The 72,089-nt window shown below is 39.8% G+C and overlaps 1 protein-coding gene across 1 annotated transcript; it reads right to left on the reverse strand.

Moving 5' to 3' along the window:
• Positions 1–4,582: 4,582 nt before the first annotated feature.
• Positions 4,583–59,044, reverse strand: ANKRD26 (ankyrin repeat domain containing 26; the record flags this gene model as incomplete). Its single annotated transcript, XM_079549043.1, has 39 exons — positions 4,583–4,731; positions 5,563–5,608; positions 7,860–8,106; positions 8,513–8,748; positions 9,405–9,686; positions 10,403–10,544; positions 10,968–11,080; positions 12,090–12,224; positions 13,624–13,695; positions 14,884–14,977; positions 15,175–15,350; positions 16,623–16,775; positions 17,442–18,398; positions 18,982–19,128; positions 20,609–20,792; positions 22,881–23,094; positions 24,520–24,658; positions 24,872–24,905; positions 25,610–25,741; positions 26,555–26,790; positions 27,564–28,538; positions 30,121–30,203; positions 33,030–33,074; positions 33,164–33,227; positions 33,326–33,354; positions 34,965–35,067; positions 36,139–36,200; positions 47,208–47,358; positions 48,063–49,039; positions 49,407–49,467; positions 50,637–50,706; positions 50,787–50,820; positions 50,904–50,954; positions 53,731–53,879; positions 54,651–54,788; positions 55,202–55,308; positions 55,431–55,604; positions 55,853–55,967; positions 58,836–59,044. The coding sequence occupies 39 exons, from the start codon at positions 59,042–59,044 to the stop codon at positions 4,583–4,585; spliced, it is 7,485 nt and encodes a 2,494-aa protein (XP_079405169.1).
• Between the last annotated feature and the right edge of the window lie 13,045 nt (positions 59,045–72,089).

Here is a 72,089-nt window from a genome sequence, read left to right on the forward strand (position 1 = left end):
TGCACTCTTGGCTTGTGGCCAAACTGTTATCCACCAGAAAGCTCAGGTCCTTCTCTGCAGAGCTACTCTTCAGCAGGTCATCCCTAATCTGTAGTGATGCATGTGGTTATTCCACTCCAGATGCAAGGCTCTACATTTGGAAGCAAATAAGGCATTCAGTATCTCCACCTTCTCAGAGTCCTGTTACCAGGGCACCTATCTCATTTAGTAGGGGACTCACATTTTCCCTAGTCTTCCTTTCACTGCTGACATGCTTAAAAAAAGCCTTTCCTGTTGTCATCTACCTCCTTTGCAAGTTTTAATTCCAAGAAGGGCCTTAGTATTCCTTGTTGCATTGTTACAGACCTTGACAGCATTCCCATATTTTTCCCAAGTGGACAAGCCATTTCCCCACAATTTGTGGACCTTCTCCTTTCCTTTTAGTTTATCTATGAGTTCCTTGCTCATCCATGCCACTTTTCCCTGATTTCTTACTCTTAAGGTTGCACTGATCTGCAGCTTGGGAGAAGTGGTGTTTTAAGTATTAACCAGCTCTCATGGGTCCCCTTACCTTCTAATGTTCTAGCCCATGGGACACCTCCAAGTAGGTCTTTGAAGGTCAAAATTGGCTCCTGTGAAGTCCAGGGTACCAATCTTGCTTGTTGATCTTATTGCTTTGCTTCTCCCATACACATTGCAGGAACCTACTAGGCCATGCGTACCTGGCTGTGTTGCTTACCCATCAGATATCAGGATGATTAAAATCCCCATAAGAACCAGTACTGGAGATTACAAGACTACTTCCAGCAGTTCGTAAAAGGCCTCATCAACTTCTTCCTCCTGATCAGGTGGCCTGTAGTTCATACCCACAGTAGCATCACCTGTGTTAGTTATCCTTTAATTCTTACCCACAAGCTCTCCACTTTTTCATCATTCACCCCCAGGTAGAGCTCAGTACATTCTAGTTGCCCTCTCACATAAAGAGCAACTACGCCACCTTGCCTTGCCACCCTGTCTTTCCCAAACAGCGCATGGCCATCCATGACAGCATTCCAGTCATGTGAGTTGTCCCCCCAAGTCTCTGTGAACACAATGAGATCATTGCTCTGTGACCACACATAGATCTCTAGTTCTTCCTCTTATTTCCCATGCCATGTGCATTGGTATACAGGCACTTAAGGGAAGCAGAGGGTGCCAGGCTATTAGCAATGTTATCTTCTCTGAGGAGTGTTCAGAAGATCCTATGGGAAAATTGAGAGGTTTTTCCCTGCAATTTCCTTAAATGATAGCATTCCCTCGTCCTTCTCTAGCACAAGGAACTCTATCCCCTTCCTGCACTGAATCTTGTTTAAAGCTCTGGTAATCAATCCAGCCAGCTTGCTCTCCTGCACACTTTTGCCCCATCTACTCTGTCACATTCTGTCTGACGTCCATATACCCCCCCGTCTGTCAAAGGCCTGCCCAGACCATAGTACCCAAAACCTTGATCCTGACACCATCACCTCAGCCAGTAATTTACCATTCCCCCCCCTTCTTTTCCCAGCCCCCAGTCAGGAGGACAGAGAACACTACTTGTGCTCCTGATCCTTTTGATGTCTTTCCAAGGGATGCAAGGTCCCTTTTAATGTTCTGCAATCTCCTTGTTGCAGCCTCCTGTGACCCTACTTGAATGACATTCAGGTAGTAGTCTTCTGTTTTATCAGATGCAGTAGTGCCTTCTTAACATCTCTCACACGTGCCCCCAGAAAACAACAAACTGCTCTGGAGAGGTTATTTAGGTGCCAAAAGGGGGCCTCAGTGCCTCCCAGCAAGGAGTTCCCAATTACCAACTCTTTGCCCTTTTTTGGTGGCACTAGTTTTAATAAGGCTCTTTGGTTAGCCCTGTTCCACATGCTTGCTGTATGCAGTGGAAACAGGGATGCTGGGAAGAGGACGGGGATGCTGTCTAGATATACTTGGGATCAGGAAGGCCAAGGCACAGATGGAACTGAACTTGGTGAGGGATGTGAAAAACAACCAGAAAGGAGTCTACAGGTGCACTTGTCAGAAGTGACAGAGCAGAGAGCGTGTACTCCTGATAAACGAGGAGGGAGAACCGGCTTTAACAAACATGGAGAAGCGTGAGATACGCTGAGTGCTTTGCTGTCAGGTTTCCCATGTTTCTGAACCTCCAGGTGGGGTTTGGGGGAGCAAAAGGCCGGCTGTATTCCAAGCTGCAGCAGGAGGGGAGGCCAGCAGGGTGAGGGATTGTTCTGCTCTACTCTGACCTCCTGTGGCCACATCTGGAGTAGCTTTCATGGTGCAGTAGCTGGAATTGCTGAAAGCTGACAGAGGAAGGATCCCAAGGGCTTTGGCCGCTGATGACTCTCATGGCTTCCCCTTTCAACGAGGCCTGAGTGTCCTCCAAGTACAGTGGACCCTGCTGCAGGTATTCTTCCACCTAGCTCCTGTCTTGTACCAGCTGAAGAGAGCACAAAGGGCCACCAGAGGTCGTCTCATAAAGGGATGGCCAACCTTTTGCAGAAAAGGCCCTAAAGATCCCCCAAGCATGGCCAGGTTTACAGACTCTTGGTTTCCTATTAATGCATCACCACTGAAAACCAGAAAGTGGTTCAGCACACCCATTAAAATCACACCTCTCCATACTTGTTTCAAGCACACACGCCTTAATTTCTGTGATGACAAAGCTTATGACATCAAAGCTATGAGATCGTACTAGTGGCTGGTTGCCCCACTGTAGCTGCTCCCAACACCTGTTATGCTAGGTGCCAACACTGAGTTTCTGTGCTGCTTCTCCTCTAGACAAGAACCTTCCCCTCTCAACTGACAACCAACAGCACAGAAGCTTATTAGGGAAAAACACCAAAAAACTTAAAACAGGTCATATCTGAGTTTGCTAAATTAACCACGCAAAGTGAAGGCCATGACCTTATGCACTTGCTTTCTCTGCGGAGAGATGCTAAAATGTACCAAAATGTGAGCTCCTCTTTAATCACCATGGTGCAGGCCAGAGAAAATTCTTAACACCTTTGCCATCGGCAGGCTACAAATTGTTCAGCTCCTCATAGATCCAAAGCTGTGGGATTTGCTAGCCTTTCATGACTCCCAGAAGCTTGCCCACCACCTTCTGCTCAGACCACAGGAAGAATTACTCTAAAATGTAGGAGTCTGGAAAGTGATTGCTAACAATACTTCTACTTCAGTCTCCAGACTTTACACAGTGATGTTTCAAGTACCCCAGGAGAAAAAGGACACAAATGCATACTGGCCATTTACCTGAACTCAGGGCAGGCTGAAGGCACCAAGAAGCAGGGATGAAGCGGGCAGAGGAGAGCAGTATCAAGTCGCAGAGGCAAGGAATGAGGTGGAAAGCAAAGTCAAGGTTAACAGAACAAAGAACAAAGACATACTGAATATGAAAGTTTATTAAATACCAAGTTGGAATGTAATACCTGGATACACTACATACAGTGTATTAGTGTCACAAAATTGTATTCATGTAAAAAGGAACAGAGAGTTGCAGCAACATTCACTACATCTCCACACTGCTCAACTCAAGTTGTTGAATTAGTGGGTAAAAATCTTTTTTCCAGTTTCTGTTTGCTTCAGTACAACATTCTCATGTCTCTGGAATGTTGACTTCGTTTGTTGTGTAACATTTTAGCAAATTTTGTAGACAAGGAATGACTACTGCAGATCTTCAGTAACATGTAATTGTTAACAAAACTGCTTGTCTTACAGATACAAAGTCCCACAACATTACTCTTCACCTGAGTTGCAGCGAGTTGCAGCAATTTTATCACCAGCTGTTAGCAGCAATATAAACCTGTCCCACCAAACAAATAGTGTTAAGTACCAACTGGACCGAAGGTTGAAATGTTAATTTTCCTCTTCTCAGTATGAACTGCTTCAGGTTCGTCCCATGTTGACCTAGCAACTGTGAATGTCTTAGGTTGAATCAAATTCTAATGCAAAACCCAACATGGATACCAAACCAAGAAGATCACATTAAAGCTTTCTTGGCACTACTACACACTCACAGTATTTTTAAGCCCAAGGTGCGTATAAGTGAAACAATGTAAAGTGCATCCTTCTCCAGCTTAAACACTGGTAAAACTTTCACTTAATCAGCAGAAATATTCACAGCACCAGGACTGAAGCAGCTGGCAGAACAAACAAATAACAAATAATAACAAATAAGCCAAACAAATAACCTCCTATGCATTAAAATAACACTGGAAACACACAGACAGTGAAAGGGTTCAACAGAACAAGGGGAATGCTTTTGTTAAAACACAGAGCACAAGTGGAGCAAAATAATACATCAAGAACATTCTGACAGTTCTGTCAAGTTCAAGAATCAACGTTACTCAATCTGATAGTAAGGAAAAATAGATATGGCTCTTACTCTGAGTGCAAAATAAACTAACTACACCTCAGTGACCAACAGGTAAGTGCAGAGTGCTTGACACCTATTTAATACTTATGAACTTATTGCAGTTTGAATATAAAGATGTTTCCACATCCAGGCTGCAGGATGGGAAATCAAAGACATCCTATGTAAACAAAATGATTTCCAGTACTTTTCCCTGTGCATTTTTGTTTAGATCAGATAATTTTTGGTTAAAACATCACGGTACTCCTGTATTGCTCTGCAAAGGGGATCCTGGTCAATATTGAGATTTTTTGAAGATCCATCAGTAGACATCATTGGAGAAGCTCTAGCAGATCCAATTTCAAGTTCAGCATTGGCTAGAAAGAAAAGAAACAAGATTCATGATGTTACTTTTACAGTAGATTGAGTCAAATAAGTCACTGTAAAAACATTACTGGTAACTGAACAAGTTACACTCTAGAGAAAGATTTAAAAAACTTCCAAGGAAAACAAAAATAAAAAAGGACAGGAGGCATAAAGAAAGAAGCATTTTTTCCAAATTCAATTATCAGTCAACACTAGAGAAAAATTCCAGAGGTCTTAGAATCACAGAATGGTTTGGGCTGGAAGGGACCTTTAAAATCATGTAGTTCTGACCCCCCTGCTATAGGCAGGGACTCCTTCCTCTAGGCCAGGTTGCTCAAAGCCCCATCCAGCCTGACCCTGAACGCCTGCAGGGTGGGGGTATGCACAACCTCTCCAGGCAACCTGTTCCAGTGTCTCTATGCACAGCAGCAGGGACTCTGGCAGAATGATAATTATGAAACAGGTGAATTCCTCTCTGAATGTATGCAATGAATGTATGCAGAAAGAGATATGGTGACTAAAGTCTATAAAAATCTTATTTCAGGGCTCTTTTTCATTTGGTGTTTGTGCCTGAGGATGAAAGGTGACTTCAGTTTAATCCAAGTGTATCTGTATGGGGGAGATGGTTTGTTCTCTATGCTTTTTCTCAAAAGTAACTGCAGAACATTCTGAACAGTATTTTGGTAAGCAGGAAGTTTTCCATTAAAACTCTGAACTGGAGAGTTAAAAACAACAACAAACACTGTGCTTCAAACAGGATCTTGACAACTTTTGAAAATAATTGCATAAAAGTTACAGTCATCATCTTCCTTAAAAACACTGATGTGAGAGTAGCACATTACCTTGTTCAAGTTCTTTAGTGATTTTTTCATCCAGTTCCTTCCGTACCTAGAATTACACATAACACAGAATTGAGATTTCAAGTTCCACTTTTGCAACATAAAACTTCTAAAAGAACTTTAAAACCCACACATTATGTGTGGTGAAACCTAAAATGCCATCCCAAATAGGGACATCTTACTTTGGAGTTTGAGTTTTCACAACAACAATCTCTTGGTCAGTGAGGCTGTAGCATTCTCATTTCTGAGCAACATTAACTTTAGAACAAAACAGTAATTCTGTAATTCAGCAGCTGCATCATAAAAAATACAGGAAGAAAGCACAATGGTTTTATAAAAATGCATACATGGTTAATGTCTATCTTCAAATACATATAAAAATATAAAAACACATTATTCCTTTGCTAACTGTCTTGTTAGCTTGCTTACAAAGCAAGTGCTGCACATTTTCTTATGTAACAGAAAACAGCTTGGATCACTAGAAAGGAGCATTTACCCTTTGCTCCCCCAGGAGCTGTTTATTTACTGTCATTTATTCTGAATGCAAAGTCTTCATAAGGAGAAATCAGGCCTTTTAAAGGCCACAGTCCAAAGACTGTATGCTACTGTTTACTTTGATGATATATGTGACTCCTGCATTATTTTCCGTCAGGTTTATTACACACAGAAGTAATTGTCAAAACAGACAGCACACAGCTTCCAGACTTATGTGAGTAGCAAATACAATCAAGTGCTTGGAGCATGTGGCTGATGCGGAGGGGTTGAGAGCACCAGGACTGTTCAGCCTGGAAGAGAAGGCTCAGGGTTTCACCTGCAGGTGTAATTATCTGACTGTGGGATGGACTATAAAGTAGACAAGGTAGACTCTTCTCAGTGGTGCCAAGTAAAAGAACTAGAGTAATAGACAGAAGTCAAAAGAGTGGAAATTCATAAGACTGCTACAAAACAGGAGTGAAGACAGGAAATAAAATCAGAAAAGGAACAGAAGCTGAGAGATGGAATGGGAAGAAAGTGTTCCTTTTCTTATGCTACCAGTAGGAAAACTGGTTTCATAAATCCATGCACTCACACTGGTTGCAACTAGCTGAGTTCACCATTATTTTCTGCGCCTACTTGTCAGAGCAGCATTGTTTATAATCAGCACAGTTTGTTTCTTCTAACAGTTGCATAGACGAAATAATTGATACCAGCAATCTGAATGATGGCAGCATGAAATATTTTCAGCTTCTTGTCCTTGTAGCTATTTCAAAGCTTTTGCACATATCAAAGCCAAAATCTACACAAGCTTTCTCCTCCCAGGAGATGCATATACTCTACTTCAGATAACCTCCCTTACTTTGAAAAACACCAAACGTGCACTGAGAGCTTTAAATAAAAACACAAGAGCAAGATGACTACGTGACTGCACCTTAAGCTCCTTAACTCCCTGTCATTATGAGCTTTACTGTCAGGAGTACTTGTAATCTTTTCCATCCAAGAAGGCAGCACTTAGCTTGAATTTAATGGCAATACAGAGGTGGTTGCTTCGTTGCTTTTTCTCTTTTTTTTTTTTTTTTTTTCTCCTCTCAACAGAAGGGAACAGATTACTGGAAAAATCTGAGGTCTAGCTGAAGCAAAGAAAAGGCTCAGAGTCAGATAAACTCTTGTCTTTTTAAGTAGTCTGATGAACAGGCAAAGTGCTAAGCAGCACAACTGGTGAAGTACTTTAGAGCTACTGCAGAGGATGTGATCACATATAAATTGCTGCAAAACATTAGAAAGCTGTGAAGGCTTCCTGAAGAGTATGTTATTCTCTTCTCAGATAATAATACATAGCAGGAAGCACAAAGAGAAATGTTTCCTAGGCACAGCATGCATCCCACAGCAGACTGTATAGGAAGAAGCAAAGAAATCATACTCATATCATCCTAGTTTTGAACCATGTCTTTGTTAGTATTTATGTAGTAAAAGAAATTAAAAATGAAGATCAGTAAGGAAAGAAAAAGTGGCTTGACAAGAGATGTCTGACAGGCAGGGCAAAGATGTCAAAGTTATCCATCTAAAGTATGTCATACACTTATACACATACTATACATTGAAGTTTAATAAATAGCTTAGCTGGGAACTTCTAATGCCACAGCACTGCTTATTAAATTCTCTCTTGTTGAAAAAAACAAAACACACAAAAACCTTGTACATGTACATAGGTATGTATATATATATATAGTTAAATAGTTCATCGTTTAGATGCCAGTATTATTGGTGTCTGAGCACTCTTGGAATTCTGTACAGTCTTAATGACCATATTTTACAATGCTTACCTTATCCATGTAGGCTTCAACATTGTTTCTTGACGATAACGCATTCCCAGCTGTGCCTACAAAGCTTCCTCCTAGGTTGAGACTTCTGTTCAGTGCCAGATTGTTGCCAAGATGCCCCAGTTCAGTTGAATACAGAACTGAACTTGCAGGCAGACCTCCTGCGACAATGCTGCTTGTAATTAAAGATTTGTTTCTGTGGCGCTCCTGAAAGAGCTTAGCATTAGCTTCTGCTAGTTTCTCATTGGCTCTGAAACATTTAAAAACATGCAAAGAATTATCTTTGATAGTATTGCTGCAGTCACTTCTTCCAGGTCTTTGGCTACTATTCAGCTTTTGCAAATAGAAGGCATTAAGAGTCCAAAACGAGAGGGGCCCAAAGGCCACCTGTTAAAATGCTATTAACTTCAAGCACACGGTAGCGATGTCACGACTGGTGGTGTGACTGCTAGAACACTGAAGTGAAATGAGGGTGGTTCCAAAAATAAAGGGGAAAGGTTTTAGAGGGCTCTTTCATAAAGATGTCATCTTAGGTTTACGTCCATAATGCTGACAAGACACAGAAGAGAGAGTTTAGGAGGAAACAGTACAGGGTTTTTCATGCAAGCTAATGCTACTTTACATCTTGTTACCAGTCCAAAAAAGCATGGACTTACCTTTCCAGCTTATTTCCTAGGCTTCTTCTAATTTTCACTTCTTCCAGATACTTTTCTTTGTATTTTTCCACTTCTGCCTGTGTGGATTCTTTTTGAAAAATACTGTCGTGTTGAGTGTTTTTTATTCTGTCCAACTCACATTCGAGATCTTTAATTCTGTGCTTTAGTTGGTTTCTCAGTGAGGCATGATGATTGTCTCTGATTTGTTCTAACCTGTCCTGGGAGGCTGCCTGTGTCTGAAGCAGATAACACAATTTCAACCATTGCAAAGAAAAGGTGAACTACCTCCCCCCAAGACAGTTGCATATAACCAATTTTAAGGGCCCAGCTGAGACAACTGGACCTCCTCACTACCATCAGTAATCAAGGCAGAACCTCGGAACCAACACAATAAATGACTGTTTTCATCCAGATAGAGATCTGCTCTTAGCAACATTCCCATCAACAGCAGCTACTAAAAGAATGCTCACAAAAAGGGCACAAAAAAAGGATTCTACAAAGAAATTATGAGAATCCCATCCCCATTCTTTCTGCCCCATCAGCGACTTCTTCTCTGAGCATTTTATCCTGTACAACGATAAAACACGACCTGTATGTGTGGCAAAACTATCTCTAAATTACAATATTCATGTGATAACAGCAATAACAAGATGACCAGATAGCAACAGCCTCTAAGAACTGCAGAACAGAAGCCTGTCATGGGAACACTATTAAGTTGGGAACCTGTAGGCAAGTTACACACATGAAAGCACTTCTGCCCAACCATTTTCTGTTCTCTTCAGGAAAGACAGTAGTACAGCACTAACACAAAGAATCAAAATATGAACAAAAAATGACCAAAAAAAAAAGTTTCATAATAAAGACTACAGACATACACAACAAATTCATTTACCTGCAAAAACAAATTGACTTCTTGTAGTTTTTGTCTGATTTCTTGTCCGGCTCGTTCTTCCACCTCTTTCTTGTATTGTTCTATTTGGCTGTGATTCACCATATTAACCTCCAAATGATGTCTGAGGCTTGCCACCTCTTCCTTCAACTGGGATTTGCTCCTCTCCAGCTTTTCATGGCTCCCACGCAGAACAGACAGCTCTTCTCGCAAATCCTGGTTTTGTGTTTCCAGCTGGATGCATTTTTTAGACTCTAACTCCAGCTGCTGAGAAAGTTCAGTAACCTGTAGACAGTAAGAAAATGAACTTAGATGGGTGTAAAATTATTCTTTGAAAATTCATAAAGAGGAAAACCATCAAGTCTGTAACCATCACCTGCTGCCTCAGTATCAGAGTCAAAGGAAAGTCAAGCTCATCTTTTAAAAGAACAGCTTTTAAGTTCTTGCCAATAGGATTCCTCAAGTTCCACCCTTCCTTAGTTCTTCTGCAGCAAGTAAAAGACCGACAAGTACCAAACCAGCAGAATTTCACTGTGGGAGTGGGCTGAAAGGTGCTAGGGCCATTTTTCCGTGCACTGCTCTATTGCTTAATGCAAATCAAACAACTCTACCCAGATACCAGAAAGAATGCCTATTGTGCTTCAGGGGGAATGTTCCAGTACTACTAACTGGGCACAGGAAAAAAGTATTCCTCCTGCCACTGCCTTTGAAAGCCTTGTAAACAGCGCTTCAAAAAGCAGCTTTCACAGCAGTGGTAAAGGAAGGTATTTTCTCTCTAGGTCAAATCCACTGTCTGGTTGCAAGAATATTTAGGAAATATGAGATGTTTCAGAAGTTTCCAAGGTCAACTGTGAAGCCAATTTCCTCTTCTCTTCCAGAAACATAACTTTTCTATACCTACTGAAAAGAATATTACAAGTCTTCAGAAATGAACACAACTCAAACAAACAAACAAACAACAACAACAAAAAAAAAACAACAAAGAAACAACCAGAACTCACCTTTGTTCTTAAATTTCCAACTTCATTCACCATTTCAGAATACCTATTTTTCATTTCTCCTTGGAAATTAAATTGGGACTCTCTTTCTCTGGACTCGTGCATTCTTAGTTTCTTCACAGCTCTGTTCAGAAGCCTCTTGCACCTGCACAACAAATCAGTCCAGAAAACATGCAATAGTACTATGAATCTATTTGTCACACTTGCATGTGAAAAGCATAGCTTCATCTTCAAGGTTGCTTCCTCTCTAACATGTTCAACAGGCCAACAGTTAATAAGAAAATCCAGCATTCCAACGCAATAGGTCACATGGAGGGTCCAAATTTCACCTCAGTAGAGGAAAAAAAGACCTCCCTCTCTCAGGAGAAGTGCAGGGCAGCCTGCATTTGCTCTTCTTTTGGCACCTACAGAAAATCACGGACTCATGTACCAGAACTGCCCTGCAAGAACTGATGTGAGATTTGAATTTGTTTAGAAAGGGTTAAACACACCTACTTTTACATTCAAGTCCCATAAAGCCTGACTTCTAGCCTGTGTGAGCTCTCTTTCAAGTACCAATGAACCATACCTGTGATGTTCTTTCTGCAGTTCAACGTTTCTTTTCATTTCCTGGTCAAGACGTGCTTCAACTGGCCGTTTCAACTCTACCAGCTTCTTCACTTTCTTTCTTTCAGCCTCACACTTTCAAAAAAAAACAAAAAAAAAACAAAAAACAAAAAAACAAAAAAAAAGGAAAAAAGAAAAGCAACAAAAAACAAAAAACCATGTCACACTAAGCACAGAACACTACACGTAGCAACTGCAGGTAGCACACAGATCCCTTCACACATCCCTTCACCAATTCAGCAGAACACTGGGGCACAGGATTCTTGTGAACATTTAATCACTTCAGGTTTCACACAAACAGGCCGATACCCAGGGATACCAATCTGTGCCCCTGCTGAAGCAAATGCTCCCCCCCCCCCCCCCTTACTGGGCTTTGTCCCAAAAAGCTGGAAAAAAGATGCAAGAAAACAGCTTCCACAGTTCCTCTGCAAATAGGTCAGCTTGCATAGGTAGCCACAGTCCTGGAGAACAACTCAGACTCTAGAGCATTCATGGGATCCCCAGTGACCGGCAGGCTCTTGCAGAAGAGTCTGCTTTTCTGGAATTCATCAGTGTCTCCTCAGTCATTACTTCCATATCTTGTTTGTGGGTGGTTACTAATTCGGGTGTTGTTCCTCATGGTGTTTTCTCAGACAAACCAGAGGAGAGCTGGAAACTAGTTTTGTAGTTTGCACTTGCATCTTATTTATTCTGCAAGCATTTTAAGCTCCTGCTGTTCTGAAAACATGCAGCAGTTCCTCCATACACTGCCACTGAAAATAAGGGGTGTTTTAATCCTGCCCAGAAATCAAGGGGTCAGACAACAACCAGAAGGAAATCAAATAAATAACTCAGGAACCGCAGCCTTGCTCCATGTGCTCAACTGGTATCAAACCACACTGTCTTCCTGATAGGACAACTCCAGCATTTCAGAGATATACTCTGTTGGCTTTTATTTAATTCCTTCATGACTCCCAAATCACAACAGTATTCATGGCCCAAGCGGCAAGGATATAAAAAGCTGAGTATGTAAGAACTCAAGAAAATGTCAGCATCATTTTGAGTACTGGCCAGGTGTTAGGGACTGTCTGTTTTCTGGGCTCACCTGTTCCAAGAGCTCAGCCTTTTCCCTATCAAGTTGAGCAAGACGATTTTCAAGGAGGGCTCTTGACTTCACTTCTTCCTCCCACATACTGCGTGATTCTTTTGATGTCATAGTCAACATATCCTGCTTTTGCATCTGTGGAAACAACAATAGCAAAAGGAATGCCAAGATAACTAGAGAGACAACACTGCACATGAACTGCATTATAAACTAGTAACTCGAATGAAGGCAGGGCTAAGCTCTCACCACTAAAGACCTACACTGAATGTCATACAGGGTGTATAAAACGTGGCATCAAAAATAGCACTTAATGCTAGTGGAAAGAGTGAATGCCCTATACGAGATAAAATGAGGTTACATTCGTTGGGGATAAGAAGACACACATACAAAATTACCCCCAAAATTTCTTCATGAAATTCTCCAGATTTCATAATGATACAAAAATAACTACATTTATAACTCATCTACTGCCCAACACAGAAAATTCCCTACACTCACTGACTGTAATAACTGCAGATCTTCTCAGAGCAAGAAAATGTTCAGATCATAAACATTACTTATACTTTTACCCAAAAGAACAAAGATTTGCATCACAGATGCATTTGTGTGGAAACAAGTTATTCAGTTCACTTCGTAAAGAATGAAAGTTGCCTAGACTCTTTGAGTAATACATTTAAAAAAAAAAAAAAAAAAAAAAAAAGAGACGCCCCCTGATCTACAGAAGGACACAAAAACCTTAGCTTAAAAGCTTACACAACAAACTCATAAAACTTTCTCATGCGTCCTTACAGAATAGGTTAAATGCTGGTTCTCAGTATGTGACAATGTATAAAAACCCAATGACTGCTTCCAATTGGTGCATACCAATTGGACCAAAGGAAGACGACAGAAAAGGAACCTGGAAACAAACTCAGACTTTTCTGGGGCAGATAACCAACAGTTTTTCCCTTCTACTAGATCCTTCTTACTCTCCCTACAGCAGCTTAATTTTTCATCAGCAAACTAATTCAAGAATATTCCAAGGTTACACAAAATGCTAGGCCATGCACACACACCAGCTACTTTCTAGCTGCCTGCCACTAAACAGCATTACCTCACCTAGCTGCTTTTTCCTTACCTCAGCCCCCTGTGTGGCAGTACAGTACCAACACATATTCACAAATGGGAAAAGAATCTAATGAGAATCTAATGAGGTGGAAACTATGACAAAGCTCTGAAGATGAGACAGATTTCCAGTGTCTAGTTTCCCCTCTCAGCTCTCTCAACCACACTTCTCCCTCCTGCTGACATCATCCATCCCATCCACCAAAAGAATCATGCTGATGAACACAAATATCTGCATAGCACTGAAAAGATAGAAAAGGCAGCAGGGAAATATGGAAATTTACAACTTTTGCCCTTGAAGGTGCCTTGTCCTGAAACCTGTTTTGTCAGTGTATTTGTACCTTACAGTCCACCCAATCTTTCCAATCAATTGCCTGCATACAAGAAATAAAAAAACTAAACCAGTTATTTTCAGAAGTCATTGAGATACCTGCTGATACTGGTACTTTTCTGCAGCTGTCTGTGCTGTCCGTAAGCACAACTCTTCTAGGCGATGATGAACCTAAGAAAGCATCAAAAGAAGAAAGAAGATGCTACCTTTCCAGACTGATGTTCACATTTCATTATAAAAAAAAAATTTTACGCATGTCCTTCCATCACTTTATTCTTTTCACACTTATCCTCACCATCAGTCATGAGAAATACCTCAGTCTGATGCTAAGATAAAACTATTAGCAAACATCGCCTCTGCCAGTTGGCTTCAGGGAGAGAACTACGTGGAATACAAAGAACCTTCAATCACAGAATCATACAATTGCTCAGGTTGGAAAAGACCTTCAAGATCATCAAGTCCAACTGCATCCTAACCCTACTACCCTAACTCCAAAAATGAACACACAAAGGAGCTTCTCCCATTCACCATACATTTGAAAACCATGCCGTCTTAACCAAGGGGAAGAGTAAGCACTTCTCTCTTCTTCTGCCAGTGCCAGTACAGCACAAAGTTCAACTTTCATGTATAGCTATTTTCAGAACCTCTTAAACATTAATTAACAACCACAGGTATAACAAAGCCCCCAGATCACTGTTTCGAATACAAAAATAATTTGCTTCATATAAACCACATTATTTATGCTAATATCAATCACCCTATTTATGTTAACACCACTGAACAGGGGGAAATTACAAGCCTTTCACCAAGTTCTGCAAATAATACCATTGGGATTCCTCTTTACCATTTCATGAAAACAAATACACATCAAGCAGCCAATGGAAAAGCAATTCCACATGGCAAAATGCCTGGGGAATATAATTCTTGTCCCAGCCTGATGATGTCAGTCAGGCCTCTGGCACGAAGCTCTTGGAACCATCACACGTGAAATTTCCCTGAAGAAACTGCAGAATGCATTTCAAGATACACTTTCCAGTATGTGTCTGCCATCTAACGTCACGATTGGTATAAAGAATAAAATATTTAAACCAGCACTACAGTGACAAAACCTCACCACATACAGCGTTAAGTAGGACTTGATATATTATTACAGGAAAACTCCCAAAAACAGAAAGCTGGAGAATAGACCAGCAGGATTTTCAGAGTACCCTACAGTCAGCACAACTCAGGTGACTCACCTCCCTCTATGCTCCCCAGGAAAATCATGTAGCTTCCCCACAAAAAATATCTAACTAGGCTCAGAGGCTCACACTAAATAAACAAACAAACAAATAAATGAAAAGTTTATGTCTGGCTTACTGAGGCTGATGCTTGCATATCCTTCTGAAGAGCTTCAATACTATTGGTTTGTTGTTTGGTTGTGACTTCCAATCTGGCATTTTCAATTTCAAGTCTTAAAAGAAAAAACACAGATCTTATTAGAGAAATCCATAATGGCACAAGCTGTAAAGGAACACTGTAAAAGAATGCAACTTAAAGCAAGAGCTTCTTTCAAAATCATGCATTACCATGATGATGCAACAAGGCAATCCTAATGTTTTCAAAGAACCTCAGAAAGCAAAACCTTGCTTCATTACGTTATTTTCTTACCGTTGCACATGTTCTTCCAGTTGTTTTATAATAGCATTGGTTCCAGAAGTTGCTAACAGAAGGTCTTTCAGTTTCTGGGAAGAAACTGATATTTCTTTTTCCTTATTATCTAGGACAGTCTTCAAGTCATGAACACAAAGCTCAGACTGAACACGCTGTTCTTCAGATTCCTGTAACTGTAAAATAGCAGTGAGAATCCTCAGCACCCAGGTTAGTTTCTCTATAGGGAACTCAGTGAGTGCTGAAGAATTTGAATATTGCACATATCTACATACACCCTCTACCCAAAGTATTGTAATCATTTCCAACTCATTCAAGCTCTCATTTCTCTTAGCAAATGAACAATAACAGACAATATTTCATCATCTGTGGTACTGGCCTTTCCCATCTGTACAAAGGATTTTCTCTAACACCATTATGAGCACTGACACTGCTAATCCTACCTTCTCAGTGACTTGTAGAGACTCAGAGACTCTGTAGCTACTTGCTTGCTTTTCTATTGAAAATATTAATTAAAAAATTAATCCTTCTCCTTAAGTGATTCCACTGTTCAAAAGTAGATTCTTATGATATATGTTTCAATAAAAAACAATTCTCACAGAGAGCAGAAAAGGAAAACTCAAATTCAGCTGTCCAGTATTTCTACTGTTTCTCAGAAATCAGACATCTACTTGGCCAAACCAGATGCTATAACCTGTAGAGACACCAGGTAATTTTGCAAAGCAGCTTACCAAATACAGATCTTCATGAGGTAAAGATACTGTGACCTCATGTCAAAGACCACCCAATCACAGACACCAGGTGCACAGAACAATCCAATTCATATATATGTTATTAAATCTATACAATTGAATTTATTTCTAGGATAGGAGGACAACATTTCCTTATACTCTGAAATCTCTGCTCTGGTTTGGCACAGGCATGACTGTGATCACAGATGACAAGGGGAAAATTGAGAAGACTAAGGAGGTAAAGACCTGCTTACAGCATTTACAACCAACCTTATAAGACACAGAAAATTAATTTGTAAATTCAGAGCACCCATGTGATGTTGCTTCAGATTGTGCAAACATCCCATACACAAACAAATTCTTAGTTGTGTCTGATACCAGGAGAGGGAAGGAAGTTGGAAAAAGAAAGAACACTGCTGCAGTACCCTGGAGCCTCAAGAATAGCTTTAGCTGTGGGGTTGAAGAATGTCTCCTACTTGCAAAAGAAACTAGTTGGCCTTTTGATGATTCCAGTAACACTCATCTTTCACTATAGAGGAGGAAGCCAGCTGGCAAAGATTTCACTGGCGTCATGAATTATGACGGTATCACTGCTAACCTCCTTAGCTCTCTCTGCTACTTGCTCTCATTATTTTTTACATTATTTTTCTCTTCTTCACCAAAAACAGGAAAAAAAACCCCTCAGATTTATATGTATAAGTTACAGCCTCTCTGTACCTTGGTTTTAACCCTGTCCAATTCCTTTTGCAAGCGCAATTTGTCTTCCTCAAGGTCACTGCGGTAGCGTGTAGTAACTTCAAGAGAAGCTTCTGACATAGACTGCTTTTTAAGAGCATCAGCAAGCTCCTGCTGTAGCTGTCTGACCAAAACCTAAAGAAACAGTTAGATAAACATGAGGAAAACCATGAAATTTCACTTTACTCCTTTAAACTGACTGGATTATACAATTCAGCCATTTACCAAAGAGAAAAACAACGAACCGCAACAAAACAATATAATTTGGTTCTATGCATGTAACTTACACCTGGTGCATTTCAGAAATACAAAATCATTTTATGGATTGAAACATTTTAATGTTTCAGTTGGGACTGGAGCATCTCCCCTACACAGACAGGCTGAGGGAGCTGGTCTTGTTCAGCCTGGAGAAAAGAAGGCTGAGGGGGGACCTCACTGCAGGTAAAGGGAGCCTACAAACAGGAGGGGAATCAACTCTTTGAAAGGGTAGATAACTGCACGACAAGGGGAAATGGTTTTAAGTTGAGGGAGGGAAGATTGAGGTTGGATGGCGGGGGAAGTTCTTTACAGAGAGAGTGGTGAGGTGCTGGAACAGCCTGCCCAGAGAGGTCGTGGATGCCCCATCCTTAGAGGTGTTCAAGGCCAGATTGGATGGGGCCCTGGGCAGCCTGGTCTAGTATTGGATGTGGAGGTTGGTGGCCCTACATGTGGCAGAGGGGGTTGGAGATCCATGGTCCTTGAGGTCTCTTCCAACCCTGGCCATTCGGTGATTCTGTAATTCCTTCTAATTGTATAGCTTACCTCTCTTTCTACTTTGTCAGTCTCATATTTAAAGACTTGTTCCCTTAAATCAGTACACTTGGTATTTAATTCCTTGTTTCTCTCTTCCATGAGGTAAACTTGCTTTTCAGTATCAGCTCTGAGTTTGTTGAAAATATCATTAAATCTGTCCTGGACATCATTCACAACCTTTTCTTTGATGATCCCCTTGTTCTGCAGATCTTCCAGCTGCTGACGGAGTAAGAGGTTTTCACTCTGGAGCTGAGCCAATCGCTCCTGCATAGATTCCTGCTTTATCATAAATTTGCTGACTTGATCTTTCTCAAGTTGCCGTGCACAGTCACTTTCTTTGGCCTGGCACTGGGCTTGATTTAAGTCTTTTTGCGTCATTTCTAAAAGCAGTGTTTTTTCTCGAAGTGTTTGTTTCAACTGGTGAAGCTCACTTTCTAGACAATTAGCTTTCCTTTCCATCTTACTCAGCTGCTGAGACAAGCTCTTGTTGGTCTCTTGCGCATGAGAGAGCTCATGATGGAGCTTGTCTTGTAAACGAAGCCATTCATCACGTTCTTTCTGAAATGTTCGTTCAGCGTCACTTTTCAATGACTGATGACGTTCAAGATCTTGAACAGCAGCATTCAAGCGGGAACGGAATGATTCAATCTCTGTTTCCAGTCTGTCTTTGCTTTCTCTTGTCTGTTCAAGCTTGGAACTTAGCATTGCAGATTCTGTCTTGAGTAAACTCAGCTGTCCATTGTACTGCAATACTGTTTGTGTTAAGGCTTCCTCATTCAGCTTAAGTTCCTTCTGAAGATCGTCATTTTTTTCTTTCAAAGACTCATTTTCCCCTAAATATTTTCCTTCATCCTCCTGGTGCCTAAGTTTTACTTGATCAAGTTCAAGTCTTAGTATAGCAATCTCTTCTTGCAGTAACTGATTTTTGTGCAGCAGATCCTTTTCTCTGTCATTAGTGTCAGATTCCTGTGTGATAAAGGACATAAATGAATAGTCAGTTGGGAAATAAATTCTGGTTTAACCTGGCAGGCAGCTAGGCACCACACTCCCCACCACTAAGTGGGATGAGGGAGAGACTGGAAACAAAATAGAACTCATGGGTTGAGATAAAAATAATTTATGAAGCCAAAAGATGAAAAAAAATGGAAACAAGAAAGTGATGATAGTACAATAACCAATTCAAAAGCCAAGTAATAGGATCACAGTCTCAGCCAATTTCTTTCCTTGTTAGTCTCGAGTTTTCTGGATGTTTCACTGATAGAAACCTTAAAAATGATTATAGCAACTATACAGTAAAGAACAGCAGATAGCTTAAGGAAGGGGGAACACAGCATCTTATTTTCCAGTGGCTTCCTGCTTCCACATGCAGTTCAGGTATATGTGGGATTGATGCTGCTATCCAGAATTTTTAAAGACAGCAGTAACAAAACTGGGTTATTTTGATGAACTGTAGATAATCCACCAAAATGCACAAAATGTTATTTTTCTTATGATTCTAGAATGAGCACAGAGAAATATAACCAAATTAATTAGAAATGGAACTGCTTACCTCTGAATTTTTTCCTATAGTTTTTCTTGTCTCTTCTTCCAGTTCCTTCTGTCTCCACAGGTGGCTGTTCAAAATTCCTTCTTGTAGAGCTCTAGCACTCTTTTCCTGAGAGAGCTGTCTCTGTGTTTCATCACGCTCTTCTTCAATCTACAGTAATATAATTAAGCTTGTGAATCTTGAGCAAAATTAGCAATACCTTCCTATTTTATTCTTCTTTGCATCCCTATTTTCTAGTAATTCTAGTAAGAGCTGTTTATCATAAAATCATAGAACGACCTGCATATCAATTTTCCATGTTTGCAAACAAATGTGTTTAGGTTTATCTGAATTGAAAGTTATAAGGATAGTGTGTGTCCGTTGCACAAATCAGTATTATAGAAGTTTTATACTTAATGAAATGAATCTCTCTCCATAACAAATGAAAAAAAAAAAAAACCCACCCCAAACTACTATTCTTGGAAATGTACACAGTTTAAGCAGAAAGCCAAGTTCTCTTTCTAACATACTACATATACACACTAAAAATAGAGATGAACACTCATATGCTTACAATCAAAGATCTGAAAACATCTATTCATCAATATTAACACTAACATTAAGAACTGCATAAATCAAATGAGTAACATTTCCAAAAGCACAATAATTACATTGTCTATACTCCACTGCAAGGTCCTAAGCCTCCATCTCTTCTACTAATATTTAGAAATGCTTCAGAACATATGCCAATATATTTCCAGTTTACCAAAATCTAGCAATACTGCTGTACAAAATGAGTTGCACAGGATTTCCAGAAATTATCAATGAAGTGAGACACAGAAGAGGAATGACCAGCGGAACAAACAGACCAGGAGGTAAACTAATGCCAATCATGCACTCATAAAATTCAGGCAGACTGAAAGAGGTGATGCTAACTACTTCCTGCTCCTGCCAGAACAACGTAGCCACTGAAGATCCCTAATGATCACTTTCGTGTGTTCTTAATGTGTTTGCAAATGTAAGTTTTGCAAAGTTGAGGCTTAAAAACACAACAGAACAGACTGAATTTTTGAGGTATATTTGAAACTGCATGACAGGAATGCTGAAAAGTATGTCAAGGCCAGTGGAAAGATCCTCAAAACTGTATGTAAGAACTAAAGAATTTATGCAGATTATGTACAGTAAAAACATCATCATCTCAATCAAATTAAATAAGGCATTAAACTTGTAATAAAAATAAAGTTGAGAGGTTTTCTGGATTCAGTCCTGACTTTAAGATTATCAGGCAAACAGTAACATTTAGGCCTAAATTTAAATCCATGTAAGTATACTTGAAAGAGTGCTACAAACAGTAACTCTAATTTCCTCCTGAAAATGAAAAAAACAAACCACACACACACAGTTTTGTAGTAATTAGAAAAGATAACTCAAAGTAAGGTTTTGTCTGAAACACAAACCAAATTATAATTCTGAAAAATGAGAAAAGGAATCATGAACTTGTTTGTTCATGTTGGTTTGAGGACAATGGTCCTCAAAATGTACCAAGATGGTTATATAATGCCTCACTCACAAACAAGCTTTGTTGAACATACTAGCATAATATATCAATCAGAAAGAAGCAGAAAAACAGAAGCTAACAGGTTTAATATACCTGTTTCATGAGCTTTCTCAGTGTTATTAACTCCATTTCTAAATTCCTTGCACGTAACTCAAGTTGTTGTTTCTCCTCTGCCTCTCTACAGTATTGATCCTCTTTCTTCCTTAGTTGTTCTCCTATTTTTTCATATTGCATTTCAGCTCTAAGCCTCTTTTGCTCTTCTTGTTTCAAAGAAAATCTGGGATTTAAAAGAGAATATTTGAGGAATTAAAGCTCTCGCAAAAAAGTAAATATGCCATACCATGAACTTGCAGAAACAAATTAAACCATAAAAATGTCACATCTTTTCAAATACAGAAGTTTTGCTGCAATTTTAAACTTTTAAAATAACTCTAATTTCATTCCATTAGTGGTGGAAGACATTTTGTACATGAGCTGCACAAGGCTGACAAATAAGCCATTAAGTGATGTACAAAATTTATCATGTATTTTCAAATTTACGTAGGTAAACATGAAGAATAATGCACACATCTGTAATTCCTAAAAAAACACCCAAAACTTCACATTACAGGTGCACACTTCATTCAAAATTAATTCACAGTCTTAGCAGATCAAAATACCATAAACTTTTAATATAAAAAATATACTGTATTTAATATGCTGAACATCATCTACATACTATGGATTCACTGTGACTGCAAGTAATACTAACAAAACAACACATCACTTGTCTAAGACAAATCCAAAACCTTTTAAGAACCCTTTCCAGGACTATAACAACTGCTTACCATCTGTGAAGTAACTTTTTTTTTTTTTTTTTTTTTTTTTAAAAATAAATTAAAGGATAAGGATAGTGTTCCAAAAAGGATTTAGAAATGTTAAGCTTAGTATGATTAAAAACACAGTTACAGTTTTAAAACTCACTGGATTTACATGTGAGAGAAATAATAGCAACTTGATTTTCCATCTAACTGATAAAAACACCTTGGAGAATGTTAGTCTTTTTTTTTTTTTTTAAATAACTGAAATAATTAGCAATAAGCATTGATATGGTTAAAACTGTCATTGTGTATCCACAGTAAGTAAACAAGAAAGCATTTTTGTATTTGCTTCTTATTTTGAATATTTTTCCAATATTTCTGTCAACAAATAAGAAAGTAACTATGAACATAAAGAAAGAGGTACCCCAAAAAATCTGCTTTACTAATTCTGGAAAATGAGTATCAGCAACCACTAATAAATAGCTCAGAAGATTGGCTGCAACATCAGTATTTAAATAGCTTATACTCAAGGAGAAAGCTTTACATATAATTGTTACTTTAGTTTCCTGAAAAGTACAGCTTTTACAAACATATAGCTGATTAGCTAACACTGTTTTGAGATTTTATATTGAAAGAAAAAAATAATTCCTTGTTTTTATAGATGTTTGGGAATTTTAAAAGATATTTAGAACCAAATCCAGGCCAAATTAGGAATGGCTTTGTCTTACTCTGTCTTACTCATAATCCCCTTCCATGTACTGTGAGACTGCTGGCATATCTCCTTGAAGTCCATTTCCCTCAGCTTCTACTCACAGAGAAAGTGCTCCACGCTCTGTGATCAGCCCGGAAGGCCTCTGCTGAACTCACACATGTTGACCATGATCTCTTGTACAGGGAGGCCAAACGTTGGACCCAGTGCTCCAGATACAGACCAACAAGAGCTAAGTAGGGATGGATCCCTCCCTTCACCTTCTTGACTCTCTGCTCTTCTTAATGCAACCCAGGATGCTGTTGGCCTTCTCAGCTGCAAGATCATTCTGGATCATGTTGCTCTTAATCTCTGCCAAGGCCCCAAGAGGCTTCTCAGCAAAGCAGCTCACCAGCAAGAGCATTTTACTGTGTATCCTCACAAGGGGTTTCTCCATCCCATGTGCAGGGCTTTGAATTTGTTCTTAACGAATTTTATATAATGCCTGCTTGCCACCCCTCTGAAATGGTGTAAACAGTGACCTGCATGTAGCTCAGGAGGAGGAGGACAAGGAAACAATACCAAATTTGACCTTCAATCAAACACACCCAGTAAACTGTTTCAATTTGTGGTCTGAGGAGTTGCCACGATTCCTGATTTTATATAAAAACAGAAGGTACAAAGACAAAACCTGTGAAATACAACTCTTAAAAATGCTTTTAAGTCCCACTCCCTGGAGGTACTTAAGAGAGACATGACTGTAGCACTAAGGGACATGGCTTAGTGGTGGGACTTGGCATGCTGTTGATGGCTGGACTACCAGCATCTTCTAAAACATGACCAGGGTAACAAACAATCAAAATGCAAGATTACTTACTTAAGGCTTCGGATATCACTTTTCAATTCCATTTCTTGGTGAGCCAATGTGGATTTCAAATCTTCAGTCTCTTCTGCTATTAACTGTGACTCCTCTTTTTCACTTTTCAACTTTCTGACTTCTTTCCAGAGAGCTGCATAGCGATTTTTTTCGCGATCTATTCTCTGTTCATATTCAAGAAGTATGTTTTGAATTTTCAGCAAAATAGCAGAATCTGTACGGAGACAAAAAGTACACAAAACTGCACGTATGCATAAAAACTTTCCACTTTACAATCTGTTTAATTCTTTGGTGAATTGGGCATAGGTGTCAAGGTTTTAGTCATGGGGAAGTCTCTATAAGAAATACCCAAAAGACTGTGCCAAATGCAGTGGGTCCAACAGACCCACTACTGGACACAACTCAGCCTATCAGCCAATTTTATGGCACCTCCACGAAAGCATATTTTGGAAAGGGCAAAAACACCACGTAGGCAGAGGAGGAGGAAAAACAGGTGTAAATAACAGCGGAAACATAAAGGTAAGATGAAAGAGAGAGAGGAAGAAGGAAGCACTCCAGGTGAGGGTTCCCAAACAGCCTGTGGAGTACACCACAATGGAGCAGGTGTTTCTCTGCAGCCCTTGGAAAGGGCCCCATTGGAGCAGATACCCACACTGCAGACCATGGAAGACTCCACTGCAGAAGAGGTGGATAATTCCCGTAAAGGATCTTGGCCTGTAAAAGGACCTATGCTAGAGCACAGAAAATGTGTGAAGAGGTAGAAGAGGCAGAGAGGAACTATCATGCATTGACTGGAAAGCCACCATCCTCCTTGCACTGCTCAGGAAGTGGCAGTGAAGAAGCAAAATTAAGTGTGAGAAAATGGTGGCTGGAAGGTGTTTTATTTACTTATTTTTATCTTTCTCACTCCCCAGTTTAATTAGCAAGCAATGAAATTAATTTTCACAAGTGGAGCCCATTTTGTCCATGACAAAAAGTAGTGATGGCTTTGTCTATATCACATTTCTTGAGCTTTTTCAACTCCTTTATTTACCTCCTTCCTCTCCTGTTGAAGCATGGAGGTGAGAGTGCAGGTGGGTGGAAACAAGGCCTTTAGCCACAGTTAATCCACATTTGCCTAATAAAGTTTTAGTGAAAATTGAGAAAATTAGTGCTGCTTATATTTATATCAAGCTATATGTATACATGCAAGCATATTACAATATTTCATTATAGATTTCTTTATTTGTTTTTAGCAAAACCATTATTTTGTGGAGCGTTACTTATTAAGGGGCATAAAGAGGAAGAAAAAAAAAAAAGACTGGTCTTTTTTTCTTTTTATCACTACATTTGAATGCACTGGTCTGTACTTTACAAAAACTTTCTCTTCCGATTCTGACTAGAGACACAGCTGGTAGGTAAGGCGTGTTTGTTGACAACACAGACAGACATCTGAGGTTAGGTGAGATAAATTCTGCATTCAGTGCAGGAGTCTGTACTCGAGTCTGTACTTTTTAGGGGGTAGGGTATGGGCAAGAGTCATTTTTGATCATAAATATTAGACCTAAATATGACACTAAGGAACTGTGAAGGTACACAAGGAAACAAGAGTTTTAAAAGAGGAACTTGTAACAGAAGACAAAGTGAGTTAGAGACTTACCTGTATGATCCACACTAAGCTGTTCTAACAGCAACATTGCTTCTTTGTAAGTTGAAGTTGGCAACTCAGCATCCTCTGTAGTTGTATCAGATGACTGTGTTAAATCAAGGTCATCAGTAACATCCATTTGCATGCTGACCTACAGACAACACAGTGTGTATACAAAACTATGTTATTACAGATCATTATAAATGCAGGAACAATTCATTCTCTCACTCACAGCCCATGAATTTGACTCAAATAGTACAAAGCTGCATATTAGCAGAAATCTTTGCATCTAATTGAACATGATGTAAAAGCTGACACAGTTTAAGTGATTAAAAACTGATTAGAAAAAGTGATTTTACAGTACCTTGCCTTTTTCACTCCCTGTTTTTGCTGCAGGCCTGGAAAACAGAAATACATTTCAGTACTGGAATGCTTACACAGCATGAACAACAAATAACTGAAAGTGCTCTGAAAACTTAATTTCAGAAGTGAATTAAACTGCAGTTTAATACAATAACTGTGTTATACATAGTCATGTAGTTGGAGGCAGAAAAAAAACAACAAAAACACCATACGTGTGCTGGAAGGCTGTTTTTTCTGCATGATATTGTTAATTATACAACAGCCAAAGTTGAAAACCACCTCCAAAAAGGCTCTCAGGTCTCCCCAGAGCCTTCTCTTCTCCAGGCTGAAGAGTCCCAGCTCTCTCAGCCTGTCCTCATAGGGGAGGTGCTCCATCCCTTGGATCATTTTTATGCCCTCCTCTGGATTCACAGTATAACAGATCCACATCATTTCTGGATCCACATCTGGATGCAGTACACTTGGTGAGGTCTCACCAGTGCAGAGTAGAGGGGCAGGATCACCTCCCTTGATCTGCTGGCCATGCTGTTTTTGATGCAGCCCAGGATATGGTTGGCTTTCTGGGCTGTGAGGGCACACTGCTGGCTCACGTCCAGCTTACCATCCACCTGCACACCCTCAAGTCATTTTTGGCAGGGGAAAATCATTGTACGCATTCAGTTTGTAGAATTTATCTTTAGTTTTCAGGACAATTTTTGTAATCGTTAAATGTATTTATCATATTCCTTATATTCAGTACCTTTCTTCAGCTTGGGATGTTTCACTGCAAGTGCTATCATCCGTTACTTGAATCTTCTGATTAGCCTTCTGCTTTGAAGACTGCCTTTTATTCTCATTTTTCTTCATACCTTTTGCATTCGTAACAGATTTACTATATTGAACAGAAAGAAAAAAAGTCACCAATTGAGTACATTATATAAAATAAAAAACACTCTACGTAAAAAATCAAGACTAAAAATGCCTGTTAAAACACAGGCTTGATTCCCAAGATCTGGGAAGATACTCAAGTAAGCTGGAACACCTCTCTCTCCCCATTAAAGGATGTACTTAGAGCACAGATTTTCCTGAAGAAGGTGCAGATAAAAATTCCTGCCAAGGGTAATGGAAAAGCATCTTTGCTTTCTTCAAACTTCTTAGAATTGTTTGGTAATATTATTGTTCCCTTTTTCTTGACAAAGACAGTCTGAGTTTAATGAAAACAATTCCACGAGGAACACTAATATCTCCTAGAAAAGGGAGAAAGTAAACTGAGTTCCTGCTTTTCTGTTCTGATTGGCTATTTATTAAGAAAATAACATTTTCTCAACCTCCAGCTAAGATTCTGAAGACACGACTAGTGTCAGTATTGAGGAAAAAATTCTCTGGGCAGCCTGGTCTGGTGGTTGGAGATTCTGCACATAACAGGGGGGTTGAAACTAGATGATCACTGTGGTCCTTTTCAACCCAGGACATTCTATGATTCTACAATTAAGACCTTTGTCTCCTCCAATGAAATAAACCTGAACCTCCATTGTGCACTTAGTTCTCAGAAAAAGATATTTTTTAAAAAGTTTGAGAAGTAGGAGACTACTCAGCATAGCTTTCAACACTGAGGAGAGTGCTTCAAATACAAGATAAAAAAAGCCCTAAAGCTAAAACCCCTAAATATTACAAATAAAAATTGCAGAATGTTTTATTAGTTTACCCTTTTGCTGGCATTCTAGTTAATTTTGGTCTCTCCTCAGATGAGAAGTTCTTTGTGCGTTTTTCTTCTCTCTTTTTTTCATTCTCAAGTTTTTTCTCATTCTTCTTTAGAGCAAGCTCTTCTTTAACTGGTTGATTGTTAATACTGCCTGCTGGTGTATTTACTTTATCAAGACCGTCCTCTTTCTCCACTGCTTGCATTTTGAAATGTTTCTGCTTCTTTTTTTCCTTCTCAACCTATGAAGAGAAAATTAAGCTTCATACATTTTTCTGTTTCTAAAGGCAATGTAAGACCAAATAATATAAGTTTGATTTCTAAAATAATGTAAAATAAAAAAGAATTTCCACAAAAATTACTCTACAAAACGTACCAAGTCAACGAAAACACACTGAATTCACTCATGATTTGAAGTTCAACAAAAAAAAACCCAAGCCTTAGGAAAGAAACAATAAATGCATGACTGGTGCATTACTGATAAGAAATTAGACAGACTACACAACATTAGCTGTAGAAATAAAAAAATATGAGTAGATGCATGATGGAGTACTTCCTTAATGATGAGGAAAAAAAACCTCACAAGCAGAAAGTTTCACAGCAATCAGGAATTTTAGTGAAAGGCAGTGAAGTCACGCCATGCACAAACCACAGCAAATGAAGAGATTAGTCAAGACCCTGTTCAGAAGCTATTTTCATTCCTTGATTGAGAATCAAAACTGGTGTACTTGTATGCATTTGTTTTTATGGCAATGTGGTGATAACTACTTACACTGGAACTGACTGCCACCTATTGTTAAACTGAATCAATACATTTTGATTTCTCAAAACCTTCTGATTACATCATGGGGAAAAGTACAATTCACCACTGCTCTCCTTATTTATGAGTAATGTACTTCCCTTAAAACAAAAAAAAAAAAGAAAAACAATTTCCACAAAGCATGATCAATAGCTAACATGAACAGGACCATTGATATGGAGAATAAGGAATAAGGAGCAGCAGGTGAACTTCTACCTCTTTTTGTAGCTGTACCTTCTCTTTCTCCAAAGCCAGGAATACCATTTGCAGCATTCCTACCTTACTCTTAAATCTTTCCACATCTTGTTTTAATTCTTCATCCAGATTCCTTTTCAGCATGCCACAAGGTTGCTGATCATGTGGAATAAGATTTTCAATTTCTGCTTCTCCTATTTCCTTGTTTTTGATAAGGCAGTCTTTGGAAACACTGTCACTAAGACAGACATCCTTACCAAATTTCTTCTCTCTGATAAAACCCAGTGTACTTTCATCATTTGTGGAAATAGGTCTTATTTTAGGAAGAATATTAGAAATGTCATCCAAAATATTTGTTTTTAAACAATGTCTCGGGGAATACTCAGGACTTCCCTCTACATTCCTGCCAATCCCATTCTCATTTTCTTCCATTTCCTCTCCTCTTGCTAGAGGTACTTTTGTATTATCTGTGTAATTAGTGCAGTCTTCTTCCTCTGTACTCCAGGTATTTTCCATGTTTGCATTTAAGTTACTGTGATCAGGAAGGACACCAAGACTCTGAACTACAATTTCCACTTCGGGTTCTTGTAGGTCTACGTTAAGTTTCATATCTCCAAATTCACCTTTACTTTCTAACTTATTATTTGATTCTGTCACACAAGATGAAACACGAAAACTGTTCAATTCTTCATTGAAGTCATCTTCTGCCACTTCTGCCACAAGGGATGTAGTTTCCTCAGATTCATTAATTTCACCGAACAGCTGCTTCAGCTCTGCTGTAATGTTTTTAAAATTTGTTTTCAATTCCCTTTTCTCTTTTTCAACCCACATTCTTTCATATCTTTCTTCCCACGGCTTTAGACTTAACTGCTTGACAGCACTGTGGGATTCCTCATTTTCTGCTAGGGCTTCCTGATGAGAAATTTCTGCTTTGTCAGTCTGTATTTCATATGCTGGGTTTTCTATCAAGTTGGTAGTTTCTAAAACATATTTATCCTTAAGTAAGCAGGCGAAGACAGAAAAATTACCAAGAAAAAGGAAATTACGGTTAAGCCATGTAATTTACATTGCAAACTCATTCTATCATACAACAAAAAACAAAGGTACCACCTTATTTCTTTTTTCCTCAAAATGAAAGGATCTAGTTTAGAAACAATAGTTTTTCTGCCATTGGATTTCTCCAAACATGAGGACTGCTTTAGCCAATTACAGAGAGCAGGCAGGCTAAAAGGTGTCACTATGCAGTTTATGTTTTAGTATTTAAAAAATAAAAATAAAAATAAAAAAAAAATCAAAAGAAACCAACAATCAAGAACAACATAAAACACAACTGCCCAAATTTTCCCATCCTCCATCACTTTCTACTGACTGGCACTTTACAATCCCCTGTTAGTTGAGTTAACACAGTGTGAGTGATCATAACAAGCTTTTTACTATCCACCACAAGGGACTGATTACATTACAATCATTTATGCTCCCCAGAGTCAAAATTATTAAATTACATTCCAAGCACCCAAGACAAATATTTACTAGGAAAACCTGTTCATTGCTTCCCTCAGCCCAAAATCAAGAACCAAGACATCTATCAAAACTACCGAGCCTCCTCATATCTCTGGCTCCTCTCTGGTGCTGACTGCTTGTACTGTGTGCCTCAGTCCCTGCAACATTATCCTTGGTTTGTGTTCCCTTCTGAATAAGGCCTGCCACCTTGGCGTCCCAAGGGACCACAACCACTGATCTTCTTACTCTGGTTATACAGGCCCTTTTCTCCTTCCACATCTTAACTCCACAAAAATCTTTCACAATGCAGAGGAGTATCTCAGTCACCACCTCTCTCAGCCACTCCACTCCCAAGCTCCATTCACTCTGCACATCTGCTATCACCTTCCAACACTTAAGTCCTGTTCTCTATCTGCTGAAATTAATCACATCCCTCTTCCATGGTGCCTTGGATGTATGATGGATATTATTTCTTACTCCACTGTCCCTTGAGGTATTACAGAAGACTCCAGACGCTCACTGGAGACTCCTACGCAGTCCTGTATGCCCAGTACAAACAGGATACCTGGTTTATATTCCTCTACAACGGCCTCCAAAAAATACATTTTCAAACACTTATTAACTTGATCAGACAAGGATATATTTTGCAGAGGCAGAGAATACATTGACAGATCATCATATTTCAAGTTTTTGCTTAATCTTTCTCTTACAAAGAGGAAAATCTGGCATGTTTTGTCAAATAAATAATCACATGATAGAAAAATCTTGCTCCTAATTGAGTATGTATTTTGCATAGGAAAAAAAACCCACCACATGACTGCACTTTTTATCAGCATTGCACACAAACAGAGGTCAATGTTTAAGCAAACCAGCTGGAAACATAGCAGGACAATGTCAAGTATCCATCACAACGGCAAGCATTTTACACAACCATAAGAAGATAGTATCTAACTTCAAATGATACAAACTTCACGTACAAGACTCTTTTCTCAGAACCATTTACTGACTGGTAAGCTTTCTTATACATTAACACATAATACAGTTTACCAATTCAGATATAATATTTGCTTTCACATACCTGCCTTCCACAGTTTTCAATGGCATCCTTGACCGTCTCTTTTTCAGCTGATGACACATGAAAGATATGTTCTGAGCCCTCACCTACAGTGAAGAAATTCCTTCTTTATAATGAACATGACTTATTACGACTTATTTATACCTACAGTACATTCTGAGTCGTTGCATTTATGAGAAAATAACACAAACTAACACAATCTCTCAAGTGTATGATTTATGATTTGAAGATAATATAACACAGTTTAAAGATGCATCTCTGTGAACTACCCTCTCTCGAGGCATTTTCCCTTTCACGCACAAGTTTGATGAAAATCAGTACAAGTGGTCACAAATACACCTTTAATGATCTCAAATGGTTTATGTATATGTAGAAGTATATTTATATACAATGACACACTGTATGCTATACTGTAACTGGCTAGATTCCTCTAGCTATTTTCACTGCTCCTTATTTTGTATGAAGAAGAGTCTCATTTAACCCTTTTAGAGTTAGAAATACATGTACCACAGGAGTCACAATGCTCTGCAGAAAGATACAGCTTGCTGAAACCCAAACCCAAAAGTCAGAGAAACTTTCACATATACTTCTTAATACCTGATCTTCAAGATAACACATAGATGGAGAGAAAAAAAAAAAGAGACAAGGAAGGATTAACAGAAAATATATGAAACGCTATGCTGACATAGTATGAGCTACGAGAAGATTGATTTTCCTACCCAACTTTACAATGTTATAACATCCTGGACCATTATTGGACTACATTTCACATTACTGCATAAAACAGACAAAACTAAGACTCACAGAATCATAGAATCAGAAAGATTGGAAAAGACCTCCGAGATCGTGGATAAATGAGGTTGCCAAATCACTATCCACCATATTTAAAGAGTTGTGGCAGTCAGGTGAAACCCTCAGTGACCGTAAAAAGGGGAACATCACACTTGTTTTTAAAAAGGGTAAAAAAGGAGGTACTTCCCAGGATCCAACCAACCTTCTATTATGGAGTGACTGCAGTGACAGATTAAGAAACAGCAACTGATGTTAGCTACCTTGATTTAAGACTTTTTGCATTGGCTCAAATAACATACTTGTCTCTCCAAACTGGAGAAATATGATGGATGGATTGTTTAGTACATAAGGAAGTGGTGCCAAGTGGTGTAGCTGATATGTTAGTGAAAAGAGATGACATTCAGAAGGACAATGACTGCCTAGAGAAACAGGCCTCATGACGTTCAACAAGGCCAAGTGCAAAGTCCTGCACCTGCATTGGGCAATCATCAGCTCAGACTGGGCAATGAACAGACAGAGAGCAGTCCTGTGGAAAAGGACTTGGGGATAATGTTGGATGAAAACTTAGATACAAGCTGCCAATGCATGCTTGCAGTCCAGAAAGCCAATTGCACCCGGGGCCACAAAAGAGGCACTGCACGGCCAGCAGGCCAACAGAGATGACTGTCCCCTTCCTACTCCACTCTTCCAAAACCCTACCAGGAGTACTGAGTTCAGCTCTGGGGCTCCCAGCACAAAAATCTCCGGATAGAGCAGGTCCAGAGGAGGGTCACAAAGAATAATTTGAGAACTGGAACACTTTTTCTATGAAGAAAAGCTGACAGTGTTGGAAAATAAAAGACTTTGCAGAGACCATATTATGGCCTTTCAATAATTAATGGGGCTTATAAGAAAGACGAAGGAAGACTTTTTACTATGGCCTGTAGTGATAGCGCAAAGAGTAACAGTTTTAAACTGAAAGACAGTTTAGATAAGGAATAAATTCTTGATGAGGGTGGCAAGGCACTGGTACAGGTTACCCACAGCAGCGAGGTTGGAACTACGTGATCTTTAAAGGTCCTTTTCAGTCCAATTCCATAATTCTATGATTCTAACAATCCTTACTGCATCTTACAGAAATACTATCACTGCAGAAGAGAACCTCCTTTTCTTTATGCATTGCAAATACACACACACATACATTTTTTCAGGAGTCAAGTTTAACCTCTATTGTTGTCAAAAGAAACAGTACCTTTTTTCCTAAGACAAGAATGTCAAACAGCTTGGAACAATTTCCATTCCATACTTTGAAGTTGTAATAGTTTTCTGAATTTTTTCTAATCATCTACTTCATATGCTTGCTTATATAGGTTTTCATCTGATTTGTATTTTCAGGGGCTCATTGTAGAAATTCTAAGACCTGAATAGGGAACTGTTTTGCATCTTGCTAACAAACACTTAAATTCATACACATCAGAATGAAGAAACTAAAAACCCATTAAGGTTATATATCCTCTCTCCCATATATATATAGTGTATGATCTAGCTGCTTCACTTTTATCCTTGTTTCCCAACAAAAAGGAATTCCTGTCAACATACTTCCACTCATCACCTCCCACTTAAACTTTCTTCCCTACATTCTTCCCCTAGCTCTAAATTCAGTGGTCAGTTTCACCAAAATGAGAGAATATATATTATATGTTTTAAAACGACTGTCAGAGAGGTAGAGAAAAGTCAGGTGAATAATCACTCATGCTAAGTACAGCATAAGCCTGCAATCACTCTTACTGTCCCACCTGCAGTTCCTGGACAGCTCAGTTTGCAGATCCCTTGCCTGGAACCAGACATAGGACATACTTCCTATTGCTCCTCTAGAAACTGGTATATTCAGAAACAGGAAGAAAAGTAAATTTGAAGACTGCCTGACAAGGGGTGATGATAGCAGATGGAAGAAGCTTATGCTGTAGAAAGGTTTTTACAAGCACTGAATAGAGGACTAGAGGAAAAAGCATTCACAGATGGAGGCATATTTCATTAAATCTTACGCTGAAATAACATAGCAAACATTAATAGTAGGAATTTACAAGTATAATGTGTGCGCCCACAAAGGAACATGACAAAAAAAAACCTTTTAAAAATACCTTCAATATTGTCTACATCTTCTAAACTCAATTCCTCCTGTAGATCTGCAAAACAAATGAATCAAATGCTTAATTAAATGTGCTTATCCAGAAAGATTCTGAAGTTAAACTCGAAATACCAAAGTCACCATTACCTGATTTCCTCCTTTCTTTTTTTGAAGGTGTTTCATTCCTCTCTAAAACTGCAGAAACCTTCAACTATGAAAGACAATCCAATGAACAAAAGAAGATAAATTCAAAGTAACTACATATTCTTTAGCAAGCAGGACAAGTAGACTGAAATGAAAATCATTTACCTGCAAATCACCGGATTTCTCTGAAAAGCCTGGAGGTGAAAAATGAAAGCACTATTTTATTTAATTGAAGATACCTTTTACTCTGTACAACATCAGTAGGTTCTGCAATTGTTGGCTGGATGCTTTACTTCATTGAGACTGCAACAGCTAATATTCAATTATCTTATTACAGAGAATTCACAGCAGTATGCAAGAAATGCAGAGTAACTCCCATCATGCATCTATTATTAAAAATGTTAAATCACAGAATGACAACAATCCCTGTGAAGCATGAAGCCATGCCTGTTAACAAAACAAGGTTAAAATATTTTATTCTTTTTGGAAGCTGAATTCTGCTTTCTAAAAGGATTAATTAGTGCAGAAAGCTCTATGAACAATCATAAAAGAATCCTAGCAGCACTAGGACTACTTCTATCCCACTAGTGCTCAATGTTGAGGCTGCTTTCTCATTAACAGCTTTACAGAGAGCAAGGGTACAGACACAAAAATCTCATACAAATGTCATTCAATGAGGTAAAACTAAGCTGGTTCTCAACTGATCACTCTGGTTTAGCTTGCAGGGAAATAAATGATACAAATTTTGTTTGGTTGTAATGCACATGTGCATTATTCCAAATATTTTTGAAGTTTAGTGTCCAATTTTATTTCCAAACTCTCACAACCTACTGCCCATGTATTTCTTGCATTCTGTGCTGCAGTCATCTTATAGTTTGAGTCCTCTGAAACAAGTATAGAAAATGCTTCTAGGAATGGTTCCACAGAAGAAGTCTCACATTAAAAAAATAGTAATAAAAAACCATCAAGATTTGATTTTAGTACACATAGTGTACTGAAGTAACATGGAAATACCTTAGAAAGATTACCACAATCAGCTCTTCCCCCTTTCCATATTGATTTCAAACTTAACAGAATCATATGAAGCAGACTTCCATGACAATAAGTTGATCTAGAGCTCCCAGAAGCTTGAAAAAAAGATCTCGTTCCATCTTACTAAACTGAATTTGGATTAGCCTTTTTGGTCATTATACCCATACTATAAGCTGGATTTCCAAATCATTATACGCATACTATAAGCTGGATTTCCAAATCATTTTTAAAAAGATAAAAGCTTTATTCCAATAGCAAAACTCCCCTGCTCAATCAGGATGGTCATAAGGCAAATGCCACAACCTGCAGGCAGAAACCCTCAGCAACGAAACCTAAATTTGTCCTCACATTTTAGTTCCTACTCAAAGCACAACAGAAACCTATAAAAAATAAAGCTACGGAAAAAAGAAAAAAAAAAAAAAAGCTTAACCAGATGATATTTTTCTTCGGCTGATTATCCAGGAATGTCTGAATCCAAAGACAGGTAAATCTTAAACCAGATACCACTCTTACCACATTAAGCAACAAGTTAAAGCAAAAAAAAACCAAATAACATACACGTCCAAAAAAACACACATAATGAACACAAGAACTTCCTTGACTAATCAAACAGGCCAGCAAGTGAAGAGTTAGCTGGTGTTAATTAACAATAGCCAAGCACTTCTTCATTGCTGTAGCACATAACCACAGCACAACAGGGCTCCTACAGAAAACACTAGAAAAAGTTCACTTGTCTGTAAACAGAGACAAATCCAATCTATGAGAAAGTTACCATTGTTGTGCTTCCTTGAAATACTCTGCAAGCATATTCCGCGTTCAACTGCAGGTGGGAGCACCACAACAGGTGATACTTTCCCTGGACTTCCAGAATACGTCTGTACAATACAGAACACATGCATGAGAACTGGTACAATTTTTTTTTTTTTTTTTAATCAAATGTATGAAAGGTTTATGTCTCACACAATAAACAGAATAGAAATAAAAGAAATTAATCAAATGAATGAAATGTTTATGTATCTCTAATAAAAGGGCAAAAAAATCCTCACAACTCATCTGAACTATTCTGTAATGTGGATAAAGGCTGGCAAACCGGATAGCCACAAAAGAAATTAACATGGGAAATCAAGATGTTGATTGCAGAGAAGTAGCTGCAGCTCTGTGTCCATCCAACATTTGCAGCAAATTTGTGCCTGACATTCCAATGTGAGCTTGTGTTCCTGGGGCACAGGGGTAAGGGAATGCATCACTACGATGCAAAAAACAAACAAACAAACACGATTTGCTTTGATTAAAGGCTAACAAGGCAAAGCTAACTGAGAGTCAGGTTACCTTGAAAATCTTGTATTTCTAAGAAAGGGGTGGGGAATGAGTCTTTTTCCCCTCACAACAAAAGCTAGAGGGGAATTAGCTACAGACCCTGCTCACTCTCATCTTGTGAAGCATCAGGCAGAATGGATAAACACAGCCAGCACACTTGGTGTCTGTGTTGAACACAAGTTTGAAAAATGGATTAAGTCTACCTACAGAAGACAGAGGTTCTGTACAGAAGAATCTAAATGTCTAGGTTGCTCGCCCTAGGGGCATCCATTTAACTCTGACTGGATCAGCAGAACAGAGCCGTACAGTGGAAGAAAACTACTTCTCACACAAGCCTCCTTGAGAAGCTCCTACGTTTTTAAGCAGCAATAAACTGTGCTGCTGTATGAGCTAGAAAACCCAACTCAAAAGCCAGCAGCCAGGAGCCCCCTGTAAGGAGCCCGACCTAACGGAACACAGAACCTACACTCGAAGTACTTCAAGGATCCCCAGTTACGGACATAGAGCAGCAGCAACTGAGGTAAATAAACCACATAGAGGGCAGGGCTCTGAATTTGAAGGCAAGCTCACACATAGTTTTCATACGACTTTCCCCCAGTCGGGGGAGATGCACGTTTCACAGAAAGTACCTCAGAATCCCAGGGAGAATCAGACTCTTCCTCTTGCTCTGGTCCTGCTACTGGCAGGGCACCTACAAAGAACGGACAAAGAGAGACACTGAGAATTTACTGCACTCCACTTTTATCCTCCGTCAGTCAAACACAGGATCTGAAAGACGAGTAACAATTCCACAGCACAGGACAAATCAAGAAATGAGTTACATTCAAGGACAACTTCACAGCCAGACACATCATAGACACATACTCTCTTTACTCCTCTTTATCTCTTTTCCAGCAAAAGATGCCTAAGAATGACAGCTGACATGGCTATGTCCCTCATGTTCAGACAATGCTCAGGAAGAAGCTCCAGCGTGCTTCAGTTTCGGCACACGCAGAGCTTGAGTCATCTTCCCTCTAGCCTACACCTCCATCATCTGGCATTTACCATCACTTTCCACTGTACAAGACATACCATAAAAGCAAGATGCAAAATACCCTCACACTAAGAGGAAACTGCCAACACACACGGCTCCTTGCTTAGCGCTATCAAGCAACATCTCCCCTGACTGCTGTAGGCAAATGCAACACCTGACTAAGACTCATTACCCTGCACCTTCTGAGAAGGCAGACACTTAAGGACTGACATTTGAAAATGGAAAAATGGAGCTCACAGTTCCAACACTTGGCCCAGACAACTGCAAGCACTTTCCGTCTTATCACTTAACAGTTTAATCTCTTCTCACCTAACTCCTGTCCAGAAAAGACCACATTCATTTCTCCAATCTAAGCTACTCCACTGCGTATCACAGAATCACAGAATTGTAAGTGTAAATAACATGAAACGTAAAACAAACTCAGGATGCACCCACACAGAAACGCGTGCAAAATGTGCAGGAATGAGCCACGCAGTAGTGATGGTGTCCACTCCGGAAAACCATAACTGTCGATTCCAGCCTGGCTGTTGACTATCTATGCTTTGCCAAATGCACGCTTAGGGGAAAATGTGCAAAGAGAGAAGAGCACGTACCCTCAGTGCTTCTGCCAGACTCTCTCTGCAGCATCTGACCAACAGCTACACACGCTCTGAAAATATCTACTGCAGCAAGCTATGCTCTGGAGACAGAGAACGGAAATAGTATCTTCCCCTGCTCTGAGACCCTGAGGTGAGTACCAAAGTACCCAACTCTCTCTGAGCCGCTCATGCTCTCCAGCACACAAAGGAGTAGCATGGAAGAGACCTCCCACATTTTAAAACTGAACAAGGTGATGCACTGCAAGAGTTTTCTCACAGCTTGACTCAAGCGTGCTCTTTGCTGAAGCCCTGAAAAAAACACAGCTTCTCAATCTGGTACTATCTACCAGAAAGGGAAACACTGCTGTCACACACAAGACACAACTACACTACCTACTTGTTTTGTTCAGATCACTCCACGGAGAACGCAGCAACAAAATTAAGAAAGCAACTTGCTTCATACATGATCATTTGGAATCCAGCAACACAAGTTGTGATCTCTAAAAGGGAACAAAAGCTGCAAACCTTCTCTCCCACTGCAGACTGGGGTACACAGGTAACACGAAAGTTCATCATCTTCAAGGCTAATCATCATTTTACTTCCTTTACGGAGCATTAATACTTACAGAGGAACAATCAGGATCAATATTTAATTAAACTCACCTCTCTTGTTAGCAGTGTCTTCTTCATTGGGGACTTGATGCTTATTACTACAAACAGAATTTTTCACATCATCACAAACTGTAGTTTGTGGCTTCCAACCAGCATCTTCCTTCTTCTGTTCTTTCTCTAGTTCCCACTTAGCCGACTCTTCCTAAAAGAGATGGACAAAAACAGCTGGGAAGAACAGAAACCAGTATCTTCTTCACCACACATGAACAACTTGGAACACACTTTCCACCAGTAACAGAATGAAGCAAAGCGCAACAAGGTTTCTAAAGGCCTTCAATTTTTCACTGGGAATCCGCCCGATGGAACAGCAATGCCTCATGTTCTAAACTTCATCTCTGGTTATGCAAAGCCCCTGAGAAGCACTTCCTTGTGGCAGTCTAATTCCAGTTTCACCTATGTTATTCAGAAGTCATTCCTTCTTTCTGCCTACTTAGCTCACAGTTTCACTAGCTTCCTGCCCTCAATGGCATTCAAAACTTCCTTTCCTTTCCTAAGTTGCAGTCATTACCCCCATGAATTCTACTAAATGGCAGCAACTTTTAACAGAAATTAATCAAATGAATGAAAGGTTTATGTATCTCTAATAAAAGGGCAAAAAAATCCTCACAACTCATCTGAACTATTCTGTAATGTGGATAATCATTTATGCTCCCCAGAGTCAAAATTATTAAATTACATTCCAAGCTCCCAAGACAAATATTTACTAGGAAAACCTGTTCATTGCTTCCCTCAGCCCAAAATCAAGAACCAAGACATCTATCAAAACTACCGAGCCTCCTCATATCTCTGGCTCCTCTCTGGTGCTGACTGCTTGTACTGTGTGCCTCAGTCCCTGCAACATTATCCTTGGTTTGTGTTCCCTTCTGAATAAGGCCTGCCACCTTGGCGTCCCAAGGGACCACAACCACTGATCTTCTTACTCTGGGTATACAGGCCCTTTTCTCCTTCCACATCTTAACTCCACAAAAATCTTTCACAATGCAGAGGAGTATCTCAGTCACCACCTCTCTCAGCCACTCCACTCCCAAGCTCCATTCACTCTGCACATCTGCTATCACCTTCCAACACTTAAGTCCTGTTCTCTATCTGCTGAAATTAATCACATCCCTCTTCCATGGTGCCTTGGATGTATGATGGATATTATTTCTTACTCCACTGTCCCTTGAGGTATTACAGAAGACTCCAGACGCTCACTGGAGACTCCTACGCAGTCCTGTATGCCCAGTACAAACAGGATACCTGGTTTATATTCCTCTACAACGGCCTCCAAAAAATACATTTTCAAACACTTATTAACTTGATCAGACAAGGATATATTTTGCAGAGGCAGAGAATGCATTGACAGATCATCATATTTCAAGTTTTTGCTTAATCTTTCTCTTACAAAGAGGAAAATCTGGCATGTTTTGTCAAATAAATAATCACATGATAGAAAAATCTTGCTCCTAATTGAGTATGTATTTTGCATAGGAAAAAAAACCCACCACATGACTGCACTTTTTATCAGCATTGCACACAAACAGAGGTCAATGTTTAAGCAAACCAGCTGGAAACATAGCAGGACAATGTCAAGTATCCATCACAACGGCAAGCATTTTACACAACCATAAGAAGATAGTATCTAACTTCAAATGATACAAACTTCACGTACAAGACTCTTTTCTCAGAACCATTTACTGACTGGTAAGCTTTCTTATACATTAACACATAATACAGTTTACCAATTCAGATATAATATTTGCTTTCACATACCTGCCTTCCACAGTTTTCAATGGCATCCTTGACCGTCTCTTTTTCAGCTGATGACACATGAAAGATATGTTCTGAGCCCTCACCTACAGTGAAGAAATTCCTTCTTTATAATGAACATGACTTATTACGACTTATTTATACCTACAGTACATTCTGAGTCGTTGCATTTATGAGAAAATAACACAAACTAACACAATCTCTCAAGTGTATGATTTATGATTTGAAGATAATATAACACAGTTTAAAGATGCATCTCTGTGAACTACCCTCTCTCGAGGCATTTTCCCTTTCACGCACAAGTTTGATGAAAATCAGTACAAGTGGTCACAAATACACCTTTAATGATCTCAAATGGTTTATGTATATGTAGAAGTATATTTATATACAATGACACACTGTATGCTATACTGTAACTGGCTAGATTCCTCTAGCTATTTTCACTGCTCCTTATTTTGTATGAAGAAGAGTCTCATTTAACCCTTTTAGAGTTAGAAATACATGTACCACAGGAGTCACAATGCTCTGCAGAAAGATACAGCTTGCTGAAACCCAAACCCAAAAGTCAGAGAAACTTTCACATATACTTCTTAATACCTGATCTTCAAGATAACACATAGATGGAGAGAAAAAAAAAAAGAGACAAGGAAGGATTAACAGAAAATATATGAAACGCTATGCTGACATAGTATGAGCTACGAGAAGATTGATTTTCCTACCCAACTTTACAATGTTATAACATCCTGGACCATTATTGGACTACATTTCACATTACTGCATAAAACAGACAAAACTAAGACTCACAGAATCATAGAATCAGAAAGATTGGAAAAGACCTCCGAGATCGTGGATAAATGAGGTTGCCAAATCACTATCCACCATATTTAAAGAGTTGTGGCAGTCAGGTGAAACCCTCAGTGACCGTAAAAAGGGGAACATCACACTTGTTTTTAAAAAGGGTAAAAAAGGAGGTACTTCCCAGGATCCAACCAACCTTCTATTATGGAGTGACTGCAGTGACAGATTAAGAAACAGCAACTGATGTTAGCTACCTTGATTTAAGACTTTTTGCATTGGCTCAAATAACATACTTGTCTCTCCAAACTGGAGAAATATGATGGATGGATTGTTTAGTACATAAGGAAGTGGTGCCAAGTGGTGTAGCTGATATGTTAGTGAAAAGAGATGACATTCAGAAGGACAATGACTGCCTAGAGAAACAGGCCTCATGACGTTCAACAAGGCCAAGTGCAAAGTCCTGCACCTGCATTGGGCAATCATCAGCTCAGACTGGGCAATGAACAGACAGAGAGCAGTCCTGTGGAAAAGGACTTGGGGATAATGTTGGATGAAAACTTAGATACAAGCTGCCAATGCATGCTTGCAGTCCAGAAAGCCAATTGCACCCGGGGCCACAAAAGAGGCACTGCACGGCCAGCAGGCCAACAGAGATGACTGTCCCCTTCCTACTCCACTCTTCCAAAACCCTACCAGGAGTACTGAGTTCAGCTCTGGGGCTCCCAGCACAAAAATCTCCGGATAGAGCAGGTCCAGAGGAGGGTCACAAAGAATAATTTGAGAACTGGAACACTTTTTCTATGAAGAAAAGCTGACAGTGTTGGAAAATAAAAGACTTTGCAGAGACCATATTATGGCCTTTCAATAATTAATGGGGCTTATAAGAAAGACGAAGGAAGACTTTTTACTATGGCCTGTAGTGATAGCGCAAAGAGTAACAGTTTTAAACTGAAAGACAGTTTAGATAAGGAATAAATTCTTGATGAGGGTGGCAAGGCACTGGTACAGGTTACCCACAGCAGCGAGGTTGGAACTACGTGATCTTTAAAGGTCCTTTTCAGTCCAATTCCATAATTCTATGATTCTAACAATCCTTACTGCATCTTACAGAAATACTATCACTGCAGAAGAGAACCTCCTTTTCTTTATGCATTGCAAATACACACACACATACATTTTTTCAGGAGTCAAGTTTAACCTCTATTGTTGTCAAAAGAAACAGTACCTTTTTTCCTAAGACAAGAATGTCAAACAGCTTGGAACAATTTCCATTCCATACTTTGAAGTTGTAATAGTTTTCTGAATTTTTTCTAATCATCTACTTCATATGCTTGCTTATATAGGTTTTCATCTGATTTGTATTTTCAGGGGCTCATTGTAGAAATTCTAAGACCTGAATAGGGAACTGTTTTGCATCTTGCTAACAAACACTTAAATTCATACACATCAGAATGAAGAAACTAAAAACCCATTAAGGTTATATATCCTCTCTCCCATATATATATAGTGTATGATCTAGCTGCTTCACTTTTATCCTTGTTTCGCAACAAAAAGGAATTCCTGTCAACATACTTCCACTCATCACCTCCCACTTAAACTTTCTTCCCTACATTCTTCCCCTAGCTCTAAATTCAGTGGTCAGTTTCACCAAAATGAGAGAATATATATTATATGTTTTAAAACGACTGTCAGAGAGGTAGAGAAAAGTCAGGTGAATAATCACTCATGCTAAGTACAGCATAAGCCTGCAATCACTCTTACTGTCCCACCTGCAGTTCCTGGACAGCTCAGTTTGCAGATCCCTTGCCTGGAACCAGACATAGGACATACTTCCTATTGCTCCTCTAGAAACTGGTATATTCAGAAACAGGAAGAAAAGTAAATTTGAAGACTGCCTGACAAGGGGTGATGATAGCAGATGGAAGAAGCTTATGCTGTAGAAAGGTTTTTACAAGCACTGAATAGAGGACTAGAGGAAAAAGCATTCACAGATGGAGGCATATTTCATTAAATCTTACGCTGAAATAACATAGCAAACATTAATAGTAGGAATTTACAAGTATAATGTGTGCGCCCACAAAGGAACATGACAAAAAAAAACCTTTTAAAAATACCTTCAATATTGTCTACATCTTCTAAACTCAATTCCTCCTGTAGATCTGCAAAACAAATGAATCAAATGCTTAATTAAATGTGCTTATCCAGAAAGATTCTGAAGTTAAACTCGAAATACCAAAGTCACCATTACCTGATTTCCTCCTTTCTTTTTTTGAAGGTGTTTCATTCCTCTCTAAAACTGCAGAAACCTTCAACTATGAAAGACAATCCAATGAACAAAAGAAGATAAATTCAAAGTAACTACATATTCTTTAGCAAGCAGGACAAGTAGACTGAAATGAAAATCATTTACCTGCAAATCACCGGATTTCTCTGAAAAGCCTGGAGGTGAAAAATGAAAGCACTATTTTATTTAATTGAAGATACCTTTTACTCTGTACAACATCAGTAGGTTCTGCAATTGTTGGCTGGATGCTTTACTTCATTGAGACTGCAACAGCTAATATTCAATTATCTTATTACAGAGAATTCACAGCAGTATGCAAGAAATGCAGAGTAACTCCCATCATGCATCTATTATTAAAAATGTTAAATCACAGAATGACAACAATCCCTGTGAAGCATGAAGCCATGCCCGTTAACAAAACAAGGTTAAAATATTTTATTCTTTTTGGAAGCTGAATTCTGCTTTCTAAAAGGATTAATTAGTGCAGAAAGCTCTATGAACAATCATAAAAGAATCCTAGCAGCACTAGGACTACTTCTATCCCACTAGTGCTCAATGTTGAGGCTGCTTTCTCATTAACAGCTTTACAGAGAGCAAGGGTACAGACACAAAAATCTCATACAAATGTCATTCAATGAGGTAAAACTAAGCTGGTTCTCAACTGATCACTCTGGTTTAGCTTGCAGGGAAATAAATGATACAAATTTTGTTTGGTTGTAATGCACATGTGCATTATTCCAAATATTTTTGAAGTTTAGTGTCCAATTTTATTTCCAAACTCTCACAACCTACTGCCCATGTATTTCTTGCATTCTGTGCTGCAGTCATCTTATAGTTTGAGTCCTCTGAAACAAGTATAGAAAATGCTTCTAGGAATGGTTCCACAGAAGAAGTCTCACATTAAAAAAATAGTAATAAAAAACCATCAAGATTTGATTTTAGTACACATAGTGTACTGAAGTAACATGGAAATACCTTAGAAAGATTACCACAATCAGCTCTTCCCCCTTTCCATATTGATTTCAAACTTAACAGAATCATATGAAGCAGACTTCCATGACAATAAGTTGATCTAGAGCTCCCAGAAGCTTGAAAAAAAGATCTCGTTCCATCTTACTAAACTGAATTTGGATTAGCCTTTTTGGTCATTATACCCATACTATAAGCTGGATTTCCAAATCATTATACGCATACTATAAGCTGGATTTCCAAATCATTTTTAAAAAGATAAAAGCTTTATTCCAATAGCAAAACTCCCCTGCTCAATCAGGATGGTCATAAGGCAAATGCCACAACCTGCAGGCAGAAACCCTCAGCAACGAAACCTAAATTTGTCCTCACATTTTAGTTCCTACTCAAAGCACAACAGAAACCTATAAAAAATAAAGCTACGGAAAAAAGAAAAAAAAAAAAAAAGCTTAACCAGATGATATTTTTCTTCGGCTGATTATCCAGGAATGTCTGAATCCAAAGACAGGTAAATCTTAAACCAGATACCACTCTTACCACATTAAGCAACAAGTTAAAGCAAAAAAAAACCAAATAACATACACGTCCAAAAAAACACACATAATGAACACAAGAACTTCCTTGACTAATCAAACAGGCCAGCAAGTGAAGAGTTAGCTGGTGTTAATTAACAATAGCCAAGCACTTCTTCATTGCTGTAGCACATAACCACAGCACAACAGGGCTCCTACAGAAAACACTAGAAAAAGTTCACTTGTCTGTAAACAGAGACAAATCCAATCTATGAGAAAGTTACCATTGTTGTGCTTCCTTGAAATACTCTGCAAGCATATTCCGCGTTCAACTGCAGGTGGGAGCACCACAACAGGTGATACTTTCCCTGGACTTCCAGAATACGTCTGTACAATACAGAACACATGCATGAGAACTGGTACAATTTTTTTTTTTTTTTTTAATCAAATGTATGAAAGGTTTATGTCTCACACAATAAACAGAATAGAAATAAAAGAAATTAATCAAATGAATGAAATGTTTATGTATCTCTAATAAAAGGGCAAAAAAATCCTCACAACTCATCTGAACTATTCTGTAATGTGGATAAAGGCTGGCAAACCGGATAGCCACAAAAGAAATTAACATGGGAAATCAAGATGTTGATTGCAGAGAAGTAGCTGCAGCTCTGTGTCCATCCAACATTTGCAGCAAATTTGTGCCTGACATTCCAATGTGAGCTTGTGTTCCTGGGGCACAGGGGTAAGGGAATGCATCACTACGATGCAAAAAACAAACAAACAAACACGATTTGCTTTGATTAAAGGCTAACAAGGCAAAGCTAACTGAGAGTCAGGTTACCTTGAAAATCTTGTATTTCTAAGAAAGGGGTGGGGAATGAGTCTTTTTCCCCTCACAACAAAAGCTAGAGGGGAATTAGCTACAGACCCTGCTCACTCTCATCTTGTGAAGCATCAGGCAGAATGGATAAACACAGCCAGCACACTTGGTGTCTGTGTTGAACACAAGTTTGAAAAATGGATTAAGTCTACCTACAGAAGACAGAGGTTCTGTACAGAAGAATCTAAATGTCTAGGTTGCTCGCCCTAGGGGCATCCATTTAACTCTGACTGGATCAGCAGAACAGAGCCGTACAGTGGAAGAAAACTACTTCTCACACAAGCCTCCTTGAGAAGCTCCTACGTTTTTAAGCAGCAATAAACTGTGCTGCTGTATGAGCTAGAAAACCCAACTCAAAAGCCAGCAGCCAGGAGCCCCCTGTAAGGAGCCCGACCTAACGGAACACAGAACCTACACTCGAAGTACTTCAAGGATCCCCAGTTACGGACATAGAGCAGCAGCAACTGAGGTAAATAAACCACATAGAGGGCAGGGCTCTGAATTTGAAGGCAAGCTCACACATAGTTTTCATACGACTTTCCCCCAGTCGGGGGAGATGCACGTTTCACAGAAAGTACCTCAGAATCCCAGGGAGAATCAGACTCTTCCTCTTGCTCTGGTCCTGCTACTGGCAGGGCACCTACAAAGAACGGACAAAGAGAGACACTGAGAATTTACTGCACTCCACTTTTATCCTCCGTCAGTCAAACACAGGATCTGAAAGACGAGTAACAATTCCACAGCACAGGACAAATCAAGAAATGAGTTACATTCAAGGACAACTTCACAGCCAGACACATCATAGACACATACTCTCTTTACTCCTCTTTATCTCTTTTCCAGCAAAAGATGCCTAAGAATGACAGCTGACATGGCTATGTCCCTCATGTTCAGACAATGCTCAGGAAGAAGCTCCAGCGTGCTTCAGTTTCGGCACACGCAGAGCTTGAGTCATCTTCCCTCTAGCCTACACCTCCATCATCTGGCATTTACCATCACTTTCCACTGTACAAGACATACCATAAAAGCAAGATGCAAAATACCCTCACACTAAGAGGAAACTGCCAACACACACGGCTCCTTGCTTAGCGCTATCAAGCAACATCTCCCCTGACTGCTGTAGGCAAATGCAACACCTGACTAAGACTCATTACCCTGCACCTTCTGAGAAGGCAGACACTTAAGGACTGACATTTGAAAATGGAAAAATGGAGCTCACAGTTCCAACACTTGGCCCAGACAACTGCAAGCACTTTCCGTCTTATCACTTAACAGTTTAATCTCTTCTCACCTAACTCCTGTCCAGAAAAGACCACATTCATTTCTCCAATCTAAGCTACTCCACTGCGTATCACAGAATCACAGAATTGTAAGTGTAAATAACATGAAACGTAAAACAAACTCAGGATGCACCCACACAGAAACGCGTGCAAAATGTGCAGGAATGAGCCACGCAGTAGTGATGGTGTCCACTCCGGAAAACCATAACTGTCGATTCCAGCCTGGCTGTTGACTATCTATGCTTTGCCAAATGCACGCTTAGGGGAAAATGTGCAAAGAGAGAAGAGCACGTACCCTCAGTGCTTCTGCCAGACTCTCTCTGCAGCATCTGACCAACAGCTACACACGCTCTGAAAATATCTACTGCAGCAAGCTATGCTCTGGAGACAGAGAACGGAAATAGTATCTTCCCCTGCTCTGAGACCCTGAGGTGAGTACCAAAGTACCCAACTCTCTCTGAGCCGCTCATGCTCTCCAGCACACAAAGGAGTAGCATGGAAGAGACCTCCCACATTTTAAAACTGAACAAGGTGATGCACTGCAAGAGTTTTCTCACAGCTTGACTCAAGCGTGCTCTTTGCTGAAGCCCTGAAAAAAACACAGCTTCTCAATCTGGTACTATCTACCAGAAAGGGAAACACTGCTGTCACACACAAGACACAACTACACTACCTACTTGTTTTGTTCAGATCACTCCACGGAGAACGCAGCAACAAAATTAAGAAAGCAACTTGCTTCATACATGATCATTTGGAATCCAGCAACACAAGTTGTGATCTCTAAAAGGGAACAAAAGCTGCAAACCTTCTCTCCCACTGCAGACTGGGGTACACAGGTAACACGAAAGTTCATCATCTTCAAGGCTAATCATCATTTTACTTCCTTTACGGAGCATTAATACTTACAGAGGAACAATCAGGATCAATATTTAATTAAACTCACCTCTCTTGTTAGCAGTGTCTTCTTCATTGGGGACTTGATGCTTATTACTACAAACAGAATTTTTCACATCATCACAAACTGTAGTTTGTGGCTTCCCACCAGCATCTTCCTTCTTCTGTTCTTTCTCTAGTTCCCACTTAGCCGACTCTTCCTAAAAGAGATGGACAAAAACAGCTGGGAAGAACAGAAACCAGTATCTTCTTCACCACACATGAACAACTTGGAACACACTTTCCACCAGTAACAGAATGAAGCAAAGCGCAACAAGGTTTCTAAAGGCCTTCAATTTTTCACTGGGAATCCGCCCGATGGAACAGCAATGCCTCATGTTCTAAACTTCATCCCTGGTTATGCAAAGCCCCTGAGAAGCACTTCCTTGTGGCAGTCTAATTCCAGTTTCACCTATGTTATTCAGAAGTCATTCCTTCTTTCTGCCTACTTAGCTCACAGTTTCACTAGCTTCCTGCCCTCAATGGCATTCAAAACTTCCTTTCCTTTCCTAAGTTGCAGTCATTACCCCCATGAATTCTACTAAATGGCAGCAACTTTTAACAGAAATTATCCATTCTCTCAGTTTTATGTAGTAGAAAGTCCACAGATTCCACAAAGAATGAAGTTTCATGTCTTTCTCCTTCAAAAACTCAGCAATCACACACTGAAAATATTGAAAATAATGTCTGATACTACTCTTAAATTTCAGAAATTACTTTGGCTACAAGTAAGATATCTTTAATATCAAAATATGATGATAGAAATGTAGATACATGGTAAGCATTAGCAGGAATAAAGTTTAGTGTTACTTACTCTTATTGCCCTTCATAAACCCTTGCAATTGAATCATCCCTCCACACTTACTTTTGTGCTTGAGGAAAATGCTGTCCTTAGATTTTCCTTACACCGACCTAGACGCAGGTTTTCACTCTCTTGTTTCTGTGCTTTATGCAATTTAGTATCTACTTCTTTATACTGCTCTGCTTCAGTATCTTCATCATCCGTGACAGAGCTTAGTCTTTGATTTTCAAGCTTTATACTTGTTGACGAAGAACTACTAATACTTTTGAGGACATCGCTGAAACTTAACTTCTCCTGAAGATCACCACCAATTTTTGAGAGGGGCTGAGGTATCCCTTTTTTCAAGACTGTCATTTCAGAGTCTGCAGAAGAGGAGGCTGTATTTCTGTGAAATATCTTCTGCATTATGCTTTTCTTCTTGCAGCTTTCTTGTTTATGTTGCAAATTATTTACATTTTGAATAATAGGTTGTTTTGGTGCTGACTCGTAAGATACTTCATTATTCATTCGCTTTGGAGACATGGCTGTTATATTCTCTTGCAACCTTTTGTAAGATCCATCTATAAAAGACACAGAACTGTCAACAGATCCCTCCATCTTTTCATCGATTTTTTTACATATTTCCAGATAATCACTGGAGACACTTCCAGCTCCACACTGTGCATCCCCTTCATTCTTAACACTACTAAGATACCCCAATTTCTGATTAATTTCTTCTTTAGGTTCTATTTTACCTATCTGCTCCTCTTCCATTACGTCATTAGATTGAGTTTCTTCATCTTCAAGATCTCCTTCCTCCTTTTCATCTTGAGTAAGATCTTCCTCTTCTTCTTCACACTCCTCATCGTCATCTCCATCATCATTTTCATCTTCCTCCTCTTCCTCCAATTCATCTTCCTCAAGGCTGCTTGAATCTGAGACATCTTCATTCAACAACTTTCCACATTTTCCTCTGTTCAGGTTTGCATCTGTTGGTTTTTTTTGTGTAAGGCTTTTCTTCTGTGACTTAAGACTTTTAATTCTAGAACCATCACCACCACCTTAAAGCATGAGAAAAGGAAAAAGGAATATGAATCAAATGGGTTATATAAATAGCAACAGGCATTTTATCCATTTAAAACAAAGGAGAGGAGTCATCTGGGACTGTATGGAAAAGCCAGGTAATGGCAGGATAGGGGAAGGACAGATAAGACACAAAGGCTTAGGAGGGGACTCAGTATCTTCATTTTTATCATCTGACTTATTTTACTCTGAAATGACCACGTGCTCTATTCTTGTAACACCATTTTCCTCAATTACTGTAGCCAAGTGAAAAACAAACACAAACAAACAAAACTCAGATGAGATTACTTAGCAAGCTTACTTTTGTATGTCATTGTATCATGAAGTCTTTTCCAAATAACTTACCTACACTGCTGAACTTCTGGGAAACATTCAATAACATTGTCAAGTTTGGCTTCTGTGGCTTCTGTAAATAAAAATACATTTAAAAAGAATTATTTCATCTATTTTTGTTTGTTTGTTTTTCAACACATCCCTTACTTACATCAAATCTTGAACAGTAAATACAACCAGGCTGTCCCCTTTTGAGAGGACTTAGGTGCTTGCTAGATCCTTCAATTTTAATTACACAAACATTCCTCTTGCGTACAAGTCAGTGACTATTCACAACTATCTGTAGATGCATAACAATTATAAAATAAAAGTTTTTTAATCCATAGGTAAAATACAACTACACTTGGGATTGTAGAGTCTGGCTGCCTACTTGTAAGTGTCCACAACTCAAGCATCTATTAAAGTTCCTAAATTAGTTAATACAACTCTACCTAGCGTAAGATCTGCAAACATCAAAATAATGCTAGAAATATGCATTAATTCCCCTTAAATCAGTGCAAGAAAATGGAACATCTTTGCATCTCCAGCATTACAGAGCATGCTGAGCTACCAAACCAAAATTCCTAACCACTGCAGAATCCCAGTGCAACATACTAAATACTCCAGATATCACTAAAGAAATTGTCAATCCTTCAGAACATTCATAATAACAGTAGGATAAGCACATGGAACTTATAAAGAGTAAAATCCAACTATTCAAAAAATGAAGAAAATCATGCAGTGTGAGATTATATACAAGCATGGAATGCCATCTCACAGAAGAAGGAAAAAAGAAAAAATACTTATTTGAACAACTCAAGCAACCTAGTGAGGAAGGAAAGCAAATCAGGCAATGAACAATTTCACTAGATTTTGATAAATAAATGTTCTTTCTCATTATCAGTTAGAATTCTATCATATAAATTAGGGGAAACAATAGCAAAGTTAGAAAGAAAACAGAATAGGTTATTTACTAACTCATCAACTCCTAGGATTTGCAAATCTCACTGAATGAACAACTAATACAACGTGGTAGTTCATCTTAATATCTACTGCTCCTTTGCCCCAAACCACAAATCTACTGCATGTTCTGCCAAAGCTGCAAGTTTTTAGGAAAAACTCATAGCAGAAGAAATGTTGGCAAATGACTCCTCTTAGGACAATAAAGAATGAATTGGCTGGAAAAGCAGCTTCTTTCTATCAGAGAAAATTACCTTCAAATCACTTATTTTACACAACCACTCTCTTATAAAGGCACCGTACCTTGGGTGTAAAATCCAGTTCTTCTTCCTCAGAAGTATGCCAAGTGTCATTACTGCCCTCTTTTTCAGAACTTCAAAAACAAAGCAAAATAAATACTGGTTCTCTCAAATAATTCCTCAAGTAAGTATTTGGTATTTTTAAAAGCCTCACCTTATTGAGTCTCCATGGGAAAAGTCATCTATTGCTGTTCAAATATAAGTAATTGTAAGTAAGTATTTGTGCATCACAAGACATGTTTGGTATTTAAAATACTACTGTGCAGAATACCTTTCCTCGATTCTCCTGTTCTTGGTGTCTGCTTAGAAGACTGCTGCATTCCTACATCCATTAAGGGAAAGGCATGGAAAGGACAGATGAAAGAATGACATCAGAATGCATGCAGAATCTCAGAAGTTTGGAAAACACAAAAAGCAAACAGACAAAGCTACAGCACTGGGAGAATACACTGTGACTATGACATGCATTTGCGTGCACATATACATCTGTGTTTCAAATGAGAAGCTGTGGAACACTATCCCTACATCAAATTCTTTCACAACATAGCTGTTACATTTCCCTGCAGCAGAAGGTTGTCCTAATTCTATTGATTTTATCACATATACACACAGTGATGTGGAAAAATGGCTTCTGCCAGAAACATACGCTTAAGAAAAAGTTAAACGGTTTCTCATTCCTTCTGGCTTTTCTCCATTTCCTTAAGAGGGAATACAGGAAAAGTTTCATCTGACCTCAGGATATATAAATCACACAGGAGTGTTGATTCACTTCTGTAAGAGCTTTATAATGCTGAGACAATTTCTCTAGTGACTTGGGGAAACACTGAAGGAACAATGCTCTACTGTGTGCTGCAGTGATTAAAAATACTGTCACTGTAGACATACTAGAAATAAGAATTGCACAGCTATTATTTTTCTCAAAAATAAATTCCTACTTAAAATCTAAGAGGTCATTCAGTATGTTCTGGAAGCCAGTTTGTCTGCGATTAATACAAAGGTCCATGTTCTGACATCCAAATAATCATGAGCAAACTTGTTAAAAAATGCTGACCTGTTCAACATTCTTCACAATCTTCTCTTCTAATTAGAAAGTACAGAAGTAGCAGAAAGAATAAGGTCAAAATTTTAAATTGCAGAAAAATAACAGAGAAAAGTGAAAGAGAAGAAAAGGGAAAGGGAAAAGAATTCCAAAGTGGGTATTTCTCTGGTCTCTGTCTCAGCATCCTGGCTTCCCCTCTAAAGGCCACTGTGAAGACTGTTACTGTGGTGTATTAAAATGGCTCTCGTCATGCAGGGTGTGAATGCAAGCCAGAGACTGCAGAGTTAATTGCAATACTGTTTCTACTACACTACTAAACTTTCTCTCTGGGCCCTCCCACTCCTTTGCTGGTGTCATCTTTAAGAGAATGAGCACAAGGGGAATCACAGAATGGTTTAGGTTGGAAAGGATCTTTAAGATCAACTAGTTCCAACCCCCTGCTATAAGCAGGGTCACCTCCCTCTAGACCAGGTTGCTCAAAGCCCCATCCAGACTGGCCTTGAATGCTTCCAGGGAGGGAGCATTCACAACCTTTCTGGGCAACCTGTGCCAGTATCTCACCACCCTCACAGTAAAAAATTTCTAGTCTAAATCTACCCTGTTCTCAGAAGAAGGATCCTTCAAGTCATGTATTTTAAAATAACCCAGGCCTGTCAGTCCTTACAATGGGGTACCAGAGCAACTGTCTACATGCACAGAAGGTAGCAACTGGGTGCATTTGGGTGAAAACAGTATTTCAATGATTAAACCAACTGTATCAAGCCCCACTGAAAAACAAGAAAACAGAACTTCAAAACCTTCTAGTATGTCTGAAGTGACAGTATTTTTAGCCACTGCAGCACATACTAGTGTACAGTTCCTTCAGTGCTTCCCCAAAACCTACGAAGAAACTTTTCCAACCACTGTGTAGTTCAAAGCAACTGCTCTTAAGTCAAAGGCAATATCTAAGTATCTAAAATCTATTCTTCCACCTCTGATAAGTTCGGGAAGAAAAAAATATGCCATGTATTCTTTGTTCATATTTTTCAATGCTTTATAATAAAGAAGGTATGAATTGTGTTTGAACAGTCTGCTGCCCATCTGATACGTGATTCTGACACAACAAAATTCCTTAAAAATAAGGAATGAACAAAACCTCCTATGTTAGAGCCTGAAATGCAAATTGCAAGGCAAACAATTTCATTCATATTAAGTAGCAATTTTCTAAGATTCCCTTAGGGCAATGTTAGCTTATAATCACTGCCTGGATTTTCCAAATTCATTCTTTCTTTTAATTACAAGGCAGTGAGAAAATGTAACAGTTTTCTGGATCACAAGGTCCTTTTCTTTTTCTTAAATAAAACTAACTGAAGTTGAAGAAATTTTTTTTTAGAAATCTAACCATGTTCAAGAAGATACACTATGCATAAACACTGCACTATTGATGCTAATGAAGTTACCTTTCCAAGATAATTTTTGTTAATGTCCCACAGCATAAACAAAAGCAATTGTAACTGAAAGTGAGAAATTATATGACTCTAAAAGGAGGTTAGTACAGATGAAACTAAACAAAATGACAGAAATCCAGTGGTAATCAACAAAACATGCATCTTCTTGCAATTAATCTGCTGCTTCACTGCTATAGAAGACAAAACTATTTGGGATGAAACTACAGCTTTTACAATTGGATTCTTCTGAATAACAATCTGAATGAGCATCTCTAAGTAAAATTTCACACCCAAAAAACAAGGCCAGTTCTAACCTAGTTTGTTCCTTGTCTTCCCCCCTCCCCCTTGCTAAAAGGAAAACTTAAATAAAAGGGCAACTTGGTGGGCTGAAGGTGACAAGTGTATGAGCAGATGGATGTAATGCACACAAGTCACAACTGTCCTCAAAGCCTGTTGAGATGCACTGCAAAGTAGCAGCAAGCAAGCACATTCATAACACTTCTTGTGACAGTCCACCTGGTGCTTCCACTGAAGTCCATACTGAGCACAGTAAACTTAAAAGATACAAACCAACTTAAGGAAGAGGCCAGCATAATTTTTCCCATTAGCTCTACCACAGTTAGGTATCCTACCTTCTCTGTTCACAGCAGGTGCACCCAATGTAAAGCCAGCAGCTCCTGCCTTGTGAGGAGTCACCGGCACTCGGGTGCCTCGGGAAGCACCTGCAGAAGCTTTCCCTGTGTTCTCCCAGTCTGCATATTCTGCCAGTTGTTTACTAAGACTGTAGATAGAAAAAGAAGAAACGCATTTGGGAAAATGATCCCTTAGCTGTATACAACACTTAACGGAATAAGAAGAGCCTCATCTTATCCATCCTAGACATACCCACAGCCAAAACAATTTGTATATTCACTAAGGGTAACATACTCTATTTATTGCATGACTTTAACATACTCAAATACTCCACACACATCTATTCTTCAGATGTACCTCCAGATCTATGAAGTTAATAAGTTAAGGGTACTGCCTGGTACCCTCTTGCAGTCCAGTTTTTACAAATACATGCACTCTTATGAATGAACACCCACAGATAAAATGCTTATGCGTAGCACTGGTAAAACTGCTTAGTAATTTAATAAAAGAGATAACAGCTAGATCTCCTCTGAAACAAAATGTAGGTGGCTCCTGTTCAGTGAAATTGAAGACAGTAATAACAATGGTTCTGTTTTGAGAGAGTTTACAAATATTTCAGTTTTTCAAGTTGAACCTCTGTGTCTGTGGGCTACATTTTAATAGCATATGCTAGGTATACTAGGCAGACATGAGCTTCGCAACAAACACTTGAAATCTTACAGAGAATTTTGAGCAGAAGCTTTCATCAACTTTGTCATCAACTTTCAAACCAGACACATGGACGGTGTACATGAGAAGATGCCAATGAACACATCTTCAAGACAGGTCTCAACACACCATTAAATCTTAGTGCTGTTACCAAAAAGGTCCAAACTGAACACTGATAACTGAAAACCTGGCAATAAATTTAAAAGTTTACCTAGCATATCCATGAATAATAGCATAATCCTCAGCTGTCCATCCATTAGTGTCTTTATGGGAAAGATCAGCACCATAGTGAAGAAGGATTTTTACCAACTTAAGCTCCCCACCGGACGCAGCAGTCATAAGTGGGGTTCTGCAGCATCCAAAATAGAAGACAAAATATATAATTTTAGTCAGACATTGTAATTATTTTAATTCCCATTTGCTCACTCAAAGGAAAATAAAATCACTTTATAAACAGAAGCAGCAGCTTATACATTAACAACACTTGCATACAAACTACACGTCAATTTGAAAAACTCTCTATGGCATAGCAGTAAGGTTGCTGGCACAGTGGGAACTTTCCTGACACAGTGGCTACCATAAACAATGTTTTCTTGCAGTTCTCAATGCAGACAACATGCAATAATGAATTACGCAAGCTAAGCTGAGACCTGCAAAAACTCTTCTCCATGTCTTTCTACTGCAATGCTCATTCCCATCCCTCTCATCAGTCTAAACTGAAGACAAGTAAGATAACCTGCAGAGTTTAGACCATCTCCTCACCTCTCACACAGATCTCGAGCATGAACATCAGCTCCTTTTTTAAGGAGGTGCTCTACCATCTCATCACGATGTTCAGAGATAGCGAGAGTAAGGGGAGTACATCCATCCTGAAAGGACAGAAATAATTCAAGTTAAAAATAAAACGAAACAAACAAAAAATCTTCAATAAAAATATCAATGCACCTTTTCGAAAGAACATTTTTTCTCCCCAACACATCTCAAAATGTACCTTATTCTGAGCATCAATACGGGCACTGTGCTCAATTAACATCCCTGCTAGAAATGTGTTAGGAGCTACAGCAGCCAGGTGAAGGGCAGTGTTGCCGCTAGCATCTGCCAGGTTCGGATCAGCACCGTGCTCTAGCAGGATTACCGCACATTTTTCTTGCTGGCATTGCACTGCCTGGAAACAACACACACAAAAAAAGGTAAAATTTCCAGCAGTCATACTTCACTGTGTCACAACTACTACAACTTCCCACTCCTGGAATATAAAAGCATCTTCCGAGATAAGCTAGCATACACCTAGCCCACATCAATTACAGCTTGCATGTTTCTACACAGACTTTTGTAAAGAATCTAGAAAGGCATCCATCATTCAGTACATAGTCAATAATTCCTACTTGCAGCAGCATAACATGTTCTACTTACCTTCATCAGTGGTGATCTGTTATCACTGTCAAAAAGATCTAGCTTACACTTGTTTTCTACTAGAAACGTAACGACATCCGCATGTCCATTTGCACAAGCAAGATGCAGTGGTGTCCTAAAAATTAAACGTGTAAATTGAAACTGACAGCTAAATAAATCATTTCACTCTGTGGTACATGGATACGCCAAATTTCATTTCTCCATCCCAATTACCTCCCAAAGTAAACATAATAAAACGAACAAACAAACAAGCTTAATCCATTACCAGTAACAACAGCTGTATACCCAAACCCTGAGGCTGGATAGGAACAACCGTCCACTGCATTTGCTTAATGAGACAACATCTCCTCCAAGGTAAAACTGAACTTTCACAAAGATTTCTGTGTCAAGGCACTGCTTGCAGCCTCTGACAGAAATGTGCTCATGGTACAATGAGAGAGACTAAAGCTTGGGAATCTGAGGTCTATGGTGGCATGCATGTAAACCTCTAGGTTCTCCCAGGATCATTCACACACTAGAATTGTACCACAGATACAAGACATGAGTTCTTTAGAAAAAAAAAAAATCATGTGCTAGTTTGGTTATTACTGCAACTAGTAGAGCACTTTTGCACCAAACATCTGGCAACATCTGGCAGAGCAGACAGCAGAACACTGCTGTCCCGGGTACAAGAAAGTAATATGTGACATTCCTCACGCTTCTAACTATGATATAAATAGGATATCACAGAGGAAGTCCTCTTCAGGGAGGAATAGCTGTGTTTCCACTACACAAGACAGAAAGAAAGGGGCTTTTTCAAACTATGGAACTGCTAAGGGTCTGATGCCAATTAACCAGCATGCTTGTATCCAAAGCCACAGCCACCCAAACAGTACCTGCAGGCATTTCTCTCCTAATCACAGGACAGAGCAGCACAGGCTTGGCTGCGTGCAGAAGGCACAGTTCCTGCTGCCCTGTGGGACACCTGCTCCAACAAAGCAGGGGTTGAGCTAGAAAGCATCAGGATCTTTCTCCCTCAAAGGTCACACAATAAAATCCTGCAATTCCTCAGGCATCTATAGGGAGTTTTTTTCGTTATGTTTTCTTTTTTAAAGTGCATCACCATGGATAGATCCCTTCCCTGCATTTTGGAAACTTCAAGTAACCTTACAACAAAACACCTGTTGAGGTACCTCGTTGACAGACAGGAGGAGCACAACAGCTCATGGGAATGGAAACGGAGAGCTGTGCAAATGCACATGACGTGATTGCAATGACGTGATTCAGAAATACAGCCATTTCTCGTAGAATCATTATGGTTGGAAAAGACCTCCAAGATATCCAGTCCAACTGTCCACCTATGACCAATGCTGCGTACTAATCCATGTCCCTTAGTACCACGTCTACATGTTTCCTGAACACCTCCAGGGATGGTGACTCCACCACCACCCTGGGCAGCCTGTTCCAATGCACAGCCACTCTTCTGGAGAAAATTTATCCTAATATCCAACCTGAACTTCCCCTGGTGCAACCTGAGGCCGCTCCCTCTTGTCTTAACAGATCCCACCACCGGTGGGCCAAGGAGCCTCCTCCAAAAGATCAGCTTCCTTCAAGGCAGAGAAGATGAGGATGTGTGAGAATCCTTTGTTTTCTGTTTTTTGGTTTTTTTTTTTTGGCTCAAAGCTTTCTTCCTGAGGTACTTCTTGTGATAAGACTCTAACTGATTTATTGAGGAGGCAAGTAATGGGTGCTACTGTGTGACATCACTTTGTGTACACTAGAACACATTCCTCCAGAGCTGCTTTCTTCCACAAGGGAGTGCACAGGAGTGTTTAGTGGTGGAAGATCTGGCCTGTGACTAAATAGCTCCAGCCTGGTATAGGAAAATTGGGGAATGATGCCATCGTATCCTGTGAAAAACAGGACGCAGGTGGGCATCCCTACTCCCTCTTGTCTTCTGGCAAGGCCTGGAAGATGGGAACAAAGGATTTCTGCTGCGATCCCAGAGCCAGAAGCTGTCACTCCAAGGACAGATGGCTCAACCACTTTGGATTTGTACCACTTTGGACTTATTTATAAGTTGGTACTGCCACTGAAAAGTCATCGTCAACAGAGCAACAATGCCCAACAACCCACTACTACTGAAGATCAGTGACTGAACTACGAACCACAGTGGATCCATGGCGGTGACTATCTTCCTCTTGCTTTCTATAAAGACTCTTGCTTCTTTCCTATATTTTCTATTGCCCTTCTTCCCTTCCCCATTACCCTAATTCATTACAGTGTCCGTCCTCCCCCTCACCATCTCCCTGATTAAGGTTTGTAATAAACTGGTTGGACCAACATTTGAACCATACTTTCTTAACCTCATGCCAGGCATGCACGCAGCAAAGAACCTCCTCTCCCTTCTATAAATCGGAGCAAGACAAGATGAAAAAACAGGCAGAACTTCAAGGAACTCATCATGCCTTGCCACAGATATGGAACAAATTACAGCAGCAACAGAGCAGTCATTCGAGGGTGACTGTCCCCCCTGAGAAATTCCCAAGTGAATGTGCAAGATCATTTCTGAAGAGCAGCCTGTTGATGATTATCTGAGAGCTGAGCAGCACGTAGTGTTAGGAGTGTACTGCAAAGAGTTCGGATGGGTAACACAACCACAACCAACACAACTATGCAGGAGTCCCTCACCATCCCAAAACTGTTCATACCGAGCACCGGGAAATACGACAACCTGAAGGAACCACCACCAGCTTCGCAAGCAGGAAAGCCTTCAGGAAACCCGCAGCCTTGTCGCTGACCCGGCCCACCAGCCCCCCAAGAAAGCTCTCAACTAGGAGGAAGTCCCGCCAGCCCCACGAAGAATCCCCGAGGGAAACAGGCCGGCAGGGCACATCGCAGCGGCCGTTGCTGTCCGTGCCAGCCAAGCGCGGTCCCCGCTAACGGCAGATCTACGTGCCCCGGTGAGGCAGCGGGGATCCTCGGCCCGGCCCGCAGCCCTTACCGCTGCGCCTTGTCGCGCTCGTCGATGCCGTGCTTCTTCAGCCTCTGCCGCACCTGGGCCAGGTCTCCGGTAGCGGCCGCACGGTGCAGCTTGCCCAGCTCCTTATGGCAGAGTTCGTATGCACCGGCGGGGCACGGCGAGGCGGCGCCGCCGCCATGCGGCGGCGGATTTTCCTTCTTCTTCTTCCTGAAGCTAAATATCTTCTTCATATCGTCTCAGGAGAGCCCCGCGCACTGCATGCAAGGCCACTCACAGACGGGAAGGCAACCCCAGACCCCTTGCTAGAGCCGGGAGCCCCGCGCATGCGCAGCGGGAGGCGGAGCCACAGCGACGCTAGGAGGGTGTCCGCCGCGGAGCGCAGGAGAGTGTGCGCATGCGCAGACTCTGTCGCGTCAGGACGCGCTTAGCAACTAGCAACGTTGTGTCGCGGTGCTGTTGCCTGGCGCTGCTGAAATAACAGCAGGGATAACGGTCCGTGTGTCTGCAGGGTTAATTCTTGGCTTCCCTGTGGGTTTTATTTAATAGAGATGTCAAAGCACGAGTTTTTCCTATGTTTAGGAACTGCTGCTTGCATCTCAGTTCTGAAAAATGAAGAGATGGCTTGATCTTTCTTCTAAAGAGCTAAAAAAATACTTAAGAAAAAGAAAAAAACTTTTTGTTGAAACCACTGCCAAACAAATCCAGTTTGCAAAACCTAACTTCTGTGATTTTGAGAGAGAGCTATTTTGAGATCATCTCCTTAATCATTTAATGGAGAAATGATGAGCAAGATGTGTTTTTAGCTGGGTGTATTTACTTTCTTCCAGATGTGTTAGAAGAATTGCAGGATTTTATTTAAAAGGTGACAACACAGAATGCCACTTTACTGCTCTTTCCAGGAGCAAGTAGTTATCATAGGCTGTTTTTAACCTTGTTGGCAAGCTGTGCTGAGATTTACTTACAGGGCTTGTGGATATAAACTTAAGGGTACAATAGAAACTGTTCATTCTTTTGTTTGCTGAAAAGATTGCAGAATTAATTACTAGAACCTGTTACTATACCAGTTGTTAGCTTTCTGTTTTCAGTTTTTTCCATCTTTTTTCCCTTCTTTGTTCATTCTTTATTTAATCTTTGATATGGATGATTTTGAATATACCCTTTTAAAGAATATTTTTAATTAATTCCTGTTAGAAACAAATAATTCCTTTTTTTCAGAAGTTTGTGTTTCCTGTTGTGGTTCCTCATCCTCTCAGTGTGCTCTCCTTAGGTAATCTGGAGCTTTCTCTGAGTATCATCAAATAATTGCTATTTCAATTCCTGTCTGCATGAGGTGATTCTTTCCTGTTCTGTTACCCAGTACAAGATCCATGTAGCACAGAAAGATTTTCAAGTAAGGGCTTACGTGTGGCTTAAGTGTTGCATAAGCATTGGCATTTGGGTTAGCCTGCTAAAGACTCACCTGTCCTTTAACATAACTTAATACAGCTGGATAATTTAGCTCACAGTCCTTACAGCTCTGAGGTACAAAATGGCAGTCTAAAACTCTCTTTTTCCCAGTCTTTATTTTTCCCCTATTAAATCAGTGTGTGTTTACCAAGGAGTAACAATAGCTGTAAAGTCTTGTTGGACTGATAACAGTGTGCTGCTCATTGTCTGGTCATAGAATCATAGAATGGCCTGGGCTGAAAGGGACTACAATGATCATCTAGTTTCAACCCCCCTGCTATGTGCAGGGTCACCAACCACTTGACCAGGCTGCCCAGAGCCACATCCAGCCTGGCCTTGGAAGTCTCCAGGGATGGGGCATCCACAACCTCATAGACAACCTGTTCCAGTGTATCTCCATCCTCTGAGTGAAAAAAATTCCTCTTATTATCTAACCTAAAACTCCTGTCTCAGTTTAAAACCATTTTTCTTTGTCCTATCACTATCCACAGGCGATTTACAACACCTGCTTTCCAACTGTTGAGTTTACAAGCCAGGAAATCTGGCTGGGCAGATAGCATGTTTCTGCATTGCTTGCTCCAGGGCTTTGAAGAGAACTGGATAGTTGTATGCATCTTGCAGTTAGAGACTATAGCAGCTCCAGCTCTGTCTAGGTGGAGAGCTGGAGCTGCGGTGGTGCTTTTGGTATTCTACTGTCCCAAGCAGCTAAAGTGTATGCTTAAATACAGTTTTGCTTGTTCTCAATCTGGTCTGAAACACTCACGCTGTCTCATGCCAACAGTTTGTTAATCCTCAGCTGGATTAACAACTAGTTCTCTTTTGAGAGCGCAGAAAGGATTTCTTTAGGCTTCCTCTAAGTGAGAAGCAAGAGATGTTATTTTCAAAGCAGTGAAAGAGTTGTTGTGTAACGCAGTACCCTCGTATATTCAGAACCACATAGATTGATCAGGTCATGCTGCAGTTTCAAATAGACTTATGTGTTGTTGTAGATATAGGTATATTGTAATTGGACTTTTTTTTTTTTTTTTTTTTTTTTTTTTTTTTTGTTTAGACACATTCTAGTTGATAACAAAATTAAATAAAACTTTCAAATATTTACAAATCATAAACCGTGACAAAGTGATGAATGTCTGCTTAAAAAAAACACTAGTGTAATACGCTGAGAATTTATTCCAATTCCCAAAGGCATAGATCAGGTATGCCCACCTGCAGCCCAGCACAGTCCCTCAGCACCAACTGAGCACTGGTGTGATGTTTGCCCCACCCAGGCTGAAAGGAGGGCATGGGGCACAGTGCAGCACTAACTCAGGTGATGGTAAATAACGTTGGTAATGATGAATAATGAAGTAATGGTAAATAACATATCAGAATGGATTTTATACATTGGCTAGACACAGCCATGTGAACAGTGAAAAAGATGCAGCTGCGCCATTTTGACAATGAAAATTAATAATAGGTTTCAAGATTGAAAAAAAAAATCAATTTTTTGCTTTCTTTATGATTCCATTTTCAGTTGACATAAATAAATTACTTGCAAATTTTTAAATGGAATGTATAGAGTTGCAACTAGAAGTTTGATCGTGTCTCTCTACCAGCCTTTTATAAGCCTCATTTTACCAGAGAGAAGTGTCTTCTGCCTTACTTGTGTCACCGCTTTTGCAGCACATATGTTTGTGAACAACTGTTTTCAAAGCTGAAGCACAGGAAAAGTAAAATTTCACCAAAACTCTGATGAACACCTTGAGTGCTCACTAAGAATAGCAACCACTGCCATCGAACCAGCCGGATGCAGTTATTTCACAGAAACAAGGTCACGTATCCCACTGGTTTTGTGATTTTGTTGCTCTCTTTTTTATATGTTTTAATAACAAACCTTAAAAATTAAGTTTTGTTATTTTATATGTGCAGTTTTTGTTCCTGAAGTTCACATGTCACTGCTACTCTTCCCAATATCAGTACAGCACAGCGTTTGCAGTCACTTCCCTACCTTCCTAGACCTAAACCAACAATCATTTGCTTCACATAGGCTCAGATGGAAGCACTGCTTTATAACAATTCTAGCCACTGTATCAAGGACAATGAGGTGCTTCAAGTCAGTGCTGTACAGAGTTCTACAAACTTGACAAATACCTCTAATGCAGGAGGAATGTCAACAGTGCAGCCTGAGGTCTTCAATACCACTACTGACCTAAACCAGAAAATTTTTACACCAGCATGTTAGTGTAAACCCTTATCTTCTCTAGTGTCATGTACAGCTTGCCATAGCATCATGGGAAAATCCTCAAAACCACAAAGGTGGGGAAATGACTGGCAGGATTTTCAGAGCAGCCTATGGTCAGCCTAGCTTGGGAACTCAGCTCTCGTAGGCTCTCCAGGGAAATGTCATCCTGCATTTTCCCCACAGAATTACTTAACAAGGCTCAGAAGCTTGCAAAACTCACAGAGGTTTTTAACTGGCTTACTGAGACAAAGGCTTGCAGGTTGCTCTGAGTGGCTTCATTCATTTTGTTTTTTTTGCTGAACTGTGGCTTCCAATCTGTCACTTCCAAGCTTGAGCCTGGAAGAGAAATACAGGGCTTGTTGTGGACATTCACAAGAGCACAAATTCTGAAAGAACAGTGTGAAAGAATGCAACCTAAAACAAAAGCTTTTTTCAAAATCTCATATTAATTTCCAGTGTTGTAATGAGGCAACCTCTCTCTCCACACAGTCCTAGGAATCAAAGCCTTGCTCCGCTGTCTGGCTTTCCTACCTATCTTTGCATGTGTTCTTCAAGCTGTTTTAGAGCTGCAGTTCCAGGAGATGCTACCAGAAGGAAAAAGTTCTCTTTCTGGGAAGAAGTTTTAGCTCTAGCCAGATATGCTTTTCTTCCAATTCCTCCAGCTGCAAAACCACAAGAATCTGTAGTAGTTAGCTTAGTCTTCATGGAGGGAAACTTTCCTCCAACAACTTCCACTTTCAAAAACTCACGCTACTTCATTGCATTTTGTTCTATTAGAATTCATAAGCAGCTTTTTGAAAGGAACACACACACAATTCTCCCAGTATGGAAAAAAAGCTTCTTGATGTGCAGCCCTAATTACAGGTGTCTGGTTAGTAAAACAAGGCAACCAATTTCCACGTCACTGAATCTACCCTGCTGAAATGATGCCCAAGGTGCTACAACCTGAGCTCATGCCCCCACTGTTCCCTCAATCTGCTCAGAGGAGCAGACATGGAAAGCAGCAGTTCCATTCCTTCCCAGCCCCTGTCACAGCTCAGTACACACTGAAGCATCCTGAGGAAAAGTTCCAAAGAAGGAATTGGTTCTCCACACTGGGTTGCTACAGCAAAGGCCTGAGCAATACTGTCTGGGAACTAAGTGGAAACTTAAGACAGATATGGAGAAACCTCAGAGTCCAGAGCTTTGATATGAGTACATGTCTTGTGTTGTCATGTATTTTGGTGCCTGTTTACATTAAGCATCCTCAGTATGGCTGCAATCTTTCATGTGTACCAAGCTTAGCAGGAGGGCCAATTCAAATCAGGCATTGAAGGCAGGAGCTTGAGCTCCTCCTAGAATCAGGGATGAGGACAATTCAGAAATATCCATTGCTTATCCACCTAAGTTCATGTCAGCTTCAGAGCAGAAACTTGGAGGGAGAGCAAAGTGTTTTTGTGTACCCACCAGAAGGCTGCTCCTAACACACTGCTTTGCCCTTCCAGATTGTGTGAAAAGCACCAGGCCTGCTAGCATCATGACATACCTTGATCAGCTGGCTTAGAGCTTAAGTATTTTAAGATCTCCTTGTTCAGAAACATAAGGCAGAGGCAGCAGCAGAGAGAAGTGGGCCCAGAGGGAAACAAACCCAGAAGTAAGCAAGCTAACAAGTATCCCTGTGCATCCTTCACAGAAAGTACCTCAGAATACTAGCAAGATTCAGACTCTTCCTATTGCTGTGCTCCTGCTGAGGGCAGGGCACCTACAAAGAATGGACAAAGAGAGACACTTTCAGTTTCTTGCAGTGAGTTTCCCTAACTCTGTTGAGCCCTGTCATCAAAGATTTGCCATGCTCTCTGTGGGGAAGTGCAGCTGCACATTTTGTTAAAAATTTGTGGTAGCTAGCTTTACAAACGTAAATTTTCCATTTACCATGTTCCATGTTTCTGTCATGATTATAATAGGGCCCTCTGTCAAAAGAAGCCCAACTCTATGCAGAGATGTGCATCATCAGGCAGAGCTTTCAAAAGAACAGTGCATGCTTGGACAGGACTTTTACACTGCCTTATTTCCTTCCTGTCCAAGGAAGGAATGAACTCCCCTTAGTGCAGAGAGCAGTTCTCCTCTCAGAAGCATGTTGCTGCTTTCTGCGTGTGCTTTTTGCCATCTAGTGGCAGCAACATATTAGTTTAACATTTCCCTCTAAAAATTACACTTTTTAGACATAATATAAAGTAGTCAGTCCATGCTGTAGGAAACCTTCAAGTAGAAAGGCGCAACTATCAATTAAGGCTATAAACTGTACTACTGTGAAGGGCCAAGAGACTATCTTTCTCTGAAATGTCTGGAAAAGACTCTTACTATCATCAAGCCCAACCATCACCTAACACTCTAAGTCCACCCAGAAGCTATACCTCTAAGTGCTACAGTCACACGTTTCTTAAACACTTCCATCATTTCCTTGGGCAGCCTCCCATTCTTGACCAACCTTTCCACAAATAAGTTCTTCCTGATGTCCAAACTAAACATCCCTGGTGCAGCTTGAGACTGTTACCTTGTATCTTGTGACTTGTCAACTGAGAAAAGAGGCCAACACACGTCTTACTACAACTAGGTAATTCATATATGTGTTTATATATATATGCACACACATATATATGTGAGACTATGAAAATTGACTTTTTGAATATAGAAATTAGATGTCTGCTGTTGGTCACTCTATATCTTGAGTATGTTACGATCCCACGAGTTAGTACTGTGCAGAAGACAGTCTGGTCAGAGGCAATATTCAGATCACAGCTCAAAGTAGCATTGCACTGAAGAAAGGAAACTAATGTAGATCTATGTTATGCAGTAGTATAACTTTCTCAGCATAACTAGATTGTGCTGCAATAGGTAGATTTGCTCCTATAAGCAACTGAACTTGTTTAGCAGTATCTTCATCTTGTTCATCAATATGCCACGAGAAAAGATCTTTAATCTCATCTCACTTGATGTATGTACAGAGCAGTTTCCTCACTGGGCATCTCACCTCTCCCATAAAACATGGGTACTAAATTGCTTTTTCCTAATGGAAACTTCACGTCTCCTGCAAAATCAGTGCACAACTTTCAGTTGTCTAGGTGATGCATGTTTGTTTAATAAGTATCTGGGGTGATAGGGGATGATTTTGCCTCTAACTTCTTGTTACTGCTCTCCACTCAGATTAGAAGAGGATGGCTTTCACTTCTGATGTTCACGTAAGCATTCTCTGATGGGCTTTACTTTTTAAAATGGCCCACTGGATTTTGCCTGAAGCAGATGAGGAAGCACTACATAAAAAATCAACATGCTCTTTAAAACATCTTCATGTGGGGATACTGGATGTTTTTTGCAAAAGTACTCTCTGTTTACATCCAGCTGTGGGACAGTAAGTGTGACCCAGCGTCAGTAACCACAAGTTGAACGTTGTAAAGCCCTTCAATGCCCCACTTGAATCCAAGAGGGGTGAATAATCATGAAGTGAATGCTACACTGTTCAAACAATTATGTCTTTTCCATGCTCCTTCTTGAGATAAGCATTTTATTCCTTAAAATCTATTACTTGAAGGCAGGAACTGGACTTGAGTTTTAAGAATGCTAGAAAAGAAAGGAAAAGAAAGAACACTGATAACAGGGATAACCTGCATGTACAAGGGCTGCTCTGAAAGTAATGCCTCCTTTTTTATTATGTTGGCCCATGACATCAGAAGAGGATGTTGGTGGTATGGCAGTAGAGGCTGAACCTTCCCACCAATATTCCATTGCATTTTGTTGCTGTGTGACGGATGGCAGCAGAGGAGCAGTCAGACAAAATGCTGTCTGACATGGAAGTGCAGGTGAAACAGAGGTGTGTCATTGAATTCCTGCACACCTCTGTGGAGGAAAAAAAATTGCACCCAATGACATTAATCGATGCTGCCACTGGAGGGTGATAGAGATATCACCTGTGTGAAGTATGAATAGGTAGGTGATCTGCTCAGCATGATGACAGAGCTTAAAGAGGAAGTAGAGAGATTAAGCAGCATCAGAGTCTGAGCAGGAGATAGACTGGTGGAGCAACTAAATGCCATATCCCTGAGAAAGGCACTGGGGTGATACACCCCAAATTGTGGTGGATCTCCTGTGCTGTCAGTGTCAGACAGAGGGAGGGGACCTACCTCACCTTCCCATGTGCCCTTACATAATAGATTTGAGGCTTTGGAACTCAAAAGATGGGTAGGTGAGGAAGCCATGGAAGGTGCAGCCTTCCATGCAGCAGAAGTGTAGTCTACCAAGACTTCAGCAAAGCCTTTGACACTGTCTTCCCAGTATTCTTGTAGAAAAGCTAGCAGCCCTTGGCTTGGATGGGTACACTCTTCGTTGGGTAAAAAACTGGCAGGAAGGCTGGGCCCAGAGAGTGGTGGTGAATGGAATTAAAACCATCTGGTTTCCAGTCACAAGTAGTGTTCTCCAGGGGTTAGTACTGGGGCCTGCCCTGTTTAATATCTTTACTGATGATTTGGATGAGGAAATTGAGTGCACCCAGTAAATAAGCAGACAACAGGTTGGAGGAAAGTGTCGATCTGCCTAAGGGTAGACAGGCCCTACAGAAGGACCCGGACAGGTTGGATTGATAGGCTGAGGCTAGTGGGATGAAAGTTAACAAGACCAAGTGTTGGGTCTTGCACTTTGGTCACCCCAGGCAATGCTATAGGCTTGAGGCAGCATGGCTGTAATGTTGCGTGGAAAAAAAGAGCGGAAGTTGGTTGACAATCATTTGAACACGAGCCAGCAGTGTACGCATATAGCCAAGAAGGCCAATAACGTCCTAGCTTGTATCAGAAATAGTGTAGCCAGAAGGACCAGGGAGGTGAACATTCCCCTGTACTCATCTCTGGTGATGTCGCATCTCAAATACTGTGTTCAGTTTTGGGCCCCTTCCTACAAGAAAGACATTGAGGCCATGGAGTGTGTCCAAAGAATGGCAACGAAGCTGGTGAGGGTCTGGAGCACAAGTCTTATGAGGAGCAGCTGAGGGAACTGGGATTGTTTAGTCTGGAGAAGAGGAGGCTCAAGGGAAACCCTATTGCTTTCTATAACTACCTGAAAGGAGATTGTGGTGAGGTAGAGGTTGGCCTCTTCCCTCAGGTAACTGTGAACATGCAGGCTCTTGTTTATTGCTGGCAAAAAATGCATAGCTAATGGTGTTGACTATATTGAAAGATAGTGTTTTGTAGCTGAGAATTTGCTCTGATGGTGTTGTCATTTTGCTCTTTTATGTGCTGTGGTTTCTGTGGAAATAAAGAGGAGGCATTACTTTTGGAGCAACTTATGTATATTTAATTATAACTGTACTGTATAGAAGAATCACGGAATTGTAGGGATTGGAAGGGACCTCTAGAGATCATTGAGTCCAACTCCCCTGCAAAGCAAGCTCCCTATAGTAGGCAACAGGCTCCCTATTGCAGGCACTCAATAATAAGTTGAAGAGCTAATGTGCTAATACATAATGAGCCAGAAAAATATTAATGCTGCATGCCAGCCCACATAACTAGTCCCAGTAAGTACACAGACTTGCCTGCTCCCTAATTTATGTGCTTTTTACTGCAGAACATGGCTATATGCTGTGCCAAGCTTGGGACAGAGCCCTTTCCTTATCTTTAAGTGGTGTAATGTGATTAAGAAATGTACTCTTTCACTTCCATATGTTTGGCAGTTTTACTGTCCTAATAAAGTGCTTATATTCTGTTGTATCAATGCCCCTCTACTTAAATTTTATGTATTTTTTCCTTTGGTGGAGGAGACGTGCAATTCAGCTTCCCTTGCATCTGTGCAAGAATCATTGTTTCCAATACTTTTAAGATGATCTTTCCTTAGAAATAACTTTCAGAGTGCTTAGTATAAAATTTTAAGTTCTTCAAATAAAAGTAGAAGGCTCATTTAATAATTAAGCAGTGTAGTGTTTTAAGCCTCATTCTTCATTTACTGCTGCTGATTGTGATAATGGTCCCTTATGCAACTGAGAGAAGCTGAGAAACTGCCAGGTATCTGTAAGGGTGACCTGAAGTAGCAGCAAACTCTTGAAGTGAGACTTTTTAATAACTAATTTTTTACAAAGGTTAGGTTTGTAGAGATTTTACACAAGGATAAGATAACTCTTCCTTTGTGGTTGGTGCTTGACTGGCTGCAGTAACTAGACTAACAGGCAAATAAGCAATGTATACTAAGGTTTCCCATGACAGATAATCCAGCATTTCCCTGAAGTACAGGATCACAATTGGATATTGCATTTTTAACATAATTAAAAGGCATACAAGCAAATATTCACTGGTGCAATGTAAAAATTGGAAAGCATAAGTTAAATTTGTTTTGCAGCATTAGGTTTTTAATAGTATTGATTTCTGTGTTTGCAGATAATTCAAAATAATTTTATTATAGAGAAAGAAAGGAAATAAGGAAACATATGGGATGAATTTTGCATGAACTAATGAATTTCTTTTAGTAACTGTTAATTTGCTATAATGAATTAATTTATTATAATGAAAATGGTAATAGTCTAAGAAAAGTACTTTTTAAATTATGTGAAATAATGTTGTGTTTTTCTTTGTTCCATCTCTGGGTACCACTATTATGCTGTGCATTCACTTTTTTTGTCCAATTAGTTTCTGCTAGCCAGGTTTTTAAGGGAGTCATCACAAATCAGTTATTTTCTTCTTAGTTACAAAGACATGAGTTTCTTTGCATGTTGCTGTATATTTCAAATTACAGCGGTCTTCTCTAAATGCACTGCAGTATTTATGGCTTTATTTATATATATGCATATGTATGCACATGTATAATTCAATAAGTATGTAGACATGTATTGTTAGGCAATTTAGAATACCAAATTAGCTTTAGAATACAAACTTTGTTTGTTTTAAGTGGAATTGTAGCTGTGGACTCCTTAGGAAAAAACTGCCTCCTTTGTTTATGTAGAAAACAAACAAAAAGGCTAAAAAATTCCTGTGTTGGAATTATGATAATTCCAGCTCACTAAAAACTGGATACAGAAAATTTACATGATCTACCAAGGTGGTATTGGAGTAATGGAGCTATCATTCTTGTTCGTTTTAATAGTTATGGCACAATACAGCATAACACAGTACTTTTAGGAGAAGAGCATCAATTTTAACGTGAAACAATTATAAAATATTTTCCAACCTTTTACACAACTCCTTGGTCTAAATCTACAGAAGGTTAGGAACAAAAAAAAACTGGGTTTTTTTTTTTTTTTTTTTTTTTTGTTAATTACAAAATGATCTGTAGCGTCTTCAGAGGATTAATTTTAACACAGGTTTATGTTATCTGTGAATATATATGAAATTACGCAGCCAGATCACTTGAAATGAAAGTCTGCATTTGTTCAAACTGATTTAGCACTGCAATAGATTATCTTCATACTTTCACGACTAAGGGTTGAATCCTGCCAGAACAGACTGGTAGCATTGGGATGCTGAGCTCTGTCCCTGAGATGCTCTTCTTCACTGGATGTTTGCTAAGGGCTCATATTGCATTTCTGACCCTTTGGCTTACCTTCTTGAAGATCTCAGACTGTTAATTTTAATCTCTTTCTGCATCAGTTCTCACCATTTTCCATGCAGCAACCAGCAGGAAAGTATGAGAAAGTCATTTCACACATTTTCTCCTACCTGGAAAAAAAGGGAGCATGGTTACAGCTGATCAACCAGAAGGGCACAGAGGTTAATTATTTTTGTCTGTTTGCTCAATACCAGCCTTTTCAGGCCACTGGATAGAAAGACTGTAGAAAACTTAGTGACACAAAAAGTAATTTCCCTGGTGAATTATTTTATTTACAGTCCATACATATGTCCCATTTAATAGAGAAGAAGGGGATGAGGCTAAACTGTGCTAATTGGTCTCCGCCAGAGTGCTGTGAAGCTCTGCTGTGCACAGGAGCTCTTTCCTTAGGCTGTGAAGCCCTGCTGTGCCAGCTGGGAGCATGTAGCTTTGGCTAATGCTGCACTACCACCCAGTAGTAAAAGCCCCCAACTGCATGAGCTGCTGGCACGAGCTGGGCTAGGACTGTGTTTCTAAGGATGTAGTGAGCTTTTCCTACACTTCTTTAGGTGAAGAAATAGTCAGGCCCTCATACATGGGTACAGACAAAAGTAAGGTATTTTGTGTCACTTTCCATGCTGTGCGTGGGCAAGGCACTCCACTCCTGTCTTTAGTGGCACAGCCATTTCTGATCCCATTCACTGCCTTCTATAGGTACAGCTGCATGGTCAGTCCCAGTACATCTGTGTAGGTACTCCTAGTTATCTTCCTGTTCTGTTTTGCACAGCTAATTTCACTTTTTTGGTTGTGAATCAACATAGGTCCGTGGTAGACCAGCTAGAAGCAGGTAAGTTTAGCTGTGCCCTTATTCCATGCAGAGGTACGCAGTGATCATAGCAACTCTAGATACTCAAGTTCTTTCACAGAAACTAAGACCTTGAGGACATGGACACTGAACTCATAGTGATGTTAACCCTTCTAGGAAAGGATTTACTCAGATTGCCAGGTATGGTGTAGAACTGGGACAGCTGTCATTGTAAGTGATGGGTATAGGGCACAAGGGAGGTTTTAGCAGAGGTCAGCAAAGTGCACATGGGAAGACAGATGGAGCCAAGAGATACCAACATCTGAGATTTCAGGCAGTATTCCCTACAGAGGGTGATCTTTTTTAGATGATAGAGTAATTTAATTGAGAGCAGAGACTCTTTTCATACTTGCCAGTATTGGCAGTGATTTGTAATATTTACAAACATTTTTTTATATTCAAACTGCTTCTTAAATGCAGTTAAATGTTTCAGAACTTGTTAAAAAGCTTTATGCATTGTGAGCCATCCATTCTATTGGAAGTTGCAGGAACATAATGTGGAACATGTGTCTACCAGAGACAGTAGTAAATTCCCTAGAACAGAACAAGACTGTACTACATATCTTTCAAAAATAGTATAATTAAGATGAGATGTTCTATAACGCATATTAAATCATTTCTACTTTTCTAATAATGTGAATGCTATTTTTACCCTCCAGTGAGCAATGTTTCTTTCCTTACATGTAAAGCACTCTGGAATGACCAATTCTTTTTTTTTTTTTTTTTTCTTTCTGATTTCACAGTCAAATGATATCATTCAGTTTTTTTCTTCTCTCCTGCTTAAATATATGCATAAAATATTAACCCTAGCTTTACACAAAGGCAGATTTTTTTTTCCATTAAATTATTACTGGAGACAGTATGAGTTAATGGTGGTCCAAAGGAGGGCCATGAAGATGATCAGAAAGCACCTCTCCTGAAAGGACAGGCTGAGGGAGCTGGGCTTGTTCATCCTGTGAAAGAGAAGGCTGCAAAGAGATCTTTTTATAAACAGGAGGGGAAACAACTTTTCACCAGGATAGACAGTGATAGGACAAGGGGGAATGGTTTTAAGCTCAAGAAAGTAGGGTTTGGATGTCAGGGGGAAGTTCTTTACAAAGAGAGTGGTGAGATGCTGGAATAGGCTACCGAGACATGTTGTGGATGCTCCATCCCTGGAGGTGTTCAAGACCAGGTTGGATGGGGCCCTGGGCAGCCTGGTCTAGTG

The sequence above is a fragment of the Tetrao urogallus genome (assembly GCF_951394365.1).
Source record: "Tetrao urogallus genome assembly, chromosome: 1".
NCBI classification, from domain to species: Eukaryota; Metazoa; Chordata; class Aves; order Galliformes; family Phasianidae; genus Tetrao; species Tetrao urogallus.